Here is a 72089-nt window from a genome sequence, read left to right as displayed (position 1 = left end):
AAGTAGGCATGAAAAAAAGCTATTTTAATAATTAAAGGCCGTTTGTCTCGAAGTGAAGTATTTCAAGTCTAACCTCAATCAGTGGGCCTTTCTGACGAAGAATTAGTCGTATAACGTCAAGTATTATGGAGATAATATTGCTGGACTGCATTAAATCCGACTTTACCCAACCGATTAACCTTGTTCGAACTAATATCGATTTTAAGCGATAGTTCCCACGATGCTACAGTATTTGAGTTGTTTGAATTCCAAGTGCCCATGTGGTTGTGTTGTAAATCTTTGTTCCTCGTGCTTGTTTATTAGAAATGTATCTTCGCAAGTCCTTCTGAAATCCTGCATTTCCTGTCTGAGTACGGTACACCTCATGGGCTGGAAGCTGAATAGTTCTATTAATGTATTTATCTATATTTCCTGTCTCAGTGCACTTAATTCTTTCTTTCTTTCTTAATCTGTTTACCCTCCAGGGTTGGTTGTTCCCCCGGACTCAGCGAGGGGTCCCATCTCTACCGCTTCAGGTTCAGTGTCCTGGAGCTTCAGACTTTGGGTCGGGGAAACAACTGGGGAGGAGGACCAGTACCTCGCCCAGGCGGCCTCACCTGCTATGTTGAAGAGGGGCCTTGTGAGGGATTGGGAATATTGGAAGGGATATACAAGGAAGAGGGAAGGAAGCGGCCGTGGCCTTAAGTTAGATACCGTCCCGGCATTTGCCTGGAGGAGAAGTGGAAAACCACGGAAAACCACTTCCAGGATGGCTGAGGTGGGAATCGAACCCACCTCTACTCAGTCTACCTCCCGAGGTTGAGTGGACCCCGTTCTAACCCTCGTACCACTTTTCAAATTTCGTGACAGAGCCGGGAATCGAACCCGGGCTTCCGGGAGTGGCAGCTAATCGCGCTAAATAACCACTACACCACAGGCACTTAATTCTGCTATTTTTATTTTCATGTGGTACTTGGATACTGATGTGCTACCCATATCTTGCGTATGCTGTACTCTGGTGTCTTGCTTTAGAATGGATTTATTAGTTGTCATAATATGAGCTTTGTGGTAATGTGTAAATCATTCATTTCAAGGTAAAGCTGCTTTGTGGTGTGAGGTTATGCTCTCAATAACATAGTATGCCGTACGAACTAGGGGTATCAGATCATTATCATTACTTAGGACATAGCAAGTACTTGAAAATAAAAATATATGAATTATGATGTATTGGGACTGGGAATAGTAGAACTGCATTATAATAGTGATAGGCTTTGATAGGAGGGGTGTTGATAGGGGGGAAAATAGGATTGAGGGTGGTGGGCACACACTGCGCATTGCGGCGCAATCTCTGATTATGGACTGAAACTACAAGGGGCCATCTGTCTTGGAACCGGAATTTATTATTGACTTTCATCTCTGTTCTATTATATCCTCTTTGGTCGTGATGGAGCTGCAGCGAATTATTCGTAGTGCGGCTAATCAGGGTCCAAGGTGCAAACATAAAGGGAATGTTGAACTCAAATAGACAGTCCAGAAAAAGAAAATTGGTTTTCTCGTAATACAGTATAGCGAATTATTTAAGGCGGTGTTAACCACCATGGCCGGCCCCGCGGTTTAAGGGTAGCGTCCCTGCCTCTTACCCGAAGGCCCCGCGTTCGATTCCTGGCCAGATCAGGGATTCTTACCTGGATCTGAGGGCTGGTTCGAGGTCCACTTAGCCTACGTGATTGTGATTACAATTGAAGGGTTGGTTATCTGACCGTGAGATGGCGGACCCTATCTAGAAAGCCAAGAATAACGGGCGAGAGAATTCGTCCTGCTGACCACACGACCCTTCGGAGCTCTTGCGCATGGTGGTGGTGGTGGTGGTGGTGGTGGTGGGGGAGGCTGTAACCCCCATAACATTTTTTCCACGTTAAGTTTATTTGTGAAGCAATGAGTAGGATAATATTAATTTAGAATTCATTTAATATCGAGGTTTTTTTCCTTCGGGGTTGCAAAAATTACGATACATGCTGGATTTAGAATGGTAAACTAGTAGTATTTCTTGTACAATTTTCTCTCCATGGATGCTTGTTGTGCTCTTGTTTTTTGTTGTTGTTGTTGGGTAATTATGTTTTAACTTTTCTTTAACGTTATGATCTCCGAAAGCACCCATGATACCGAGCTCAATGCTTTCTTGCTGTATTCTCAGAGAGTGAGAGTAATCTAATGAAAAAAAATGACTTTTCTCAGTAATGTTTGTAAATGCATAAATGCATTTTAGTTGAATTCTCTTCACAATATTTTTTTGAGTGGAAACATTTGATCTTACTACCAAGTTCATCAGTTAAGAGCAGAGCACAACTACGAAATAACTCATGCTGAAAATTTCATGTTAATGGAAGTGATACTTCTAGAGAAAACGCACAATTTGCACGAACAAATTACATTGTTGGAGAATATAGTATGACGTAAAACATGTACAAAAACAGGTCGGGTATTTAAACGCCACGCTTGACTTAACAGAGTGGAATTCAAAAGCCCACAACATAAAACTAGCGATTGAGAGTTTATAAATACAGCATTACACCTCCCCCTGCTTTGCGTTGAAAAACAGTCTCTCCGAAATTTAACCCTTCCTTCCTCAAAATGTTGCGGGCAGGAGCCAGTTAGGCTTAGGTCAGATTTACAGCTTTATGGTCTCAAGGTTATTTATACATCGTTATTCTCCCATATCAATGTCAAGGGTCGCCTAACCACAAGCAAAACCAAGAGTATCCCTGAGTGAAAATCAATAAACGTCATTATTTAGAAATTATCAGCAAAATTATCCGCACTGCCATACAGTTTGTCCGCCAAGATACTAACATCGCGGATATCCGCGGATAAATCCGCAGATATCCGCATCCGTGCAGGGCTCTAATTATTTAGCAGAGAACCGGGCAAGTTGGTCGTGCGGTTAGGGGCGTGCGACTGTGAGCTTGCACCCGGGAGATAGTGGGTTCGAATCTCACTGTCGGCAGCCCTGAAAATGTTTTTCCCTGGTTTCCCATTATCACACCAGGAAAACGATGGGGCTATACCATTAAGGCCACGGTCGCTTCCTTCCAACTTCTAGGCCTTACCTATCCCATCGTCGCCATAAGACCTATCCGTGTAGGTGCGACGTAAAACCACTAGCAAAAAAAAAAAAAAAAAAACAACAGAGAGTTTGATTTTAAATCTACAATCCACTGAAAACAAGAGGTTGAAGATAAGCTTTACATCGTTGGCAGCAATCCCCAAACGCGTAACAAACAAAACGTTATAGTGGACAAATTTCTCCGAAAATATGATTAAAATACGTCTTCTTATCCGATATGTCGTAATAAGCGATGTTGTACTAAGCCATTTTTTAAATACAGTGTTCATATAAAGGATTTAGACAGGACCATTAGATTTCGCCGTTATTTCAAATACGTCGTTAAAAGCGATGTCGCAAAAATGGTTTCGACTGTATTTAGTTCTTCGCTCCGTCATTGTTACTGGTGGCTTCCTCCACCAACTCCGCGTCTCTACTTGTCTTTAGCTTTAGGTCTCACAGCCGTATAAAAAGGCGGAGAACACTAGAGTTTCAACCAGACGTCTCTTTGTAGTTCTCGCTATTGTCCAGTTCTTTCAGACTGAATTTAACCATGACCACTCGACCTAGTACCTTCATGTCTTAATGGATCTCTTATTAAGAAATGAATAACAAACAAAATTCCTTTACTGTGGTCAATACAGAATCCTTATACGCCAGCGAATGCCGTTCGATGGACTACAGGCTGGGCAAACGGGAGGTCTTAGAAAGAAGAATCCTTTGGAAAATCACGGGTGCAGTTCAGACTGAAGACGGCCTGAAACTTTGGAGCAACAAAGAAGTCTACCAGAACATAGACAGAATGTCGGAGAGCATGAGGCAAAGAAGGCTGGCATATCTTGGACACCTGTACAGAATGGACTAAGAAAACAGATATTCGACTACCTGTGAAAACATAAGACCACTAGGCATGGATCTCAAACGCTCGGAAATAAATTGAAAGGTCCAATTTTCCGGAGGTCCAAGTGTTGAAAAAAGTACGTTTCGGAGCAAAGTACAAAATTTGGAAAGGTTTCATGTCGAAAGAACTACAAGGACTGGAAGAGTGTGGACGGAAGAACTGGAAGAGTACTGGAGACAGAGGAAACACCGGAAAAAGAAGAAAAACTGAAGTTGAACCGTGATGCTAAGTGGAAAGTTCACAAATTTTAAAAAAAACGTCCGCCAGTAATAAAAAATAAAATCATCCCGGGCCAGATAATAGGAACCGTACCTAATTGTAGATTAATACATAGACCTTGTAAAAATGAACGATTAAAGCAAACACGAAACTGTCTTATACTGCGTTGTGATTTTACCTGTTTGGTTTCAGTTGTGTGGATTCCATAATTCTTTGAATATTTTGTTTTATGCTGATTTAAACGCAACCCATCGTTCACTGCGTATTGTGAGCTGCCTTATCATCCAGTAGAGATGGAAGTGAACACACAGAGCTGCTACTTCGGAACAGCTACTAGCTTGAAACGGCTTTAAAGAGGCAGATTAATAAAACGCCTTGTTCTAACTGTTTCAAACGTAACAGCTTCGTTCCCTGAAGCACAGGGAAGCTATGAAACTGAACGGAGCATAAAAACAGCTTCTGTTCTGACTGCTTCTGCTTCGCTCTGTTTTGCCGTTGCTTTAGTTCTGTTCCAAATTATATTGAAATTTTGTCACTCTGCGTTGTACGCGGAGATTGGTAGCTGTGCTCGCGATCCACGGGTTTTTGCTTTGTTCTTGAGGAATCCTGCATATTTACAGTGGGCCCTACATTTATTCTTAACTTCAATTTATTTAACTGTCCTAAAAATTGATTTTTTTCCACACACATTCGTAATTCAGTATCAATTCAAAGACACCACACACACTCACTCAGTCAATCCAATAATTGTAATTTTCACATAAAAAGTACATGTGATAGGTTTATGTTTAGCAGGAATCATATCATAAATCTTTCCTGATATAGTGGCATTCAGCATTTAATAAGCACAGAGGGAGTTACAAGAAGAGAATTGTAAAGCAGTCTATAGGTGACACCATCGTAAGTTTCAACTCCTTTACCATTTTTTTTAAAAATAAGACTACGTCTTGAAGCTGTTATTTTGAAACTGCTTCGCGGAAGAAACAGAAGCAGTTGAAGTTGTTTCAAGAAGATAGCAGTTTATTCCATCCCTATCATCCAGCCACAGAAGAACAGTTTGGTCATGACTTTGCCTAGCGCCACAATGCCTGGAAAAATAGGCACACGACAAAACCCTCGTTGCAGAGCACACTTTTTGGAACCACTGCTCTAGGGGAAACTTACTGTACTCAGCTTGTGATGGGAGTGTTATTTTGAAATGGAAACCTTTTTTCTGATTTAGTTATTTTCTTTAACTACCCCGAGCAATTTGTCGGCACGGCCTTCCAGATTCAATTTACAGTTTTCTGTACCGAACATCTATCGTTCTATTTTATCTTTTCATTGTCCTCTCGCATGGGAAGCTACGTGATTCGAAAGGAGAATCGAAATTAAAGGCTGTGAGATGTCCTACTGATGTGCATGGCCCTATAGTGCTGTCTATCAACCTCTGGGCTTACGTGCTCGGGAGTGGGAGATGGAATAAACGGAGTTTCTGTGGTTCTGATCTACCATTGGAGTAAGGTAGTATATGAGCAGTCAGCTTCATTTACATCCAGTTAGTTCATTATAAATGTGTATTACTGGGTTTTAAAAATACAGTACAGTCCCTCTTATCCGAACCCAGATAATCTAAAAACTCGGTTAATCCGAATTAACATTTTTTATGAAGTACTAAAGTTACAATGAATGAAAAAACATGCGATTAGACCTCAGCCATAGATCGCCCATTATATTTATAGTTTCACTGCCATCTGGTAGAGTACTGGGTATCCAAAAAGTAACTGTACGGTGGAAATTTGACATCTGAGGAGTGTCTGTTCAAGAGATGCTATTTCCACTTATTTCTTTTTAAAACTAGTATTTTGTCCACATGCATTGCAGTAGTTGAACGCTATCGAATGCCATTGGAAAATAATGCAGACCAGAAAGATGTAATTCTTTAAAAGTAGTACCATACGCGATCATGGGTACGTTCCATGTGCCTTTCCTTCGTTTTTCCACAACTTTGTTAGGGTGGAAATAGCGCCTTTTGAACAGATACCTCTCATTTGAAATTTGTATTGTACTTACGGCAGAGCAGTTTTCTCTACAGGAGATGTTGGAAAATAATATCCTACTGAGGCCTGCTTACAACGCTGCATATTATTGAACACTTTGTGGAGGATGTAGTCTTGTTGCAATCGCCCCTCTTGAATCTCGCGTTCATTGAGTTGGGCCACGAAAGGTTGTATAATTTCAGTGGGTAACGTTCTGCATTGATGGTACCGTAGGAAAAATTGGCCCAATAACACGGTACCACCTTGAGGCACACTATACCCTGATATTCTGATCGCGTAGAGGCATTTCCTTCAGCTCGTGAGGTTTGTCAGTACTACAGACACAAGTGTTCTGACTTTACGTATCTGGACAGATGAAACCACCTGGTCCGCCGTACGGTCACTTTCTTCAACACCCTGTAGAATGGAATGTATTGACACGCAGGCGGGGTAAGTCGTGCCAGTTAAAAGATTTTTTGTTTGCTCGGTAGATCAGTGGTTGTGGCCGACTCAAGATGTCAAGTTCGCGGGTTTGGTCCCGATAGCTTAATTACTCGATATTTGAAGGGTGCTCAGAAACCTTGGCAGTCCATGACGTAGCTGTTGACATGTTAAAGATCTGGTGGTGTGTCACCAAACACAATTTAATTATCTCAGCCATGTAGACTGTCTGAAAGTAATAGGGTTGCAAAACATCAAGTTCTGGACCTGACAATCCAGGTTTCAAGTCAAAGTTAGCATCTTCGGTTAAACATGTTGACCTGGCGTGAAATGTCTGTTTTCCTCGCTTACTTAAATTCACGAATTACATAAACCTTCCCAATGTTCGTAGTGGAACGGGAAAACAAATAACTTATGTGAATTTAAAGTATTGCGAGAACTGAAAAATGTTCCTGAACATGAACAAAACATATCTGCTAAAGTTCATCAGAAATATTCTGGAATGTTGAGATATCTTAAACAGTGTTTTGATCTCAGAGAAGATACATTTTACGAACTCAACTTCCACTTGAACCTTGAATAATCTCCTAAATTTAAATCAGGTGCAAGTTCCATGTAAATTGTGACGAACTCTTTGCTGAAATATGTGCTTTAAATGATGTCTTGACTGCCATTAAGGCTTTATTGGACTCCAGTATTTCATACATGTGGGTGACTTTCTACGAGCAGTGTAACAACGAACCTCTTGTCAACATTTCAACGTGTTCTAGGAGTGCTACTATCGAAGTGCCATGCTGAATGACCCACTGTGCGTGGGGGCGGTAGAATACACGCACGTGTCCCCTGCCTGTCGTAAAAGGCAACTAATAGGGGATCTAGGGACTTTCATCTTGGGAAGCTGAGTCTGGTATTACTTCCACGGGCCGATATTTTCGTTCTTCGAAGTGACGGATCTCTTCCATTTTCTCTCTGATTATTGTTAATTGAGGGCCCTGTTGTACTTCCTCATAAAACAATAATCACCTCCATGCAGAATGGTTGTAATAATAAAACAGACTAGAAGGGGTAATATTGAATGCTGAACTACAGGCGGTAGTGGTTGTTTTAAGAGAAATTACAACTAGGCAACCATTCTCTACATAACACTAATTAGACAAAAAAAAAAAGGAAGGGATTCGACACTTCGGAAAATGAAGGTATCGGTGAAAGAAAGACAATGGTCACGAAGGACGTGAAAATGAACGACTCCGTAGGCTTCGAATGCTCTAATACCTTTTGGGTCGGAAAAGGACAAGAGTTGACCAAGAGAGGTTGGATAGGATAGATAAAAGTGATGAGTCTGGTAGGCCTACTAGTAAGCGGAAGCAATGTTAGGACTCGTCTAAGGGCCCCGTGATCGCCAACCCACGCTCCCAAGTTAAGAGCCCCTGGGGCTTCTTTTAGTCGCCTCTTACGACAGGCAAGGGTTACCGTGGGTGTTAGTTATTCTACCTTCCCCACCCACAGGAGAACGCCGAACTACAAAATGAAATGCGAAGAATTAGCTAATGTTTTTTTTTTTTTCAAATCCAGCGGTGGAAATGAATTTCATACAGCTGTAGAAACACAACTTCAAAGTGAAGAGTCCCAGTTGAACTGGCATCAGATCTGCTCTAACCCCAATTATAATAGAAAGGCAAGTTGCAAGCAAAAACCTATGTTTATATATTGTGTAAAGCACGTATTACCTGGGAATAGATATTACATTGTCGTAATAATAATAATATTTTTTATTATTTGCGGCCTTTTACAAAATTTCTTTGGATCAGCATTTTGTATGGAATTGCCCTTCCTTGTATAAGGATGTATTCACTATTACATGTTTCCCAGTGGTTGATAGTGCAGTGTGCTGTATGTAGATAAAGACCAGTATTAAGACAAGCATTTCTTGCGAGTGAAATTAACTACACACAGTTACAATCCTCGGTCGGCCTGACCTACAATTGTACCCGGTGGCCTTTGAACCGAAGGACAGTATATTGACCATTCAGCCAATTAGCTGGACTATATTATTATTATTATTATTATTATTATTATTATTATTATTATTATTATTATTATTACTTTCCTACAGACGGGTATTACGGTGACGCTGGGGTGGGAAAGGGCTAGGAATGCTAAGGTCCGCTCTTAATTAAGGTACAGCCCCCAGCATTTACTTGGTGTGAAGATAGGGAACTCACGGAAAACCATCTTCAGGGCTGCCGGCAGTGAGGTGCGAACCCACAATCTCCCGAATGCAAGCTAACAGCTACATGACCCAAACCGCACAGCCACCTGCTCGGTGGTTCTTGTTCTATAGTGCTAAAAGAAGTCTTGCATATTATGGTTTCACATGGAACCTATATTATGGCATGGCAAATATGTTCACGGTATGCACTAGCTGATGTACCCGTGCCTCGTTACGGGAGTAAAACTTTCTCCAGCAGCCAAAAACCTTAGTGTTGCCATAACAAGATCTTCTACACTTATGGGTTTCTTTAAGTGAGTACTTGGTTTTACAATATAAAGCGGCGCTTTGGAAACAACAAAATATTTCATCATCCATTTTCAGGGAGGTATTTAGTATAGCATTTCATACCTTCGCATTTAAGTTCTCTCAACAGAGTTTGATGGATTCCCTTTGCATCTCCTCTCTCTACCCAATCTCTAACCCAAATACGTTTTTACTTTGATTTTTCTTTAGTATTAAAGGGATAACCATTACTGCACTTACAGGTATGGTATGGTATGGAAATGGTATGGATCCATCTTCTAAGAACTGTGACGTAATACTAGTTAGGTATGATATAAGCTTTGCTATACTGTAGCTTAATATAGGCCCTACTGAGAGTCATACATTTAATCAAAGATTCTATCACATTCTGTGATGCAAAAATAATTATGGTACTGTAATATGGCCTAATATTCTTCGTCTTCTTCTTGCCTTATCCCACTCAAGTGGGGTCGGCTTATCTTTATACGTGGCATTAAGTTATGTTTATATCCTTACCGTCTAACTAATAGACGGTGTATAACTTTTATACAAGGTTTATACACCGTTTATGTGAAATTCGTTACTAATAAACCGTGTATAAGCCTCCTGTGTATACATCTGTTATAGTTATTCATTGAATTGCTTATACAGACCAGGATCTTTGTATAAGCGTTGTATAGCAGCGAGTAGCGGAAAAAGAAACGAGTGAGCAGTTTATTTTCGTGGTATATACTGTCTGCGGTAATATAATCGTGGTGAAATATTCGACTTATCCATTTAACATTGAACACACATCGAAAGAATGGACGATAACGTTGATGACCTTCACGATATTTTAAACATACAAGACATATACCATTCAGAGGTTATGGAGGCTGGACATCTTCGTAAAGTAAAACACTTTAAAGAGACGGAATGACAATGAATAACTATAAAAGAAATGATGGTTGGGCGTATTATTGTGTAATGATGTGTTACTGCTTAATAGACTTTTGAAATTGCGAGTTTATTATACATTATCTGCCTCTACAAAGATCTTTCTCAAAGTTGAGTATAAAAAGGAACATATTCCTTGAGATAAAAAATTGTTTAACTTGTAAACCGTACGTAATATGATTTCCATACTTTGTAGTTGAATACGCAGATATATGATGTATAAATGCCTAATAGAAACTTGTTTGATCAAAGCTTTCTTTTAGCTACAAAACAGTTTTTCCTTTCTCCTGAAAAGTAAGGATTTTGGAATGTGTACCCTTTTCAACTCGCCGATTCAATTACAATTGCTTAAGTTTTCCGTACTATCCCAGTTAGGAGTTCTTCATCTTTTCTTAAGCTTTTCCATTTCTTTCGTGGCGTTCATTACACAAGCAAGTTGAAGAAATGTTGATATCAGCAGAAACCAATTTCCAGCTGTCTTACTATGTGTTGCCACTGCCTTTTCGATATGCCGTGCTACTGCGCGACTTTCCGGAAAGTTTTGCTCGAAGATAACCAGCAGAAGCGATCATAAAGGCGGTGAACGTGCGAAATACGTCAGTGAATGCAGGAAGAGATTCCTACGAATTGGAACGAGTGTATACGTTTATTAGTAAGAAAAATATTCAACGCTTATGCAGCGTTTATTCACTGTATAACTATACAAGTATTAAATAACTGTATAAGGATTTTTATTAGTAAGTCGGTTAATGAATATCAGTAGTGATAGAACAGAGTCATTCATTAATGTTTTTATCATCATGAAAGTAGAGCACTGTGAGCAAGTTGAGACTCGGTTGTGGCGATCGGAAGTTGTCATTGGTCAGTAGGGAAAGAATAAACTGGCTGAGCACTGCGGGGCATCTGAGGGTGAGGCCGGAAGTGCATTAAGAGACGTCTCTGGTAACATTCCTACACGCATTCTACGTTCCAAATGGCCCGTGTTGAAACTTTATGGATATACTTATTGGACTGCAAATAGCTTCCACGAAAATTAGACCTAAACGGTTTGATTTCACTTCACATTATATGTCACATTTTCTGAGCGATAGCTCTGCATCGAATGCTGATTTGGTGGTAATTTTAAAAATACATTTTGTATAGCTTCAAACTTGAAATGAAAAAAGAGAAGAAAATTACATAAAATAATTGAAAGTGTTGTTGTTAAAACGACGTAATCGCCACTATAAGCCATTTTCGTTTCTGCATTGGGTTTGAATCTTTGAAGGTAAAGTAGGTCTGTCGATCTGTGTCTAGGAGGCATATTTATCAATGCCCCGTATGCGGTTGGAGACTATTTACCTTTTAGGTTTCATGTTAAAGGAGCATCAGTCTGAAGTTTGTAGACACGGTTGGGAAAGGGCACGACTTCAGAAAACTGCCTTTGTGTAGAATCCATGCATGTTGTAGATTAGTCGTTCTTGTATTTTTATCTTATCACAAGTCCACCTGTATTCAACTGAAAACACCCAAGGCTGGTGTTAGATTTCAAAAACTAGTCGCCCCCGTCTACAAGATTTGCCCTGTATCCAAAGAAACTGAAACAAACCTAGGGGTGAGAGATTGCTTTCTGGAATGTGTAGTCTTCCACCCACATCAACGTGATAGTAAAACACACGTCTATCCTGAGTCAAACATCAGGACAGTTTGTACACTTTCCTAACCCTGTCTACAAAAACCCCCTACGAATGGCTTAGTCCAAGCTTGAAGTTATAGCCAAAGCTATCCAGTATGTTCCAGACGAACGTAATTCTTTCTATCAAGAGTTTAAAGGAATGGTCTATGTCTGCAAAGAGCATTAATCAATGAAGTAGCGCCCATGAGAGGATGTGATACAAGGATGGGCAGTAAAGCAACAATCTGGGTTGATTTCAGTTCTTTGATTATTTTGATTTAAAGGCCATAATGTCGTAGAATTTGAAATAAGATCACTCTTACCGGCTTCTTTGTTTTTGGTGAAGTTATTATCCTTTGAACAGTTATATGTAGTCCACATGAGATAAATTATTTCTTTCGGTTGTGAATAAGTTTTTCTGTTTTACCACAAATTTGATTCCTCTAAAATATGCCCTCCTGTCTCAGCAGTCACCGTGGGCATGGTGCCCTACCTAACATGAATTCTAATGCAAAAGGCAGCACAAACGCCTAGCCCTTGAGTCATGCGAATTAAGGCTAAGATCCCTGACCCGAGACTTATTGGATCAAAGGCCAACGTGCTAATCATTTAGTCATGGAGCTGAACCCAATGTAAGTGATATAGCGTCCGAGGCAACGATCGGCATTGTTTTTTAATGTTCGAAATTATTTCAGTGCTTCCTGATAAGTTACTTTCTGAACGTTGAAGACATGGTGGGCTGAGGTGGTTGCATGTTAGGTTCTTCGAATTGAGATTAGCAGTAGATATGGCTTACACTTAGCCCTACCGAGCTCGATAGCTGCAGTCGTTTAAGTGCGGCCAGTATCCAGTATTTGGGAGATAGTAGGTTCGAATCCCACTGTCGGCAGCCCTGAAAATGGTTTTCCGTGGTTTCCCATTTTCACACCAGGCAAATGCTGCGGCTGTACCTTAATTAAGGCCGCGGCCGCTTCCTTCCCACTCCTAGCCCTTTCCTGCTCCATCGTCGCCATAAGACCTATCTGTGTCGGTGCGACGTAAAGCAATAAAAAAACAACTTAGCCCTTGTCTTCTTCATGTACAGTTAATAATATCCGACGGCGTCACATTTGAAAACGTGTTTATTTTAATACTCCTTTTTGGTAGTACCACATGTTTGACTGAGGAAATAATAGCATCGCTGAATTACGTTGCCCACCAACTACAGTATGTATATATGTGACAAATGGGTTTAGTTCCATTTAAAAAAAGAGCGACTTGTCATCACTTCCTCGGTACTTATTAAAACACGGAACACGTTCTCACACGGATTATAAAAAGCAATGTATACAAACCCTGTTATCTTTAATTGCCGGCCCCGTGGTGTAGAGTTAGCGTGCCTGCCTCTTGGCCCCGGGTTCGATTCCCGGCCAGGTCAGGGATTTTTCTCTCGATCTGAGGGCTGGTTCGAGGTCCATTCAGCCTACGTGATTAGAATTGAGGAGCTATCTGACGGTGTGATAGCGGCCCCTGTCTCGAAAGCCCAGAATAACGGCCGAGATGATGCGTCGTGCTGACCACATGACCCCTCGTAATCTTCAGCCCTTCGGGCTGAGCAGCGGTCGCTGGGCAGGCCAAGGCCCTTTCAAGGGCGTTAAGTGCCGTGGGGTTTGGTTTTGGTTGTCTTTAATTTCTTTAACTATTAACAAAATATACCTACAAGGGAATGGCGCAAACCGGGGAATCACGGATCTTGCGTACATTTTGCACACACGTTAAACGAGCCAAGAATAACACAACGTCCAGAGCATTTCTTTCGGAACTGAACTCGTGCGAGCTACAGAAAGCGTTAAGGTTCACATGTTTGAATTAGCGCTCTTGGCTACGCAGGAATACGGCGCGTGTTGGGTTCACTCATCAAGGGACCGCGTCACTCATCTTCTTTTCTATTCCGTTGTTAATTGCGTAGCACGTCCTGAAAATGATGTAGCGGCGTTGAGAGAAGTAATGTAATTCCTGCATTGACTGTGGGTCAATAAAGGCAGTAGAACAAGATTGTTATAGCGAAAATAAAGGTATAAATAAGTATAATACAGTAGCTGTGCGTGACCCTAATCGAAGTGTTAGCACACAAGTTTCGAGAAACATGGATAAAAGCTTAAATAGAAGCGTGCATTTTAAACTTACACAAATCAATCCTCTCTCTACATATGCTTATATTACTTCTTGAAACACAGCTCTATCCAACGATTTTTGGCAGCAAGAACGTCTGTAACAGAATCATGGAAACCCGATTGTTCGTACAGTTTGTCAGGAGGTTCTTCTCAGCTGTAATTAATGACAATTTTGGTCATTTTTCTTGTGTTTACGTACTTCTTAAATAACTTTTATTCGTTTCATTGTGGAGAAAGAGGCGCTGGGAGTAAGAATAGTCAAAATTAAAGAACAGAGTTTAGTTACCGGCATCCTGAACTCTGTTGATGCGTAGATGGCCGACAACTCGGTTTTGAATACCAGCACATTGAAGAAGCTACCATATGATTTAACTTGAGATTCATAGGGATGAGCAGGGAAAGAGTCAATATATGTTTCAGACAAGTCAAAATCCAGAAGAGAAAGAAATTCCAGCTTATTCATTTCGGGAAAAACGGTAGGTTATATATCGAATCATTGTATCAAGTACGTCACAATACAGTCTACAGTATGATTTCTGTTTGACACTTTCTACATCACCATTTTTTTGCTAGTGGCTTTACGTCGCACCGCCACAGAGAGGTCTTATGGCGATGATGGGATAGGAAAGGGCCAGGAGTTGGAAGGAAGCGGCCGTGGCCTTAATTAGGGTACAGCCCCAGCATTTGCCTAGCGTGAAAATGGGAAACCATGGAAAACCATCTTCAGGGCTACCGACAGTGGGATTCGAACCCATCAACTCCCGGATGCAAGCTCACAGCTGCGCGCCCCTAACCGCATCCCCCTGTGGGTGGGGGCGGTAGAATAACACCCACGATATCCCCTGCCTGTCGTAAGAGGCGACTGAAAGGGGCCCCAGGGACTCTGAACTTGGAGCGTGGGTTGGCGACCATGGGGCCCTTAGCGGAGTCCTGGCATTGCTTCCACTTACTTGTGCCAGGCTCCTCACTTTCATCTGTCCTATTCGACCTCCTTTGATCAACTCTTGTTCCTTTCCGACCCAGACACTATTAGGTTTGGGAGGGCTAGGGAGTCTTTCATTTTCACGCCCTTCGTGGCCCTTGTCTTTCTTTGACCGATATCTTCATTGTTCGAAGTGTCGGATCCCTTCCACTTTTCCCTCTGATTAGTGTTAGGCCTATATAGAGGATGGTTGCCTAGTTGTACTTCCTCTTAAAACAATAATCACCACCACCACCACCACCACCACCACCCTAACCGCACGGCCAACTCGCCCGGTTCACATCACCAATTCGCAGCATTTTAACTTCAACTTAATTTTAATTTGATGAAAGTCTGTGCATTGCTTCCAAAACAAATAAAATTTATCATGTTTTTCATTCAGAAATCTCTTTAATTCATCGACTTCGAGAGCATAATAGCTTATGTCATTAATGTTAGTTTGCAAAATGCTGAATTCGATTTTTGTTTGGCCCCTAGAATGCAGCTCTTGCTCCACCAGAAAACAAACAGCATCTATTAGAAAAGTAACTCTGTACCGGTTTGCTTTATTTTTAATATGTTTGTCCCAATTATTTTTGAAGGCGTAAGGGTTCCTCTATTTTAGTGCTACTGAACTTCAGTAAAGCTGTTTTGTAATTAATATGGTCTAGAGACTGTTCATGTCGTTTCTTTAGTACATAACTATGAACATCATTAACTCCTTTGTTGTCCAAACATTCGTAACCTATCTGTTGAAAATAAAAGGCAAGGCCAGCAACACAAGGAACACGATTTCCTTCAGCCACACAGCCATGTAACATTTGTGTACCAGGAATCATTAAAACGACACACTTTGCCTATTCTGTCTGTTACCATAGCTGATATACTGGGAGTGGATCTCGTATCGTCTATGATTTGTATCTTAGCAGCAATAGTTCGGATAGAGAATGGTGTTCTAATATATCCTCAAAAATACATTAGCATTCGTCCTCCTTCATAAATGAATCTCCCTTTAGCAACAATAAAACCGTTGCAGGCAGAAGACACGCTCACAACAATCATACTGCAAGCGATTACTGTTAAGTTAGCCTCTCAAATGGGGCAAACACGCGAGCCTAGTTCCCAGCACGATCACCTCTGTGCTGATCGAATGCAAACCGCACATTTTTCATCACAATAAATGGTATAAATTCTACTCCTAGAAACATTCATGCCGGCGTGGCCCAAGGCAGTATTTTGGAACCAATCCTGTTTCTCCAGTATATAAATGATACCCCCCACACTAACAACATTATATATACCAGTGTGCTTGTAGCCTTCGTGGCGTGCAGTTGCTTGTGTGTTCGCTCTGTGTGACTCACGCTCACTTATCGTACGTACGTACGGACTTAGTTGTGTGGACATTTATCCGTGCCTTTCAGTGACTTCGTCTACTGGTGTGTAGCCTCATGAAATAACTAGCAGTTTAATTAGCAGTTAGTGCTATGGAAGGAGGCCCATATGGGGAGGGCGGTCCTCCCCCCATATCACAGTCAAATGTGCTCATACCGAGCAGTATACAGCAGGTGTCTCGTAGTGTCGGGAGTGCTTTGGCGGTTCTAAATCTACCACCTACCTACGACTGTAATGTGGAGGCAAGTTTTCCATCTGTGGCAGCGGCAAATAAGCGTGCATTAGAAGAACCTTCAGGTAACATCGATAAGAAGCAAGCAGTAACACCAGAAAATGCTACAGGTAATGTTTCACAACAGATATCTTCTCTCAGTGATTCAGGGTCTAGCTCAGCTTCTAGTCAAGGTGATAGTGTTTCTGATATGAATGTGGAACCAGCTGTGCTTCCTCCTCAAAATAGCGGGGCACAGCCTCGGCTCAGTTCATATGAATATAACAAGGCTAACCGGTATCACATTGACTCTTCAGGGCCTTACTACATCTATGTGGAAGGGAAAGAAGGAAACATAGGTAAACTACATCCGATGGCGTTTGGTAAAATCATTTATCGGGAGTGTCCATCTCAACGTCGAAATATCAAAGATATTTATTCCATCGGGAAAAATCGTCTTAAAATGGAATTTCATTCAGCAGAGGCAGCAAACTGGTTCGTTAGTTCTACTTTCTTTTCCAAACATCAATTAGAAGGTTACATTCCGTCTCATGTCATAACTCGACAGGGTGTCATTCGTGACGTACATACAGAAATAGAGGAAGACGAACTATTACAAGTGATAGATTCTTCTGTTAAAATCAGACGAGTTCGTCGTATGTTCAGGCGCACAATGAAGGACAATGTTTCAACTGCTGTTCCAATACGGACTTGTGTGGTTACTTTTGACTCTCAGACGCTGCCAGACAGTGTATCAATATATGGGGCACGTTGTGAGGTTTCTCCATATGTGGCTCCAGTACGTATTTGCTATAATTGCTTGCGCTTCGGCCACATAAGTAAACACTGTCGTTCACAGGGCAGATGCAGTAACTGTGGTGTGTCGCATACTCCAAACCCCTGCTCATTGCCTCAGCCTCAATGCGTACACTGTCAAGGTCAACACAGTGCCCTCAGTAAAGAGTGCCCGGAGTATAACAAACGATTAGAGATAAACGAGGTTTCGGCCAAATATAACATGCCATTCAAGGAAGCTAAGGAAGCTGTTATGAAAAAGTCATATGCTGAAGTCGTTCAGCCATTACCTCTCACACATGAGCAAGCTTTTCCGCCATTACCAAGACACCAAAATCACAAAATTACCGTGTTCCAACCTAGGCGAACTCCTCCGACGTTACCCAGACCATCTATCCCCCACCCACCAGTATTTTACCATCCGCATGAAGTCAGTGGGGGTCCAGTGGGCCCCAACCCTTATCCACCTCAGCCGCACTTAATAGCACCCCGCAGTGCAAGTCCCTTGCCTGGCAGCTCTTCTCAACCACCACTTACTTCATCAGAATCCCTTATTACTGGTATCCTTAACCTAGTTACACAGCTTCTACACGGAATTCTCCTATCCAATCGTGGTATCCCTTCGGCATCGGAACTTCGCGAAATGATAACACAGAACATTCATGGAAGCTTTTAAAATATTACAGTGGAATAGCCAATCAGCGCCGGCTCATAAACACAGTCTTCAAAAAGAATTACATGATCGGCACATCAACTTGGCAGCTTTATCCGAGACTTGGTTTCGCGCTGGTATACCAGTTCGGTTTCCTGGATATAGTGTTCTGCGTTCAGACAGAGATGATGGATATGGAGGAAGTGGTCTGTTAATAGGCAACAATATTCGTCACAGAGCAATACCCCTTACATTTCCCGGAGCTCTTTCATTCCAAGTGGTAGCGGCTCGTATCTTCCTCCCTACGGTGGCATTTACATTAATATCTATCTATTGCCCATCACGTATTGTAATTCAACCAGGCGAATGGGACGGTTTAATGAACCAACTGGAGCCTCCATACATTATATGTGGAGATCTGAACGCCCATAGTGTAGCTTGGGGATGTGCTTATACGGACCGTGCTGGAATAGCCCTGCAAAATATGATGGATGACTACAACCTGGTCATACTCAACGACGGTAGTCCTACCCTAATATCTCGGCCTGGACATCGACCTTCGGCAGTAGATGTAACTATTTGTTCTCCAGCCATCGCTGCCAACCTAACCTGGGAAGCACGACGATACTCCCTGGGATCTGATCATCTTCCTATCGAAATTCATTTACAAAATAGCTACGCCTTACCTACAACCTTCTACCCAACCACAAAATGGAACACCAAACGAGCGAATTGGATTGCCTTCAGCGAGAACATAGACTCCGAACTTCGTACTGCAACTCTCCCTAAAGATCCACTTCCAAGGTACGCCAGTTTAATACACATCATAAATGCGGCAGCTTCGGTTAGTATCCCAGTGAAACAGCCTACTTGTTTTCCAAAACATCCCCCTACGCCGTGGTGGGACACAGAATGTTCCCGAATGATTGCAAGAAGGAAACTTGCTTTTAAACAATATCGACGCCTTTCTTCCTGGGAGAATTATTCTAATTATCAACGTATCAACGCACAGGTCAAAAGATTTTTAAAACAGAAAAAGCGATCCAGTTGGCGAAGATACTGTGAAGAAATTAGCAGAGAAACCCCACTTACTACAATCTGGAATAAAGTAAGATCCTTGAAAGGGGTGGGGAGTAGCTCCCCACGTTCTTCGTTTCCGTCTGATTGCGTCGAGACTTTTCATAGTCACATTGCTCCACCGACTGTACCGCAGTTGCCCGGTTGGCGCTTTTCACCGAACTGGGATCGCACTCATTTTCTGTTACGGCCATTTACTTATACGGAACTCCAACAGGCGTTAAAATGTAACAATAACACTGCCCCTGGTAAGGACTACATCCAGTATTCGATGTTATCCCATCTCCCTCGCACAGCCCATGTTCTATTACTAGACATTTTTAACAACATTTGGACACGGGAAGAATTACCTTTGGACTGGATTACTCAAATTGTCATCCCTATTCTGAAGCCTGGAAAGGACCCTAGTGACCCTTCTTCTTACAGAGCAATAGCTCTTTCCTCGTGTGTGGCAAAGACTCTGGAAAGGATGGTGAAAACACGACTTGAGTGGTGGTTAGAACACCAGCAGCTGCTTCCTCAGTCGCAGTATGGATTCCGCCGTGGGAGAGGAACATTGGACCCTCTCAGTATCTTCACTTCTGCAATAGAACATGCTTTTGCGATTAATGGATATCTTACGGCTCTTTCACTGGATATCAGCTCAGCTTATGATAACGTCAGTATTCCGGTTCTCTTCAGTAAGCTTGAAGCATTCCATATCCCTCCAGCTTTTATATATGGTCTTCAGACATTGCTACACGAACGATATATCTACGTACGAGATGGACACAGTCGTTTACATGGCCCTCGTCGCGTGTGTAAAGGTCTCCCACAGGGTGCTGTGCTCAGCCCGCTTTTGTATACAATTTATACTGCTGATCTTGAGCATGTGTTCAGCCCCTCGATTCACGTTTTACAATATGCGGATGATGTCTGTATTTACACTACTTCCTCTAGCTTCGAGGTTACATCTCTCCGTTTACATTACGTGGCCTGCGAACTGGCAAAATGGTTGCATAATAATGGACTTGAATTGTCTCCATCGAAATCTACTGTGGTGACTTTTACCCGGAAGAGGACTTTACCTCAGCTTGGTGATATCCATTTAGGACCATTCACATTTCCAGTGAAATCATCATTCCGCCTCTTGGGTATGCACTTTGATAGTCGACTAAATTGGAGTTGCCATATTGCTCACCTTCTTCCAAAAATTGAACGAGCGATTAATATTCTCCGCTTTGTGACCCGTACCTGGTGGGGAGCAGATCCTGTAATACTTTTGAATTTGTATCGTACTATGATACGCTCCATGATTGATTATGGGTGTTTTTTGTATGGGAATGCTCCTGCATACGTCACGAAGAAACTCGACACCATACAATTTCGGGCGATCCGCATCTGTTTGGGTGTTATGAGATCCACACCAACAAATGCTCTCTTAATAGAAGCTGGAGAATTATCTTTGCAAATGCGCCGAGAAATGCTAGGCAAGAAATTTCTTTTACAACGTTCTGCTATTTCACAGCATCCCATTCTTATTGCACTTCAACGATTGACCGTTATCGCGGAGAGACATGGTCGACGCTCACGATACAAGCCACAGCTTCTGTTATGCTGCTACAACGAACTGAACATGATTTTCGCACTAACTCTCAAAACACGAACCATGCCCGGATTTGAAGCCAGCTTTCAGTGTTCTTCATATCGACTGCCGATATACTATCTACCTAGATATCTCACCACAGAACCTCGTACACAGAACTGCATTCCGGCTCTGCTTCGCTCCATGTGGCCCAATAGTACTTATATCTTTACGGATGGTTCCAAATTCGCCGACTCGGTAGGATATGCATATTACTGCCAACAAACGGGAGAATGTGGTAGCTTCAAACTGCCGCCCGAAACCTCTATATATACAGCGGAAATTTTAGCTATATGTGCTGCACTTCGTTTTTGTCAAAACAAGCGATTTGATTCTGCTCTCATCATTACGGACTCCCAAAGTGTTCTGCAGAAATTACAAAATCTCAAGTGGAATCTCCAAACGCATGGTTACTTGTATGACATCGTGGAGCGAGCTGTTAACATCTACTCGTCTGGTTGCTCCATAGCATTTCTTTGGGTCAAAGGACATACTGGAATTTTCGGCAAAGAAAAAGCTGATGTACTAGCCAAACGTGGTGCATCGGAAGGGCTATTTACAGCGCTGCAACTTCCATGGATGGATTTTATTCCCACTATTCGACAACAAATTCGTCACAAATGGTCTACGGAATGGGAAACATCTCAACTGCATAAAGGTAGAGCCTATGCTCTCGTACAACCCAACATTCCTCCTAAGCCATGGTATTATAAGTTTCATCGGTCACGAGGTCTAACGGTATCCGTCATCCGAATGCGGCTCAATCATGGATCCTTCCCTTCACATCTCTATCGCATAGGAGTTTTGGCTTCACCACGCTGTCGATGTCAGTATGCGGAGGATGGCGATCTCAACCACATTTTGTTTAAGTGTGGCCTTTATGAAGCTTCCCGCAGCCGCTTTTTATCTGAACTATCTGCTCTACAAGTGCCGTTCCCGACCAGCGCTGCATTGGTGTTGCACGGTGAAAACAATTCAGTTCTCAATGCTGTGATGAACTTTTTGAGAACCGCAGAAATAAGAATTTGACTTTGTGCTTTCCGCATTGTTGCCAGAGTTGGGTAGTATTTTGTGTTGTGTTTTGTTTTGTTTTGTGTTTTGTTTGTTCTCCCCCTCTTCTTCCGGAAGAGAGCTTAAGTGTCGTGTTCTCTACTTGAAGACTGTGACAATCTGATTTTCATTCTTGTATGTCCTTTACACTGACAATTTATTTTTTATATGTGTGCAGTGAGTGTTCCTTGTACATAGAGGATGGCCAAATGTTGTACCAACAAAGGTCATTTAAATAAATTAAAAAAAAATATAACAACATTATGCCAGCAATATGGGCAGACGACACAGCCATTATGGCGAGAAGCAGGAACCCAGACACAGCTACACAAGGCATACAAGAACACTTACGCAGACTCGAACCCCGGCTCACCAAGTGGAAAATACAAGTTAATCTACAAAAAACAAAAGCAGTACAGTAAATTTCACACGACGACGCAAACAACAACAACAACAACAACAACTTACACTACACAACCAACCAATACAGAGTCAATTGTCACAAAAAAGGAATTACACTGGACTCAATAGTAAACCTACAAGAACATATAAACAGCACCATACAACGCGCAAGACAACCTGGTACTAATGCTTAACCCATTAATACACAAAAAGAGTACACTATCACAGAGAAACGTAAAACTCATATACATTACACTGATACGATCTGTTCTTACATGTGTATACCCAGCCATAGGCTTCATATCAATAACAAACATACAAAAGTTACAGAGAATACAAAACTGGTTACTGCACTTAGCTGTTAAAGATTACACAATTCCCATAGTACAACTACACGACCTTAGATATTAGACTACGCATATACACCACGAACAAATATTTATACTACTACCCAACTACACGAAAACAAACTAATTAATACCCTAGGCCAATACAACCCAGACAGAAAAGACAAACATCACCGACGGCCTAAATACATATTTAAATAAAAGACATTCTAACAAACCCTCAATAAATGCTCACCCCATACAAACACCATAAAATAATAAAAACACTAACTTTAATGCACACCATAAACTACTATAAATCCTTATATAAACCACAACAACACAACGATAAGGCCCGATTTTACATCTCCTGCGCCTCTCCCTCCCCCCCCCCCCCACTCCTTCTTATGAGAAGCACTTCATGATAGTTCAAAATTGCTGCTAAAACTTCAATCCATCCGCACTTACTTATTCATAAATAAGTTAGCGTTAAATTTATACGGTGCAGCGTTGCAAATCCTAAAGCAACATTCAGCTAGGCTAAACCCTAAATGGGTAACCGTACAGAGTAAACCACACCACATAATTAAATCACTGTGTCAGCCAAAACTAAGAACAACCGTCGAACCTGGTAACACACACACATATTACACAACACCGCTAACACATTAACACACATAAAATCTTAAATAACACAAATATAACTTAAATGATGAAAAATCCATAACTTTAATACACTCTTCACAGACCGATAGAGGAGCGCCTATGGATGCACCGGTATCGGTACCCACACACCACCTATTTCTCCGGAGATAGGTGACTCATGCTGTGAATATTTATTACTAAAAGGGTGTGGGGTAATAAGCTTACTTTTGACAACATACCATATAAGTTCTGGGAAAAGGAGATTGGCGTTCGGTTTCCCCATTAAATTTGAGGTTAAGTAATTTTCCTGTAGAAATGAAACGCTAAATTAATTTGATAGAACAAAATATATTCTTGAAATAATATATAAAAATAGTGAGAACTGCTGCGATTAAAACAGATGAAAATATGAAATTATGACATTGCAACTGAAAGAAACTAGGCATGAATTTGAATTCTTCTTGACCGGACATTTAACAATTTATACGAAATATATCCCTCACTGTTTCACTTGACTGTACCTTCAACACTTTGAGTGTAATTACGACGTATTCCTTATCTGGGGTTTACTGTAGATGTGCCACGCCTAATTTGGTGATGTATCCATGTGACTGCTTCTTCTCCATATATAGGACTTCTTTGTAAGTCTGTCCTGTATCCCTTCATGGTAAGTCTTCCTGCCCATATCTTCAACTAAGAGACCGACCAACTGTAGCCTCATTCTCTCAATGACCAATGAGTAATGAATCACTGAGTCCTCTCCTTCCCGTAGACTCCCGTTGACTTAATGACCGACTAAGGCTTCTGCATCTCGTTCACACTCCGACCAACTGTCGCCTCTCGTTCCAATTAAATAATGACTGACGCTACAAGATACAGCCACCTTTTATAGACGTTGGTTGACGCACCTACGTAACCTCCAGAAATAACTATAATTTACTCCCACCTCGCGACAGATATTACATACAATGGTGAAATAGCCTGGGGCGGCCTGAGTATCTGAGCTCATCACTAAATGCTCACGATGACGTCGCCATGACGTAGCGATGACTTGGCAGAAATGCCAGCAGTATTGCACAATATAGCAATGTCATATCCAACATCTGATATATAACAACTCTCACTGTACATGTCTTGAGTGTTATTCTACACATACGTATATATGCATACATTTAACTACAATCATGCAAGGGACAGCATTGCAGAATTGAATTGAACAAGAATGATAATACAATAATAGTAATAATATCACAGCTAAAATAATAATAATAATAATAATAATAATAATAATAATAATAATAATAATAATAATAATACAGATAAAATAATATAATAATAAAAATACAGATATCACTTTGTAACGGGATTTGAACCGTTACAATACGGATTACCAGGGCGCAAGCGCGCCCCGACTGAATTCAAGCTCCTCATGTTTGCCTCTGCGAAACGGCAAACAGAGCGCACTGTTGGCATATCTTAATCATTTGATAAACACGAGACTTTCGTCATTTGAAGTGATATTTATGCGTTAGAGAATTAGGCTTTATTGCTGTTATAATATATTATACGCTATTAAATACATAATTTATATGCCGTAATATTATGTAGTCATATTCGCTGATCTTCCGTTTTAGGAAGGAAGTTACTCCTTATAACTTCTGCAAGAATGAGCTCGTGGTAGAAATGTTGAAAGCACAAAGCGGTTATACATCAACCACACCTAGCAAAGCGAGGATAAGGGCTTAATATCACATGTTCCATATTTTTCTTCCAACGCGAAAATAACTTTGCCTATGTTGATTACCATTATATAAACAACCACTAGTCCCATATAATGACTATAAGCGTATGTCAGCGTGGCCTCAAATCAGCTGTTGGGCAGTGCGAGTTGCGGGTAGGGTATGGACTAGCGGCCTGCGTAGCCGAACACTGATTTAAAAACATACAAACTTAAACTTTTTCTGTAGGTAGCAAAAGTTAATTTCCGAAAGAAGTGTTTTGACCCTTGCGTTATTCTTGGTTCATTTAACGTGTGTACAAAATTTACGTAAGATCGGCGATTCCCCGATACGCGCCCCTACGTTGTTGGCAGAAATACGCACAAAATGTCGCGGCTGACCGATTCGGACAGCGCCACAGCAAATAGTGGAGACTCGCGCTGTGAGGAAAGGTAGCCGGTGTATATTTTTTTGCCAAGGTCTCGGACAATGCGCCTTGCCGTGCGCATTGTTCAGTCTGGCAATCTCACTCAGTCAATGTGTCTGTTCAGTCCTGTCTAGTGTCTGTTACTTCGTCAGTGTGCAGTAAAATACTAAATGACATTTTTAATTGTATAATCAGGCCGTGCTTCAATTTAATTGCAATACGTGTGTAATTATTGTTCCTTTAGTGAAAGTTTTACTGTATAGTATTGAATCAAAACTTTGTCCGACTCCTTGGCTGAATGGTCAGTGTTGAGGCCGTTGGTTCAGAGGGCCCCGGGTTCGATTCCCGGCCGAGGACTGGGTGTTTGTGTTTGTCCCAACTTCCTCTTCATATTCACCCAACACATTGCACTACCAACCACCACAGAAACACGCAATAGTGATTACATCCCTCCACATAGGGTTGGCGTCAGGAAGGGCATCCGGCCGTAAACAGGGCCAAATCCACATGTGCGACACAATTCGCACTCGCGAGCCCACAGGTGTGGGAAACGGGTATAAAAAGAAGAAAAGGAATATTGAATCATAATCTTAAGTTGATTAACTGTCAACCTTTACTTCTCTGTCGGAATTCGCTCAGAGAGCTTCAAAATATTACCATTTTGTAGTTATTTCTTTCAATGTTGACATCCAACACCCTCCCTCACTCTCGGACTGTGTACCCCTAGACCTAGGCACTTTTTTGTCTGTATATTTTTGTGCTACCCCACTTCTAATTCCCAATCGCCGCCAGTTATGCGAAACGTAGGTGGGCCATATGCATTGAGAAAACCCTCTTTATTACAGATATTAGATACAGTTATAAAATGATTCCCAAATTTCCGTTATTATGTTTCTGAATTGAATATGATAGTTTTGATGCTCATGTAGTAGTTCAATATCATTTAGAATGTTTGATACGATGTATAACCACAGAATACACATTCTATCACATTTTAAAAAAAGCACTCTGCTCAGTTGTCTTCCAGTCAAGTATTTGTTTGTTTGTTTGTTTGTTTGTCCAACCCTTGTCCCGTTTTCTACGGGGTTGGGAATGAGGTGAAATGAATCTGTCGTAGTGGGTTTTTATAACCGGATGCCCTTCCTGACGTCAACCTCACCAGAGGAGTTAATTGGATGAAATGAATGACGTGATATGTGTTAGTAGGAATAGCACCAAGGGGTCTGCTCAAGGCTTAATGTCCCCATCCGACGGACGAATCACCATCAACAGTGTCATATGCCCTCACTCCATATGAGCACTGCGGAGAGGTTTGGAATTTAATCCGTGCTTTTGGCACACAATCTAGTGATTAGAAATTGTTCATCACCACCTCTCCTTACCCTGCTGGCCAACATTCTAATGGTGACATTCTTTTCGACCAACGGGACGCGAACCGGCCAACCTCGGTGTCACACCGTTTAGACTTCAACGCCTTAACGATCATACTCACCAGGCGGGCGCACTCTTCCAGTAAAGTATGTACACATTACATTTATTACACTATAATGTGTTTGTTTATGTACTAGAAAATTTATGTGATGTTTTAGTAAGGGAAGTAGTAATAATGGCATGTGGCCTCCGTAGAGGCCTGATGCAGGTCATTGGAGTTGACGCATTGTAGGCGACCTACACGTCTGAGAGGATGGAGCCTTTCCTAACATGAATTCTAATGCTGAACTGCTGAAAACAGTACAAACATCCAGCAGGGTTAAAATCACTGATTCGGCCGGGAATCGAATCCGGGATCCCTGGGTTCAAAGGCCAGCATGCTAACCAGCTAGTCATGGAGCCGGACGTAATGGAAGTGGTACAGCGTGTTTGTTTGTTTCAATGTGTCATTTATTCGTATTTCATTGCCATTTCCTTTTAGTAAAGCCAAAATATATGTAACAAACCAGTACATTGTTAGGAAGTGGAATATTACAGACTGATGACTCCGGATTTTTAGGAAATAAAAGGTTAGAATGCAAACTAATTAGGTTATTAGGAAGTGTAACCTAGCCCGTTATTCCGTTATGTAGCAAGAGTAACATAAATTCTAGGGGTTCTGATGAGCCGTACCCCTGAGTTTATTCAAGGCTCATAACATAAGCGTTGTGCAGGGTAGACTATTCTTATTACCCTCTTCAGTAAGTTTGCATTCTAATGCTAGGGCTGTCGCGATAGTTCGGCAGTCGCGATAATCCGGCAGTTGATAGTTCGGCAGTCGCGATAATCCGGCAGTTAATAGTCCGGCAGTTGTTAGTCCGGCAGTCGCGATAGTCGAGCAGTTGATAGTCCGGCAGTCGCGATAATCCGGCAGTTGATAGTCCGGCAGTCGCGATAATTCGGCACGCATCAGAGATCGATTTTTCCCGTGCAACTCACATCTCATGGGCTGATGCTTCACAAGCCTTAAACAAGCCTTTGTGAAATTCGCAAAGAGGAGCCAACATGACGACGTTGCTGAAGTTATGCATCTCCACATTATACAAAATGTCAAAAAAGGAGTTCATTTCAAGAGGCAGTTAAATAAACGCACAATGTTTCAGAGAGCTCGGAAGAAAATTCAGGCTATCCCATCAGTGGTAGATACCAATCCGACATGTTCTACGCCCTCGACATCATCAGACACCTATGCTATGCCGTTGCCTATGTTATACACTCACAAGGCCTTGAAATGCAGGTCTTTTGAAGCAAAAAAAAAAAAAAAAAGCGGGCACAGCTGTTCCGTCTTTTTTTTTTTCGCTAGGTGGCAGGTTTTAGACCTGTCCTAGCCGAGAATTAACATTGCGAAGGTAGCTTTTTAAAGCATTAGTTTGTCCTTTTTGTCTTCTAAAATGTAAAGATCTAGTATTAGATAATTCCTTAAATTACCTTAGGATCTGTGTACAAACCACAATACACATGAAGGAGAGAGCAGCAGCATCTATCAGAGCAATATATAAAAAAATGTAACAAAGGCTTTTCAGTCTGTCAAACACACATCAAACACAATGTAAATTATAACACTATAAATATACCTGTAAAATACATACTAACGTACAAAGAATGACATGTTTCGTTCTACAAGAACATCCTCAGATTCTATCAAATCACTTATAAACATGCTTATATATGTACAGTATTGTTTATAATATAATATAATATAATATAATATAATATAATATAATATAATATAATATAATATAATATAATATAATATAATATAATATTAACACTTGTATATATTTTTATTTTTGTCATAACTGTTTCATGTTATCACTAAACTCTCTATCATTGACAAATTTACGCTACGTAAACAATACTGTACATATATAAGGATGCTTTTAAATGATTTGATAGAATCTGAAGATGTTCTTGTAGAACGAAACATGTCATTCTTTGTATGTTAGTGCGTATTTTACAGGTATATTTATAGTGTTATAATTTACATTGTATTTGCTGTGTGTTTGACAGACTGAAAAGCCTTTGTTACATTTAACTAAGTCAACACGGGAAAACATGGCTTCATTCTTAACAAAAAAAAAAAAAGAAAGCAATATATAGAATTAAAGACCTCCACTAACTCTCTATAAGAGCAACACTAAAACTATCTCACGCTGCAATCAGCCCTATTACTACCTATGTCATCGAAATTATTTGGGAAAAACTAAGTCGATCTAAGAACTTAAGATAAAATAAAGGCAAGATTTTGAAAGTGAATATTATGCGTACCTATGAACAAGTAATCGAAATTAGTGAAGGAGCTCTGTACAGAACCTTCTTTGTAGACGATGACGAATTCTACGCCACAGACGCTATGATAAAGCACAAAAGTACGGCATTCAGTCATTTACGAAGGAAAGGTGGATTTAATGATATGATGGATGTGAGATCATGCTTGTATACGGTGGAAATAACATTGAAAACTGGCATGATAAATACGTCGGATACAAGTAATGCATAAAGGAAGACGTTCAAGACATTAGACACCATCAAGTAGCAACGTGCCGAGGGATGCGGAAAATTAACTCCAATTTTCTACCAAGGCAATTTTAGAATTATTTGACTTACCACTAGCGATGAATTTTCAAACAACGCCGAGCCGCTTCTCAGAACGGCTCTTTCACGGCCTTGTGAGTGTATAATGTAGGCAACGGCTAGGCCTATAGACAAGTCAGATTGAACTGCACGAAATTCTTGGTATTTAAACAATGTTTATTTGATTAAAATGAATTTTTCTTAGTTTTCAAGGCCATAGTGATATATTATTTCTTAATAGACCTACAAAAATGATTTTTATTGAACTTTCCTTAGAACTTTGAGCCTTAAACTCATTTAACTGTGCTGGACAGTATTTTTTAAAAATTCAGTTTTGTTTTTACAGTAAAGTATTATATAGCCCTATTTTTAATTATTGTAATATCTTCTGGTGTGCTTAATAAATAACAATTAATCGTTTTTATATGTTAAAACTGTGGTTTTTCTTTATAACCGCTTGTATAAACCAGGTTTATAGACATGGCCGTGATAATCCGTCATATTTGATAATCCGAAAATGGCAAATCCCCGAGCATGCCGGATTATCGCGGTCCTACTGTACTGCCTAAAAATCCTAAGTCTAAAAGTGCATAAATAAATTCATGTTCCTTTCCTATTTCAACATTTCCTATTTAATTGACAGAAAACTGATCATATTTCTCAATCCATCATTCGATCGGTCAGAAAATTTATGGGTGAATTAGAACAATGCTTCGTCAGTCTTAATACTTGGTTCGAGGGTTGAGAAGTTTCGATATTGAGCGGCGGAATGACTGGAGCGTGACGTCATGCGCATTGAGCACAGAGAGGATAAACAGCTGATCAGTTGGTGTGTTTCCTGCAGCAGCTGTGCCTACAAGCAGTAACGATGGTTTTTGTATTGTCGTTGTGAAGGTACGTATCACAACTCTGTATGTTTGTTCCTTAATGAAGATCAAGGCATGTCATTGTTTAAAATGGTTACAAAATCACGGTATATCTTTCTGTTGTAGTAGAAGAAAATGGATTGAAAAATCGATTGACTAAAGGAAATGCTGAATATGAATGACCCTATACTGATAAAAAAAGAAGTGAGTATTTGCTTATGACTCTTACATAAATCTCGACTATAAAAGCACTTGTGTGAGGAAGACTCTTTAGAAAATTATATTTTCTCAGTGCGATCTTTAATGCATGTTATTTTGAAGTTTTTACAGTAGTAAATAGAATTTTCGATAGAACGAAGTAAACAAATTAAATACCATTTGCCTATATGTAGTGCACACACTTCAACCAAAAATTTTCCTCCATAACAGAATTTTTCCAACGAATTCTCCGAAAATGAAGGACATTTCTGTTCCTTTCCTGTAAACAGTTGATATGTAGTAATGCATCATTACATGTGATGAAAATCATCGTTTGGTCCTTATTAACTAGTTATAGTAAAACATAGGATTTAATCCACCTTGTTCAATACACAATGTTAACAAACTTGAAAATTAATACATATTATCTAAAATGTAGACATGTTTTGGCCTCTTGGGCCATCAACAGTACATACAAATATTTTGGAACATTAAACTATAAAAGCACTTGTGTGAGAAAGACTCTTTAGAAAATTATATTTTCTCAGTGCGATCTTCTATTTTGAATCTATCTTCTATCCTGAATTTTAACATTGTTTCTGACGCCTATTCATGAAGCGATTGTTCTTGACTGTTTTAATAATATTTCTTCCGTTATAAGTATGATAGTACAGAACACTGACACAAAAATATCAACATTAATAATTAAATTAAAATTTATTACATGTGATGAAAGTCATCTTTGGTCCATATTAACTGGTTAATTTCATTAAAAATATATGCTAGTAGGCCTGTATTGAATTTTAACATCGTTTCTGACGCCATACTAATGGAAATAAAAATGAATTAATTTTCATTTTTTAATTAGAATCTTAAAAGAAGATCGCACTGAGAAAATATAATTTTCTAAAGAGACTTTATCACACAAGTGTTTTTATATTTTTATATTTTAATTTTCCAGAAGATTTGTATGTACTGATGATGTCCCAAAGGGCCGAAACATATCTACATTTTAGATAATTATGTATTAATTTTAAAGTTTGTTAACATTGTGTATTGTTCAAGGTGGATTGAATCCTATTTTTAATTAATATTAATGAATGTCAGAAAACCATTAATTAACTGCTTAATGACATAGTATCTTATCATTTAGCTTCGTTGACATGGAAAATAATATTGTAATGTTTAATGAAAAAGTATCCTTTTCTATCGAACGAATTTTCTACAATACGGGTGCTGATGGAAAATGCTTTGCTGTTTCCACGGTAATATCTATTCATAAGTGTACGCAAAGTCATAGCCAGGATAGGAAATGAAAGCTATGCAACATGTACTGCAATATTATATAGACCTATCACGAAATTTAAGATACGACGAAATAAATTAAACTCAACATACTCTTTCATCTTGATATCTTCAGTAAACTGTTGGTCTTGTATCTTCAACAGTATCTGTCTTAGCAGTAGTAATTTGAAACATTGAATCAATATATTCATGAAGTGACTGTTCTTGACTACTGTAAGAATATTTCTTGCGTTATAAGTATGATAGTACCGAACACTAACACAATTTCTTAAAATGAATATTAAATTATTTAATTTAAAAAATATGCTAGTAGGTCTATGTTAAATTTTAACATAGTTTCTGACGCCATACTACAGTAATTCTATAAACATTTACATTCCATCACATTGAAATAAAAATGGATAAATTTTCATTTTGTAATTATTACAGTGAACTTCTTTTTACGAATGGCTCGGGAGTAAATTTCTTCTGAATTTTTGTCTGACTGCAAGTATATTGAAATTATACTTATTTTATGTCTTCCTATAGCAAAACCTACTGAGTATGATGAATGTGACTGTTTATAATTAAACGTAATTAAACGTGAAAAACACGTTGAATGTGGAATTTTGTAAGAACTTCACAAACAGAAATTTGAAGTAGGCCTAATGACAATCGACAATATTGTTCTTTTGTTTCTTAAATAAGTATCACTGGATTTTTTCTCATTTGTATTTAAACATGTTGTTTCATACACTGTGTTGACAATTGTCTTTACAGAGGGAAAGAACTGGGGAAATAATATAATAGAGCTAACATCTCTGTGTTCATTAACGCTCCCGGAACACGAGTTCTTCTCGTAATCATGGATTACATATGTTTACAAGATAATCGAAATTTTGATTCTTTATATCTACTGTTGATAAAGTAAACAATTAATTTCAAACGAATTCAGGTTGATTAACTGCATGTTTGCAGCAAGTGTCTTATTTTTTCACTATGAGGTTCTATTCTGTAAAAATTCCACGCGTTAAGAAACAGATCTCATGCTTTTTATTATGGCTTGCAGATGAAAATTTAAAAAAAGGAGAATGTTCTGGACTTTTGTAGGTACAACACTTGTAAGTGCAACAATATATGTTGTTGTTGTTTTTGTTGTTATTGTTGTTTGAGTCATCAGTTCATAGACTGGTTTGATGCAACTTTCCATGCCACCCTATCCCGTGCTAACCGTTTCATTTCTACGTAACTGCTGCATCCTACATGTGCTTTAATCTGTTTGTCATATTCATACCATGGTATACCCCCACTGTTCTTACCCACTACACTTCTCTCGAAAACCAATTGAGTCCTGGGTGTCATAAAATGCGTCCTGTCATTCTATCTCTTCTTTTCGTCAAATTCAGAAACATCGATCTTCTCTCGTCATTTCGTTTCCGTATCTCTTCATTCGTGATTCGATCTATCCACCTCACCTTCAGCATTCTTCGATAACACCACATTTCAAAAGCTTCTATTATCTTTCTTTCTGAACTAGTTATCGTCCATGTTTCACTTCCATACAATGCCACTTTCCAGACGAAAGTTTTAAAATACATTTTTCTAATTCCTATATCAATGTTCTAAGTGAGCACATTTATTTTCTTAAGAAAGACCTTCCTTGCTTGTGCTAGTCTGCATTTTATGTCCTCCTTACTTCTTCCATCGTTGTTATTTTACTACCTAAGGATCCTTTAAGACTTAATTTCCTAATCTAATATTTCCTGCATCACCTGACTTCGTTCGACTGCACTCCATTACTTTCGTTTTGGACTTAATTAGTTTCATCTTATACTCCTTACCCAAGACTTTGTCCATACCATTTAGCAATTTCTCCAGATCCTCTGCAGACTCAGATAGAATAACTATCATCGGCAAATATCAGAGTTTTGACTTCCTGTCCTTAGATTGTGATTCCCTTTCCAAATACCTCTTTGCTTCCCTTTACTGACTCTTATATATACATATTGAAAAGAAGGGGGGACAAACTGCAGCCTTGCCTCACTCCCTTCTGGATTTCTGCTTCTTTTTCAAAGCCCTCGATTCTTATCACTGCAGATTGATTTGTATATAGATTGTACATAATTCTTCGTTCTCTGTATCTGATCCAAATCACCTTCAGAATCTTAAATAGCTTGGTCCAATCAACATTATCGAATGCCTTTTCTAGATATACGAACGCCATGCACGTGTGTTTGTCGTCCTTAATTCGATCCTCTAAGATCAGACGTAAAGTCAGGATTGCTTCACGTGTTCCTACCTTTCTTCTGAAGCCAAACTGATCTTCTCCCAGCTCAGTTTCAGCTTGTCTTTCCATTCTTTTGTGAATAATACATGTTGAAATTTTGCAGACGTGAGATACTAAACTAATTGTGTGGTAGTTTTCACACTTGTCAGCACCGGCTTTCTTGGGAATAAGTACAGTATAACAACATTCTGCCGCAAATAGGATGGTACTAAGTGTTTAAATGACCAAGGAGAAGTCTTTTCCTTTCCCATATATCTTACACACTAAATGAAATAACCTCGCCATGCTGGTTTTCCCTAAGGCAGTCAGTAATTCGGAGGGAATGTCATCGATTCCAGATGCCTTGTTCTTATTTAGGTCTCTCAAAGCTCTGTAGAATTCTAACGTCGTCTCCCATTTCATCAGCGTCAACAGCCTCTTTTTGTTCCAGAGCCAGATCATCTACGTCTTTAACTTGATACAACGGTTGGATATGTTCCTGCCATTTTTCTGTCTGGACTTCTTTCCATAGAAGTGGTTTTCCATCTGACCTCTGACAATATATGTATACTTACAATACTAGAGCTACGCCTACAGAACCTCTATTACTTTAATAGCATATGTGATGTAGGAGTATTTTAAAACGTATATGTATGGATTGGCTCATAAAAAATTATACAAATTTAACTTTGTGAATGGACTTCAGTGAGAACAACACTGTTTTCTGTAACTTGAAAATACCGAATGGAATGGGGTATAGAGAAAACCTCATAAAAATCCACAGGCAAGCAACTCAGTGTTGAAAACATCCTAGGGATACGAGCAACGAATTTTTTCTAAATAAAATATAATAAAGTAAATATATTCTTTATTTATTCCTAAACATTACAATCCTTTTCTTAATCAACGTTACCTGGTCGATTATATCAGCAGTCTGCCCTTTTTTTCTACCACTACGTGCACGAATCTGAGTCAATGCATTGTTTCATTTAAGCCCTTATAACTACATTCGGTGTAGACATTTTTCAAAATATCAAAAACTCCTGAGGGTATTGAATCAAGGAACACATTATAGAAAGAATTATGTAAATAAGTTAATTTGGCTAGGATTTGAATAAAAAAAGAAAACGAGTAAAGAAACAAGCGATTTTAGGCTGTTTTCCGGAACTGCATTTAATCCCGAAATGATTTTCGAAATTTGCTTCTTTTTATTTTAATAATAATGTTATTTGTTTTACGTCCCACTAACTACTTTTTAAGGTCTTCGGAGACGCCGAAGTGCCGGAATTTAGTCCCGCAGGAGTTCTTTTACGTGCCAGTAAATCTACCGACACGAGGCTGTCGTATTTGAGCACCTTCAAATACCACCGGACTGAGCCAGGATCGAACCTGCCAAGTTGGGGTTAGAAGGCCAGCGCCTTAACCATTTGAGCCACTCAGCCCGGCTCTTTTTATTTTGATAAAGCTATTGAGGAGGCACAATTTGAAACCTTTCCGGGCCCTTTTCCCCTTCAACTTCTGACCCAGTTGACATACATACATACATTATCATTATAGACTGTTATGCCTTTCAGCGTTCAGTCTGCAAGCCTCTGAGAATTTATTAAACAACGCCACAATCCTCGATTTGCAACTAATGCTGTGGTCTCATTTAGTTCTATACCTCTTATCTTTAAATCGTTAGAAACTGAGTCTAACCATCGTCGTCTTGGTCTACATCTACTTCTCTTACCCTCCATAACAGAGTCCATTATTCTCCTAGGTAACCTATCCTCCTCCATTCGCCTCACATGACCCCACCACCGAAGCCGGTTCATGCGTACAGCTTCATCCATTGAGTTCATTCCTAAATTAGCCTTTATCTCCTCATTCCGAATACCCTCCTGCCATTGTTACCACCTGTTTGTACCAGCAATCATTCATCATTCTTGCTACTTTCATGTCTGTTACTTCTAACTTATGAATAAGGTATCCTGAGTCCACCTAGCTTTCGCTCCCGTAAAGCAAAGTTGGTCTGAAAACAGACCGATGTAAAGATAGTTTCGTCTGGGAGCGGACTTCCTTCTTACATAATACTGTTGATCGCAGCTGCGAGCTCACTGCATTAGCTTTACGACACCTTTATTCAATCTCACGATATTACCATCCTGGGAGAACACACAACCTAGATACTTGAAATTATCGACCTGTTCTAGCTTTGTATCACCAATCTGACATTCATTTCTGTTGAATTTCTTACCTACTGACATCAATTTAGTCTTCGAGAGGTTAATTTCCATACCATACTCATTGCACCTATTTTCAAGTTCCAAGATATTAGACTGCAGGCTTTCGGCACAGTCTGCCATTAAGACCAAGTCGTCAGCATAGGCCAGACTGCTTACTACATTTCCACCTAACTGAATCCCTCCCTGCCATTTTATACCTTTCAGCAGATGATCCATGTAAACTACGAACAGCAAAGGTGAAAGATTACAGCCTTGTCTAACTCCTGTAAGTACCCTGAACCAAGAACTCATTCTACCATCAATTCTCACTGAAGCCCAATTGTCAACATAAATGCCTTTGATTGATTTTAATAATCTACCTTTATGCCTTTGCTGGCAGGACGTAGTGTTTACAGTGCACTATGTCTTCTGGTATGGGCTAGAGTAATTTTGTTACTTTCATTGATCTGTCTCAGCTTTATCCTTGGCTTTGACAAAATGAAAGTGACTGAGGTATGAGTGATGCCATAATGCCATTCCTTATCCAGCCAGTCCCTGCTATGAATGGTGTAAAAATGTTGCTCATAGGGTCGGTTGGTGCATACATTTCAGTGGGCTTGGCAGACTGATATGTAATAGCAACTTCTGGCTCAGTGAGGAAAGCAACGGGAAACTACCTCACTCCTCATTTCCCTAGTACGCCTCTTCAGTGATGACTAGGCCATCTATGACAGCTGATGGCGGAACTGTTGAGGATCCAACCAGCCTCCGGGCTGAGGACTAAACATACATACAATTCCATAGTCCCCCAGTATAGCGAACATCTTTTCTCTCGGTACCCTGTCATATGCTTTCTCTAGATCTACGAAACAAACATAGCTGCCTGTTCCTCAAGTAGCATTTTTCAATTACCTGGCGCATACTGAAAATCTGATTCTGACAGCCTCGCCGTGGTCTGAAACCACACTGGTTTTCATCCAACTTACTCTCAACGATTGATCGCACCCTCTCTTCCAAGATGCCAGTGAATAATTTGCCTGGTATACTAATCAATGAGATACCTCGATAGTTGTTGCAATCCTTCCTGTTCCCTTGCTTATATATAGGTGCAATTACTGCTTTTGTCCAATCTGAAGGTACCTTACCAACACTCCATGCTAATCTTACTAATCTATGAAGCCATTTCATCCCTACCTTCCCACTATATTTCACCATTTCAGGTCTAATTTCATCTATTCCTGCTGCTTTATGACAATGGAGTTTATTTACCATCCTTTCCACTTCCTCAAGCGTAATTTCACCAACATCATTTTCCTCCTCCCCATGAGCTTGGCCGTTCGCAACACCACCAGGATGATTTCCTTTTACATTGAGAAGATGTTCAAAATATTCCCTCCACCTCTCCAGTGATTCCCTGGGATCTATTAGGAGTTCACCTGAATTACTCAAAACACTGTTCATTTCCTTTTTTCCTCCCTTCCTAAGATTCTTTATTACTGTCCAGAAAGGTTTCCCTGCTGCTTGACCTAGCCTTTCCAGGTTATTACCAAAATCTTCCCACGACTTCTTTTTGGATTTGACAACTATTTGTTTCGCTCTGTTTGCCTCGGCCCTTGTTTGGAGCCATTTCTGATAAGCCTTCTTTTTACGTTTACAAGCTGCTCTCACTTCATCATTCCACCAAGATGTTCGCCTTTTCCCATCTTTACACACAGTTGTTCCTAGGCATTCCCTTGCTATTTCTACTACAACATCCCTGTATGCCGCCCATTCACTTTCTATATCCTGAACCTGTCTACTGTTCTACTGTTCGAAACTTCTCACTAATCATATCCATGTACTTCTGTCTAATTTCCTCGTCCTGGAGATTTTCTACCCGTATTCGTTTGCAGACAGATTTCACTTTCTCTACCTTAGGCCTAGAGATATTTAGTTCACTGCAGATCAGATAATGGTCTGTATCATCGAAAAATCACCGGAAAACTCGTACATTCCTAACATATTTCCTGAATTCGAAGTCAGTTAAGATATAGTCTATTATGGATCTGGTACCCCTAGCCTCCCATGTGTAGCGGTGAATAGCCTTATGCTTGAAGAATGTATTCCTTACTGCTAAACCCATATAGCACAGAAGTCCAGCAAACGCTTCCCATTCCCATTAGCTTCCATATCTTCCCCACATTTACCAATCACCATTTCGTATCCTTCAGTTCTGTTCCCAACTCTCGCATTGAAATCGCCCATTAGCACTGTTCTATCCTTGCTGTTGACCCTGACCACGATGTCACTCAATGCTTCATAAAAATTGTCAACTTCATCCTCATCTGCACCCTCACATGGTGAATACACGGACACAATTCTAGTCCTAATTCCTCCAACTGACAAATCTACCCACATCATTCGCTCATTTACGTGCCTAACAGAAACTATGTTGCGTGCAATGGTATTCCTGATAAAGAGCCCTACCCCAGACTCTGCCCTTCCCTGTCTAACACCCGTCAAGTACACTTTATAAGCTCCTATCTCTTCCTCGTTATCTCCCCTTACCCGAATATCACTTAATCCTAGCACATCTAGGTGCATCCTCTTTGCTGACTCAGCTAGTTCTACTTTCTTTCTTCCATAAGCCCCATTAATATTGATAGCTTCCCATCGAATTCCATTTCGTTCGCCAAGTTGTTTCCAAGAAGTCCCTCGTCTGTCAAATGGGAGTGGGACTCCGTTACTCCCATAGGTCCGAGGCTTGCTTAAAATGTTCTGAGCTCGGTAAATTCATGAAGCAGGATGCTACCCTACTTGCACATAGTCCAAGTGAGGATCTCTCCTCTAACGGGTCATGGACCACCGGTGAGTTGTATAGTCCTAGCCGCCTGAGCACAAGGAGGGCCATGACTTAGAATATGTCCGAGATGCCCACTCCCATTCCATAGCAACTGGTATCCCGACTCTCAGGACCACTTACTAGGCCACTCAGCCGTTGCCCATGGTTCACGAACTAAGACGTGACTACAGTAACCCACACCATGAACCATGACGCAGTTGAGGAAATCGCTTAATTTTATTACGTTTTTCGTAGTATGCGAACCCCTACCTTGTCTGTTAAGAAATGTTTTGATCATTAAAAAGGCAACTAAGCTAACGTCTTCCCCATACATTCCATAATGGAGTGGAATGTGGAGGTTTCTACCATCTGTGACCTCGACATGTAGGATACACTGGTTAGCTTGATGCCCGGGTCCGCGTTGTTCCCTGGAATTAACTAGTACTGATTTGTGGTGTAAAACGAACAAACCCAGAAGTGGAAGACTTGTTTTCTAAAGTTACCGACTTCTGTACGTCCTCCGTCGAATCGGCCAGATAAATTTCCAGGTTAAGAGAAAAATTGGGAATAAGAAATGTTTTGGGAGTCCTGGAAGGTAAATTACGTTCCTTAATTATTTACTACTCCCTGTTGGTAATTTTTGATGTAACTTATTTGCTCTGAAGCAAAGCAAATTACACGGCTTTTAACATATTTATTACCGAATATATTTTAAAAATTACGTCACTTGCCACATGTATAATCAAAATAAAACTTGCCTAAACAGGAACGTCACCCACTCATACTCCACTCATTGCTTGCTAACACAAAACTGAGAGTGAATATAGCTGTTATTTTGTCACGGTTAAATAATTGTAACGGTTACAGTTTGTAACAGATGAAAAAAATAACGTGTTACTGTTACTTTTTGTAACGAAAAAAAGAAATTCCTAAAAATGTAACTGTCTTCCCATGTCGTGACTTCTAATAGTGAAATGTCCGACTCGTTGGCTGAACGGTCAGCGTACTGGCCTTCGGTTCAGAGGGTCCCGGGTTCGATTCCTGGCTGGGTCGGGGATGTTAACCTTAATTGGTTAATTCCAATGACAGGGGGACTGGGTGTATGTGTTGTCTTCATCATCATTTCATCCTCATCACGACACGCAGGTCGCCTACGGGAGTCAAATAGAAAGACCTGCACCTGGCGAGCCGAACCCGTCCTGGGATATCCCGGCACTAAAAGCCATACGACATTTCATTTTTACAGTGAAATTATGAACAGTTCCTTTTTTCCACCTTATCATCCATTGTCAGTCACCTTCCAACGCGAAAATCTTAACCACCTTCTCTACCATAACCGACCACATTTAAAAACACTTTCGCAGGTATAGGATTTGAACTGGAGCTTGTTGAACAGATATTTCAGTTACCTGTAGAATTTAGTGAAAACTACGTAATGGGCTTCTAATAATACATTTCCTAATAAAATTCCTGGTGAATTACATTAAATATACTGAGCTCGATAATTTCAGTCGCTCAAGTGCGGCCAGTATCCCGTTTTCGGGAGATAGTGCTCCGAGCCCCACTGTCGGCAGTCCTGAAGATGGATTTACGTTGTTTTCTCATTTTCACACCGGGCAAATCCTGAGGCTGTAACTTAATTAAGACCACGGCGGCTCCCTTCACACTCCTATCCCTTTCCTATCCCATCGTCGACATAATTTATTTATTTATTTATTATTTATTGATGTCTTTATTTGTGGCGAAGTTAGGGCTCTTGGCCCTCTCTTACACTTAACCACATTATGCGGCTTAATACTGAATCCAAACTTTACATTCTAACTTAACACAGTGTATATAATATAATATTAATATAACTTAATATAGTCTAATACTAAAAGATTACATCCTAAGTCTAAAATTAGAAAAATAATAAATAAATTCAATATTAACTACTCTAGGTGGAATTCATAAAAAATAACAGTAATTTATGTAAACTTTTGGGAACTATTTACTCCAGACATTCACTCACATATTCACACATAACTACATGATATAGCCTACGTATTCAAGAGGAAATCTTTAGGCTGTCTTTTGAAGGTAATTAATGAGGAACAATTTCTAATTTCAGGGGGTAAAGCATTCCATATTCTAGCGCCCGACACAAGGAAAGAATTACTGAAGGCAGATGTATGATGTGGAGGTATTGCAATTGTTGACCCAGATCGCGTGTCACGGTCATGAAAGGAGGATAGAAAACGGAAATTACTGGAGAGATATTCAGGTATATTTTCAGTCAAGAGTCGATAGATAAGGGTTGATACATGGTGATTCCTCTGCTGCTCTACTTTTAACCAAGAAAGTCGTGCATAAAAAGGGGATACATGCGAGGCAAAATTCAATGAAAAGATAAATCTAATGCAGGAGTTTAAAGCTCCCTGCAATTTCCTATTTTGTTCACTGGTAGCATCCAGCAACACAACATCACAATAGTTAAAAATTGGAAGTATCAATGTTTGAACCAGTTTTATTTTTAAGTTGAGAGGTAATACAGTCTGGTGAATCTTAAGGGGATGAAGTGATGAGTGAACTTTCCTGCATACGTTAGTGACATGCTCATCCCAGTTTAAAGTTTCATTTATAGTGACTCCAAGGCTTTTTACTGATTTACAGAGTGGGATAGCAACGCCATTTAGTTGAATGACTGGAATTTGTAGACTGTGTAGATGGGCAAGCAGTTTTCTCTGCCCTAATATGATAGCTTGTGTTTTCGTTGGGTTGATGGAGAGAGAATTCTCAGCGTCGGTGCGACGTAAAGCAAACAGCAAAAAAAAAAAAAAAAAAAAAAAGATATGTTTGATAGTGGTTCTTTCCCCAGCCAAGAAAATGTGAAAATGGTCAACACAAATTAAAAAGGGTTGAGAACAATGAAGGAAAAGGTGGAGATTAAAGCAAGGGGTCTGTTAGAAGTGAGTTGGAAGCAATGCTTGTACTCAGCTATGCGCTTCGCGGTCACCAACCTAAGATTGATCGATCGATCAATCAATCAATCAATCAATCAATCAATCAATCAATCAATCAATCAATCAATCAATCAATCAATCAATCAATCAAATCAACACTGATATGCATTTAGGGCAGTCACCAAGGTAGGCCTACCTATCAATTGTTTATCTAGCCTTTTCTTAAATAATTTAAGACCCCCTGGCGCCCCTTTTAGTCATGTCTTACGACAGGAAGGGTATATCCTACTGTGGGTATTACTCTGCCACTCCAATTCACAGGGGAAAATAATGGTTGTTGAATGAAAGAAATAGATGTGTATTATTATTATTATTATTATTATTATTATTACTATTATTATTATTATCGCAATATTTTGCTGTGGTCTTAAAGCTAATAAATTTATAATAATGGCTCCGGAGAGGCCTGGTGCGTGAGTCACCGCGCACCTCATCCCTCCTGCGGTCATCGCAGGTATATGCTCTCGGGAGTCGTGAATTTTGAGACTCATAAGAATGTTAATTTAGCTACTAGTTTGTAGTCGTGAGTTTTGATATTATTTGTTACTAATTTTAGCCCGTGAGTTTTGAGACGTAACCTCCCTTACTGAGTCCGAGTGAAAACCAACTGTGGAGGGTAAATAAATAAATAAATAAATAAATAAAAATAAATAAAGAGCTGTTTTTGTTTCAGACTGGTCAGCGGAAGTAATGAGAATAGTAGGTTATGAAGAAACTCATCCCACTTCGAGGTGGATTAAGCACAATGTTGCTGATACCACTAGAAATACCGCACAAAATCTAGATCGCATGCGCAATATTAGTTGCTAATGATAAACCTTGTTAAGTAAACTCGTGTCCTCATTCCGAAGTGGTGCAGCTCTTTCCAGACACACCCCCAATGGAGGTGAGTTGCATGTACCATTTCAACTACATACCAGTCCTCCTGCCATTCTTAAATTTCTGGCAGTATCGGGAATCGAATCCGGGCCCCCGAGGACGGCAGCTAATAACACTGGAAGATGTATCTTTTAGTGGTGCGAAAATGATCTACCACCGAATAGGAACATGAATTATAGATGATGAGCAAGGTTAGCATCTATACGTGATTAAAATGACAAAATACGTACATACGTATGGGCTAACTTTAATTAACAATGATACGTAATGTACACTTTTAAAGAGTACAGCTAAAGTTTTATTGCTTAAACATCAAAGACACAAGATAAGAATTTGAATAAAGACCACAGAATAACAGTTTTGATATAGATAACATCGGATGAGTGAAGAGGCCAAAACCAGCGACAAAGAAAATGATGTGCATAGAAAAGAATTTACTTTCTACATTTCATAGAAATACCAGAATCTTGATTTGAAGTACTAATATTAGTAAAAGATTTTAAATGATTTTCTGACAAGAATAACTTTGAAACCATAAAATATGGAACATATTTTAATAAAATGTTAAATTATATAAATACAGGTGAGTTTTCCTCAAATAGGTAGAAACATGTACTAAATCTGAAAATATGGACAAACATGAAAAATACAAACAGAGCAAGTGGTCGCACGGTTTGAGCTACGTAGCGTGGACTTGCCTTCGGGAGATAGTGGATTCGAACCCCACTGTTAGCAAACCTGAAGATGGATTTCCGTGGTTTCCTATGTTCACACCGGGAAAACTAGGGCTGTATAGTACCTTAATTAAGGCCACGGTCGCTTGCTTCCTACTCTTAGTCCTTTCCTGTCGCATCGTCGCCGTAAGACCTATCTGTGTCGGTGCGACGTAAAACAAATGATAAATGAAAACATAATATGTTTTTAAACACTCGAAATATTTTAATTTGTATACATATGACAACATTTTAATTTTAGCTCGTAGTGGTGCTTAAGTGAAACAATGCATTGACTCACATTAGCGCTCATAGTGGTAGAAAAAGGCAAACTGCTAATCTAATCGACCGGATAACGGTGATGAAGAAAAGGATTGTATTATTATTAATTATATGCAGTCGTATCTGCACACACGTTTTTAAAACATAACATAACAGCCTAGCTGTTGACCTGAGCACGAGGAAAAGCGAGCCCTTCCTATGTTGATGTCAACAGGGCTACATTTTAAACTCATTTTAACGAACTTTGACGACACACTCATGTGGCATTAAATTTAAATTCTAACACTGATGATGGACCTTAGTGTCCGAAAACCGGTTATGTTTTAAAGAAGTGTGTGCTGATACGACTGTATATAATAAATAATAATAAAATAACTGCATCAGCACTGTTAATAAGAAATGGCTTTGATATTTTATAATTGTTATAAGAAAAGGTTTGCAATTTTAGGAATAAATAAAGAATATACACTGACTGACAGAGCAAATGCAACACCAAGAAGGAGTGGTTCGAAAGGGATGAAAGTTGGGGAAAAAACAGAGACGGCACGGACGAATAATTGATGTTTATTTCAAACCGATATGCAGGTTACACAATGCGCACGGCATCGACTCAGTAGGATGTAGGACCACCGCGAGCGGCGATGCACGCAGAAACACGTCGAGGTACAGAGTCAATAAGAGTGCGGATGGTGTCCTGAGGGATGGTTCTCCATTCTCTGTCAACCATTTGCCACAGTTGGTCGTCCGTACGAGACTGGGGCAGAGTTTGCAAACGGCGTCCAATGAGATCCCACACGTGTTCGATTGGTGAGAGATCCGGAGAGTACGCTGGCCACGGAAGCATCTGTACAGCTCGTAGAGCCTGTTGGGAGATGCGAGCAGTGTGTGGGCGGGCATTATCCTGCTGAAACAGAGCATTGGGCAGCCCCTGAAGGTACGGGAGTGCCACCGGCCGCAGCACATGCTGCACGTAGCGGTGGGCATTTAACGTGCCTTGAATACGCACTAGAGGTGACGTGGAATCATACGCAATAGCGCCCCAAACCATGATGCCGCGTTGTCTAGCGGTAGGGCGCTCCACAGTTACTGCCGGATTTGACCTTTCTCCACGCCGACGCCACACTCGTCTGCGGTGACTATCACTGACAGAACAGAAGCGTGACTCATCGGAGAACACGACGTTCCGCCATTCCCTCATCCAAGTCGCTCTAGCCCGGTACTGAGCGGACGCCGGGAGTGCAGGCCTCCTTCAACCAATCGACGGGAAATTGTTCTGGTCGATATTGGAACAGCCAGGGTGTCTTGCACATGCTGAAGAATGGCGGTTGACGTGGCGTGCGGGGCTGTCACCGCTTGGCGGCGGATGCGCCGATCCTCGCGTGCTGACGTCACTCGGGCTGCGCCTGAACCCCTCGCACGTGCCACATGTCCCTGCGCCAACCATCTTCACCACAGGCGCTGCACCGTGGACACATCCCTATGGGTATCGGCTGCGATTTGACGAAGCGACCAACCTGCCCTTCTCAGCCCGATCACCATACCCCTCGTAAAGTCGTCTGTCTGCTGGAAATGCCTCCGTTGACGGCGGCCTGGCATTCTTAGCTATACACGTGTCCTGTGGCACACGACAACACGTTCTACAATGACTGTCGGCTGAGAAATCACGGTACGAAGTGGGCCATTCGCCAACGCCGTGTCCCATTTATCGTTCGCTACGTGCGCAGCACAGCGGCACATTTCACATCATGAGCATACCTCAGTGACGTCAGTCTACCCTGCAATTGGTATAAAGTTCTGACCACTCCTTCTTGGTGTTGCATTTGCTCTGTCAGTCAGTGTATATTCATACTTCATTCACCTAAAATGCGTAGCTCATATGCCTAGGATGTTTTCAACATTGCATTGCTTGACTGAAGGGCTAGAACTGTGGATTTTTTTGAACTCGGTGCTCATGATGCAAGTAAGAAAGGCGTGTGGCTTCCCGGGAGGCCTGGTACAGGTCCTTCGAGTTGACGCCGTATAGGTGACCTGCGCATCTGTGAGGATGGGGCCCTACTTATGATGAAATCTAATGCTGAAGACGTCACAAACACCCAGCCCCCGAGCCATAGGAATTAACTTCTTCTTCTTCTTCTTCTTCTTATTCGTCGTCGTCGTTTTTCCTCATGGCTGAGGCCTCGTGACTATCTCGTAATATTCAGTCATCTAGCCGATGAACCATACTCCGCCATTCTTCCCTATCTAAAGCTTTCATTGTGGTTGCTCTGAGAGAACTCTGTAGGGGGCCGTTCACCATGTCAATCCATCGTGTTGGTACTCGACCATGTCTGGTTCCCTGAACGTTGTCTTCAACAATCAACCTTTGAAGACTACCATCTCGGCGCATTATATGTCCAAAGTAGCGTACGATCCGCTGGGAGACCTTACACAATAGATGAACTTTTATCTGAAGTTGGTTCAGGATTGATGTGTTCGTGCGATGAACTGTCCAAGAAATCCTCAACATTTTCCTGCAGCACCACATTTCAAAGCTTATGAAAGTTAAAATCCTTGACCCAACCAGGAATCGAACCCGGAGCCCCTTGAACAAAAGGCCAGCCATTTTGCCATTGTGCCAGGCATGATGCAAGTTAAAAGTCTGCTTTGTTCCCTTTGCTAACTCATACGTTTTACGTTAGATTGACTCGGATGGGAAGGAAACTACCGTGGCCTTATTTAAGGTACATTTTCCTTGTGTAAAACTGGGAAAGCACGGAAAACCACATTCAGAGTTACCGGCAGTGAGGTTTGTACCCACCATCTCCTGAATGCAAGCTGGTAGCTTTGTGACCGGAACCATACAGCCAACTCTCCCAGTCTTGTGAACTGTGACCATATTTATTTATTTATTTATTTATTTATTTATTTATTTATTTATTTATTTATTTATTTATTGCATGGCTTTTTTAACTGCCGGAAAAGTCCGAGGACATGTTCGGCTCGCCTAGTGCAGGTCTTGATGATAATGAGGCACGGAGAGGGTGATACTCCATGTCGGCACATAGTCTACTCCTGTCCAATAACACCGATAGGTCTGCTCAAGGCTTAATGTCGCCGTTCGACGGACAATTACCACTTTGGGAGAGGTAACACCTGTCTCTCACAGATCATCCTCCCTTCAGAGACAGATGCCTTTCACATTTGCCAAAATTGTAATTTTCTATTTTTCTCCTGTGGACACGGCCTTCTGTTAGTTAACACCTAACGTTACGCATTTCGGAAACAAATATACTAAGGTGGACATCTGCCCTAACACTTCATGATCATTTATAACTGTAAATATTCAATCTGTCGAAACTAACGCAGGGTTAATAAAAATGATATACAGATATTGTATATATATTATTATTATTATTATTATTATTATTATTATTATTATTATTATTATTATTATTATTATTATTATTATTATTATTATTTTTAGGGCCGATGACCTAGCTGTTAGGCCTTTGTAAACAACAAACATCATAATCGTAATTAGTGATGGGACATTCGATTAATTTTACTGAATCGATTCATTTGATTCCGTTCACGTTACTGAATCGATACAGTGATCCGATTCACGGCTCATTGGTCACCGCTCCTACTGCATCTGTGTAGTATGTGCTGGTAAGACAGCAGCAACAGCATTCAGTGCTCGCAGCTGCCATCTGGTCTTCATACTATGAACTCCTTTCTTAGAAAAAATGCTAGTTACTCTAATACATCGAAGGCTTCCGGCGACGCAGGGTGGGAAAGGTTAGGATTAGGAAGGTAGCAGCCATGGCCTGAATTAAGGTACAGTCCCAGCATTTTCTGGTGTGAAAATGGGGAAACTGCGGAAAATCATCTTAACGGCTGCCGACGGTGGGATTCGAACCCACCATCCCCCGAATGCAAGCGCATAGCCACGCGATATTAACCGCACGACAACTCGCTCAGTCATTTTTGAAAATATGCATTTTTCTATCAGCTGAGGATTGTTTTAAATCGTCATATTTTGTATAGGCTATCCGAGATGTACAGTAGCCCGCTGGTTTTCTGATTCAACATACTGTTATTGCGTCTGTCCACATATGATTGAAGTCTTGCGCAACGATGTGACATATAAACTGAGAAAATACTGAGCCGTTCTTCCCAATATAAAACAGGTACTTTTGAGTGGTCCTGAGCATGACTCATAGTCATAGGGCAGGCTAGAGTCGAGTTTAATTGTCAAATGTCAACTAATAAATAGTATAACCTAATAGCCTACCTACTTACTAGCTACTTCAGAATTATGTTGTGACTTTCTTTTTAACACTGCAAATAAATCCATCTATTATTTAAACCTCCCTGTAAGAAGAGGACAGTGAATGCAAATGGGTATTATTTTCAAATGAGCTGAGCTCGAGAGTCCATTATAGCATACGATTCTTTCAGTGTAGCATGGCTCACTGTATGTCTCGCTGCAGTGAGCCGATAAGGAGCCGTGCGTATCTTGTGTCTCACTGAGCCGGCTCGTTCACGATTCTTTCTGTGTGCCATGGCTCACTGTATGTCTCGCTGCAGCGGAAGCTCGGCTCTCCGCGTGTCCAGTGAGCCGATAAGGAGCCGTGTGTATCATGTGTCTCACTGAGCCGCGCTCGTTCACGATTCTTTCGATGTGCCATGATTCACTGTCTCGCTGCAGCGGAAGCTCGGCTCCCCATCAACGTCCAGTGAGTGCGCCACTCAGCACTGTCCGCTGGGAGTAAGCTGAATCGTGTGCCGTGAGCTCGCCGTTCCTGTGAATCGATTCACTCGGACACTGGAATGAATCGATACACTGCTTCGAATCATGCATTCAGTAGCCAACACTAATTATTATTATTATTATTATTATTATTATTATTATTATTATTATTATTATTATTATTATTATTATTATTATTATTATTATTATTATTCATTATGGACTGTTATGCCTTTCAGCGTTCAGTCTGCAAGCCGATGTGAATATAATAAACGTCTTCACAATCCTATGTGTGTAGCTAGTTCTGTGACCTCGTTTAGTCCTATACCTCTTATCTTTAAATCATTAGAAGCTGAATCTAACCGTCATCGTCTTGATCTACCTCTACTTCTCTAACCCTCCATGACCGAGTCCATTATTATCCTAGATAACATATTCAGCTCCATTCGTCTCACGTGACACCATCGCCGAAGCGGGCTTATGCCTGCAACTTCATTAATCGAGTTCATTCCTAACTTAGCCTATCTCCTAATTCCGAGCACCTACCTGCAATTGTTCCCACCTGTTTGTACCTGCGATCATTCTCTCCATTTTTATCTCTGTTACTTATAACTTATGAATAAGATATCCTGAGTCCACACAGTTTTCACTCCCATACAACAACGTTGGTCGGAAAACAGACCAGGCCGGTGTAAAGAGAGTCTCGTCCGAGCGCTGACTTCTTTCTTTGAAAATACTGTTGATCACAACTGCGAGCTCACTGCATTAGCACTTGATTCACTCTCACATACTATACTACCATCCTGGGAGAATCATTATCATCATCATCATCGTCGTCATCATCATCAATGGTTCACAGTCCTAAGACTGAAACAGAAGACTGTAACACAATTCTCTGCCTGGATATCAATTAGAATTTGTTTAAGGGAGATATTTCTAGGTCTTCCTCGTGGATGTTTTCCTTCAGTGAAGCTTTCTGCCACAGTTCTCATTAAATTGGAATGGCGCACTGTGTGACCCCACCACGCAAGACGACTGTTACGAATGAGCTCTGTTTGTTCAGTGTCTAGAACTCGGGTGTTTGACATCTTATCTCTCTACGTCACATTTATCATCTTTAGATAGCACCACATCTCAAAAACTTCAAGACGATTATTTTTATTTAGTGTCTACAGTACGTTTCACAGACAGCTGTCACAAATGCATGTAGCATTGCCATCCTGGGGGAAGACTAAGTTGACTGGTGTAAAGTTATCTTCTCTTCTGCATAAAATCTCTTTTCGCCTCGGCAACACGACATTTTACTTCTGTTGTGCACCTTCTATCCTCTAGGTGAGTAAAACACTTGGCTTGTTCTATATCTGAATCATCAAACTTTAAGTGAAGAGGTTTTGGGAATTTCGAGACGGTCATGCTCTCCACTTTTATCTCTGTTACTTATAACTTATGAATATGAGGTGTTTATTTTCATACCGTATTTCTGCACCGTTGATGCAACTCTTGACAGTATTTCCTGCGAGGTAGATGGGCTTCCAGCTAGAGTGACCTGCTCATCTCCAAACTTTATTACTTTTATGGGTATTCCATTGATTTTCACTCCTATACTTGTGCCTTCTAGAGCTTCTGCCATCATCCCTGGGAGAATAGATATCCGAAATACTCGAAAAACTGTTCCAGTTTTGTATTCTCAACCTGACATTCAATTTTCTTAGGTTTCTTCCCTACGGACATAATTTTATTTTTGGAAAGGATAATTTTCATATCATAGTCATTGCACCTATTTTCAAGTTTCAGAATGTTAGATTATTATTATTATTATTATTATTATTATTATTATTATTATTATTATTATTATATAATTCGCTGGGGCCATCAAGGACCACGTTAAGTCTTGTTACATTTGACACTGAACTTGGCCTTCTTTAGAGCCCAAATTTCCCTCATTCTTTGCGAGTGGGCCTGCTTACGCTCCTCTGTCCAAGGGGCACCGTGTCTTCTCTTCGGCTGCTCGTCTCGGTTTAGCCCGTTTGTCAATATTTTCTTGCGGAAGAGATCTCTGTTAAGGGCGTCTTCAGCTGACATATGTAGCATTTGCAGGTCTTCTTTGGTATTTCTAAACCAGGGAATTGTGGTTTGGGGGTTTGAATCAAAAAAGTGAAAGATTTCTTTAGTTAACTTTCTTCCGTCCATTCTTTTCAGATGACCGTAAAATCGTGCCCGTCTTTTTCTGATTGTGTCGGTAATTTTCTCTATTTTGCTGTAGACTTCCTTGTTGGATCTCTTTTGATGGATTCCACTTCTGTACTTTGATCCCAAGATTCCTCTCACAATTTTGCGTTCTCTTTTCTCCAGTTCTTCAAGGAGTCCTTTGTTGGCATTTAGAGACAGGGTTTCGGCTGCATATAGAACTACTGGCTTCAGAACTGTTTCATAGTGACGTATCTTGGTGTTTTCGGAAAGGCATTTTTTGTTGTAGATTGTGCGGGATGTTTGGTAGGCTATTTCCAGTTTGTGTACTCGCTCCTGAAGTGCTTCTTTGTCCAGCCCATTTTTCATGATGATCTCACCCAGGTATATGAATTTGTCTACTCGGGTGATGTCCCCGTATTTTGTATGGACTTTTGGTGGAGCCTCTTTGATGTTAGTCATTCCTTCTGTTTTCTCAAACGATATCTGCAAACCAGTTTGTTCGGCAATTTCCTTTAAAATTTCAACTTGAGCTCTAGCGGTTTCTATGTCGTTTGAGAGAACAGCAATATCATCGGCAAATGCTAAGCAGTCTGTTGCGATCTCCTTGGATTTGATTCCTATTCTCAATGGACTGTAGTTGGTTTCCTGTAATCTCACCCGCCAGGTTCTGATGATCTTTTCAAGAACACAGTTGAAGAGTATCGGGGATAGCCCATCACCTTGTCGGACTCCTGTTTTGATGTCAAAGGAATGCGAGAGACATACGTGGAACTTCACCTTGGATTTTGTATCGGTCAGGGTGGCTCTAATTAATGCCAGCAGTTTCAAATCAACTCCAAATTCATTTAAGATGTTTAGCAGGACTTCCCGGTCAATGGAGTCGTACGCTTTCTTAAAGTCCACAAAGACAGACACATACTGCTTGGACCTTAGTGTACAATATCTGATTATCGTTTTGAGATTTTGGATCTGTTCAGCTGTTGAGCGACCTTTTCTGAACCCTCCTTGGTATTCACCTATTTGATGTTCGACTTGTGCTTCCGAACGCTCCAGGATGGCAAGTGATAGAATTTTGTAAGTCACGGGTAGCAAAGATATTCCTCTGTAGTTGTTGATGTTCTTCATGCTGCCTTTTTTGTGTAATGGATGGATCAAAGCTATTTTCCAATCTTCTGGTAGGGTCTCCTTGTTCCAAATTTCTTCTATTTGCTTTTGCAAGATATCAAGTGATTCCTCTGGGGCATATTTCCATAGTTCTGCTACTACTGAGTCTTCCCCCGGCGCTTTGTTATGTTTGAGACGGGCAATGTGGCGCTTGATTTCATCTCTGTCGGGTGGTCTGGAATCTGGGTACCTGAGTAAGGGTTCCTTGGTCTCAATGCCGCTTTGAGGTTTAGAGCAATTAAGTAAATTCTTGAAGTAATCTGCCAGAATGCTGCATTTTTCTTCATTTGATGTCGCCAGTGCGCCGTCCTTTCGCTCAAAGCATAGAGATGGTGGTTTATAGCCAGTGAGTTTGCGTTCGAAGGCTCTGTAGTACTCTCTGCTTTCATTCTTCCTAAAGTTTTGTTCTATCTTTTCAATGAGAGGTTTTTCGTATTTACGTTTCTCAGTTCTGAACACCCTAGCTGCTTGGGCACGATTATTATTATTATTATTATTATTATTATTATTATTATTATTATTATTATTATTGTTACCGTGGTTGGTGGATCAGCAGAGGTGAAAGAAGGTGCCGGTGGAAATGGGTCTAACTACTTTGTCAAGAAAGAATTTAAACTGAAATGGAAGGTTATATTTTCGAAAAGCAACAAGGTAACAAAATCTCACTTGGTGAGATAACAATGATATAGCAATTTAAAAAACAAGACTTAGAAAAATCCAAGATTTCAAGTCCTTGACACACTTGGGCTACAAGCCCCTAGTTTTACAATTTTTGATTTTCCAGATCAAACTTTACAGAGGGGCATACATTTACAAAAGGGCAGATATCCCCTAATACCTGGAGAACTTGCTTCCTAATTTACAATATTAAGCCTCCTAGAGGCACTTTTTCAACACTTGAAAAGAGCAGACGTGCTCTCAGTTTTCTAAGCCTACTCAAGGCAACATCAGTACCTTACAATTACTTGCCCACAAGGCACAACTTACAAAAATGAAGCAGGGGTATCTCGTATCCAACCTACAGGGCCTTCGTGTAAAAGAAATAACAGTTAAATAAATGACCCGAACAAAAAATGAAAGGAGTCGAATACTTGCACTCCTATGTGACTTCTTAAAACGTAACGGGCACGAGGCCGATGACACAGGGGCTATTCCCAAACTATGGAGGTGACTCGTATAAGAATAATTTAAAACATTACAGAAAGGAAGAAAACCAGTTACAGAACGTAGTCACCTCAAACCAGCATGAAGGGGAGCTCGAGAGGTTAAATCATTCTCTATCCCCGAATTACAGTTGCAGATATTATGAAGTTTTTACAAAAGCCGGCAGAATATAACCTTTTTAGTAAGGTAGGTTACACGGTAAAAGTTTCGGACCTTTCCCGCGGGTTAAACTGCTGAGCTAGCAAGAAATAAAGATGTTAAACGTCATTACCTTGCTGAAGAACAGCTGCCTGATGAAAGAGGCACCACCCGTCTCCTGCTTTACATACACACACTCAGTTAGATGTTGATCAAATGGCCAAGAGACGTGAAAATCCGCAGTTTATAAACCCTCGGGGAAAGTTCAAGACCTTTCATGAATAATTAAGCCACACCCTCTCAATTTTATTGGTAGATGAAAAAGTTCCACACAAAATCGAAGAAGAAGCCTGTGATAGGCTGAAAATTAATTACAGAAATTAGGGATTGGCTGAATTCAAAACTGGCGGAAAGGAAAGATCAATACTGCCAACCCAAGAATGAATGAACGAAATTTAGTAAGTACACTGACTGACAGTGACAATGCAACACCAAGGAGGAGTGGTTCGAAAGGGATGAAAGTTGGGGAAAAAACAGAGACGGCACGGACGAATAATTGATGTTTATTTCAAACCGATATGCAGGTTACACAATGCGCACGGCATCGACTCAGTAGGATGTAGGACCACCGCGAGCGGCGATGCACGCAGAAACACGTCGAGGTACAGAGTCAATAAGAGTGCGGATGGTGTCCTGAGGGATGGTTCTCCATTCTCTGTCAACCATTTGCCACAGTTGGTCGTCCGTACGAGGCTGGGGCAGAGTTTGCAAACGGCGTCCAATGAGATCCCACACGTGTTCGATTGGTGAGAGATCCGGAGAGTACTCTGGCCACGGAAACATCTGTACACCTCGTAGAGCCTGTTAGGAGATGCGAGCAGTGTGTGGGCGGGCATTATCCTGCTGAAACAGAGCATTGGGCAGCCCCTGAAGGTACGGGAGTGCCACCGGCTGCAGCACATGCTGCACGTAGCGGTGGGCATTTAACGTGCCTTGAATACGCACTGGAGGTGACGTGGAATCATACGCAATAGCGCCCCAAACCATGATGCCGCGTTGTCTAGCGGTAGGGCGCTCCACAGTTACTGCCGGATTTGACCTTTCTCCACGCCGACGCCACACTCGTCTGCGGTGACTATCACTGACAGAACAGAAGCGTGACTCATCGGAGAACACGACGTTCCGCCATTCCCTCATCCAAGTCGCTCTAGCCCGGCACCATGCCAGGCGTGCACGTCTATGCTGTGGAGTCAATGGTAGTCTTCTGAGCGGACGCCGGGAGTGCAGGCCTCCTTCAACCAATCGACGGGAAATTGTTCTGGTCGATATTGGAACAGCCAGGGTGTCTTGCACATGCTGAAGAATGGCGGTTGACGTGGCGTGCGGGGCTGCCACCGCTTGGCGGCGGATGCGCCGATCCTCGCGTGCTGACGTCACTCGGGTGCGCCTGGACCCCTCGCACGTGCCACATGTCCCTGCGCCAACCATCTTCGCCACAGGCGCTGCACCGTGGACACATCCCTATGGGTATCGGCTGCGATTTGACGAAGCGACCAACCTGCCCTTCTCAGCCCGATCACCATACCCCTCGTAAAGTCGTCTGTCTGCTGGAAATGCCTCCGTTGACGGCGGCCTGGCATTCTTAGCTATACACGTGTCCTGTGGCACACGACAACACGTTCTACAATGACTATCGGCTGAGAAATCACGGTACGAAGTGGGCCATTCGCCAACGCCGTGTCCCATTTATCGTTCGCTACGTGCGCAGCACAGCGGCGCATTTCACATCATGAGCATACCTCAGTGACGTCAGTCTACCCTGCAATTGGCATAAAGTTCTGACCACTCCTTCTTGGTGTTGCATTTGCTCTGTCAGTCAGTGTAAAAACTTATGAATACAAAATTTCTCCAAAGAAGTTCCTTCACTTCGCACCAGGGTGCATGATCAATGTTTTTTTATAGTGACATCTATGAGAGAGTGTCCAAATTTCTTGACGAACGGAAAACAAAACCAAGTTGAAATACCCACAGTACTGGAAACTTCACCATCACAAAATTAAGGTAGTGACATCTTCTGAGTAAAAGTTTAAGTTTGTCTAGTTCCAAGTTCAGTGTTTATCCAGTAGAGGAGTTCTATTAGGCGCAACATTTAAATGTGCGGCGTAGAGGTGTGCCTCCTGGTACAATTATTATTATTATTATTATTATTATTATTATTATTATTATTATTATTATTATTATTATTATTATTATTATTATTTAATAATTCGCAGGGGCTATTGGGGACTACGTTAAGTTTTGTTACATTTGGTAGTGAACCTTGCTTTCTTTAGAGTCCAGAATTCCCTCATTCTTTCTGCTTGAGTTCCTCTGTCCAAGGCACACCGTGTCTTCTTTCCGGTTGTTCGTCTCGGTTTAGCCCGTTCGTCACTATCTTCTTTCGGAAAAAGCCTCTGTCAAAGGCGTTTTCCGGTTTGATCTGTAGCACTTGAAGGTCTCTAAACCAAGGTATCGTGGTTTTAGGCTTTGAATCAAACAGATGAACGATCTGTTTGGTCTACCTGTTCCCGTCCATTCGTTTGAGACGACCGTAAAATCGTGCCCATCTTTTGCGGGTCGTGTCTCTAATTTTTTCTATTTTGTTATGTAATTTCCTCAAGAGGACTCTTTTTTGGTGGATACCATTCTTGTAGCTGGATCCCATAATTCTCCATATTATTCTGTGCTCCTTTTTCTCCAGTTCTTCGAGGAGTCCTTTATTGGCATTTAGGGATAGGGTTACGGATGCATACATCACTACTGGCTTCAGAACCGTTTCGTAGTGACGTATTTTGGGAAAGCATTTTTTGCTGCAGATCATGCGTGACGTTTGGTAGGCTATTTCAAGTGTGCGTATTCGTTCCCTGAGTGCTTCCTTGTCCAGTCCATTTTTCATGATGATCTCACCCAGGTAATTAAATTTTGCAACTCGCCTGATGTCTCCGTATTATTGTTATTTTGAATTTTTTAGCTAAAATAGGACTACTTTAGTCAGGTTTATGGAGGTTTTTCTTCTTTTTGTCAGCCCAATACTGTTTCATCCTTTCTGAACGTAATTTTCGTTCTGCTTCTGGAATCACTCTTCCTATCTCTGCTTGTTAATTTTCGTCTGTAGTCTAGTGTATTTATCTTTCATTATCTTCAGTGTATTTGTTTTGTATTTTAAATCTTCTATTGTAATACGTGCTCTCTCATGCCTTCTTTCAGTTCTGTGATCCAGCTAATATTATTCTTACCCTTACTATTCCGTAATTTTGCTATTTTTCTGCTGATTCTATTTTCTAGTGACCGTATGATATTCGTTTCTTTTTCATTGTGCTTAGTCACAGGCTCTATTTCTTTATACACTGTTTTATTGGAAGCTAGTCTCCAGACTCCGTTGACTTGATAATTTTTATTTAATGAGGTTCTCACTATTCTCCTTTCTAACTTGAGTACTCTATCTATTGCAACTGTGTTTGTTGTTTTGTATAATGTTTCACATGCGTATGTAATTTGTGGCTCGGTGACTGTTTTGTAGTGTTTCAACTAGGTTGCTATTGAGAGAGACTTTTTATTATATGTATTCTTGGTAACATGTTGTGCTGCAACCGGTTTATGTATTATATTTTGCCATGCTGGTTTCTCGTTCAGGTTATATGCGATTATTTCACCTAAATATTTACATTTTTCTACAATTTTTATTTCTTGGTCTCCCAGCTTTTTTTTTTTTTTTTTTTTTTTGCAAGCGGAATTTGAGTTAGCTTAGTTTGTTCTTTTCAAATGAAATTTTCAAACCAATACTTTGAGCTATTTCCTGTGAATATTTTATTTAATGTTTTGTTTTCCTCCATATCATTGGCCAGAAGAGCTAGATCATCCGAAAATCATAGACAGTTGAAATGAATGTTATCCTTCTGGGTTCTTATTTTTATATTTTTTGAGTTATTCTTGTACCATTCCTTCATAACGTACTCTAGTGCACAGTTAAAAAGAAGAGATGACAATCCGTCACCCTGTCCTAAACCAGTTGTTACCAAGAATGGTTCAGAAAGTTCTCCTCTGAACTTAATTTTAGAAATTGTATTAGTTAGAGTGAGTTCTATCAATTTGATTAGCTTTGGGTGAAGTCCGAAATGTCTTAAAATGTTTAATAATGATGGTCTGTGGATGGAGTCGTAATATTTCTATTGTTATTATTATTATTATTATTATTATTATTATTATTATTATTATTATTATTTTGCTAGTTGCTTTACGTCGCACCGACACAGATAGGTCTTATGGCGACGATGCGATAGGAAAGAGCTAGGAGTGGGAAGGAAGCGGCCGTGGCCTTAATTAAGGTACAACCCCAGCATTTGCCTGGTGTGAAAATGGGAAACCACGGAAAACCATTTTCAGGGCTGCCGATAATGGGGTTCGAACCTACTATCTACCGAATACTGGATACTGGCCGCACTTAAGCGACTGCAGCTATCGAGCTCGGTATATTATTATTATTCTTATTATTATTCTTATTATTATTATTATTATTATTATTATTATTATTATTATTATTATTATTAAAAGTGTGATTTGAGAGAATATGATTTTCTTTCAAGAACGAAACATTTCATTATATATTTTAAAAATGTTATTAAATATTTTCATATTCAGGTATTTCCTAATGTTATTAATCCCGAATTATTTTCGACCGATTGAAAAATCATACTTATAAATTAACTGAATAAAAACTGAAAAGAAATGGCTTACGATATTATGAAATAAAAGAAAGTAACCCTTCATGATCATGTCACAAATGACGAACTTCACAGGCGATATGGATCCGGCACCTATCGCTGTAAAGATGAGAGAAAGCTTTCTACGCTGCTAAGGGCATTTACTTCGAGTAAACTAGGAATCATTTAAGGTTGGTCCCGAAAACAACCAAATATGGCTGCCCTGCTATCAATGTGGCTAGTTACTGTACATATTGAAATCACCAAACCTTACTAAAACAAACTGATTCATCCTGTATTAATAATTTTACATAAGAATTGATTATGCTTAACATATGACTTTCAAATTAATTTTGTAATGTGAGCAATTCTTTTCTTTTTCAGGCTGAAGCCCGGCGGTGATCATAATGCATCGGAGTCATCAGAGTTTATTAATAAATGGATTATTACTGTATTAAAGTTATACCACGGAGATTTATTACCTTCTGATTTCCTCTTTCGATGCGAGACCGATAATTAAAGTAATATTGAACAAACAAACAAACAAACTTACTTCCTGATGAGAAAAATATCTGATTATAGAGTTTATAATAACTTTTTCTTCAGGTAATTTGAAATTCACAGTTTCAAGTAAGACGGAGATGAGATATTTCATGGTCATCTTAATTGTTACTGAACATATGATTCATCATATAGAACATTTGTGACTGGCTTATAACAAAATATAGCTCCGAGTTCAGGTAGATATTCGTGGAGAGTCGAAACTTTCATGAATAATATGTTTAAGAATTAGTTCAAGGAAGGACGAATTTGAGAACTATGATGCCAAATAATGTCCCAGAATTTCTTTACGAACAATTTTCTTGCCGTTGTTTAGTACGGATTGGGGAAGCCCGGAGAATGAACCTCCTTGAAATGGTTTGACATTTACCACATTGCAGTTCAGGAAGTTATTTGTACGCGCTACAGCATATTTTGAATGTCTTAAACCATGTATAGCCTATTACCGATTTTAGGTGAACCAAATTTCTGCACAGATATCGACACGAGACATAGTTTTTGTGATGAATAAATTCATTCGTACTTTCCTTGCAATCTGGCAGCTGTTCTTTTACATTTATATGAACTAGTGAGGTAACTGATAATGAACTATAAATATGGTGAAGACTGAACATAATGTGAGGGTGATGGGATGTTATGAAAAAAAACCCAGTCATTTCCTTTTTGCGCAGCCTTACGCTTTCACGTCAGTAGTTCCATTTCTCAGATCTTTGCAGCTATGCTTCATTTTAGTAGTATTTCATTTGCTTACGTTTATAATTTAGTAACGAGTTACAAGCAAAATGTTGACGAATTAATCCATTCTGAATATTCGCATATGACTATCTTCAGATTTCATGCCTTTAGGAACTTAAAGATTTCACATTTGTATTCCTTCAAAATTTTCATATGATTTTTAAAGAAATGCCCGGGTGCGTCAACCTCGGTTACGACTTAACCGTGCTAAAGTGGATAGCTTACCATGGCTAAGTTGAATTGCTGTTGCATCAAGCCCGGTTTTGAAATCTGTGACGTTTTCCCGCGGTTAAAAGATAACCAACCGGTCGTGAGTGAGCGGTTAAGCAGTTAACCGAGGCTTTAAGTCCTACGTACGCTACATAACCTCCCGAATAAGTTCTATATTACGTGCATCCAAAGTGCCGTGATCTTATAGTTAAAATGGATTTGGCACCACATATCGTATATCTACATCTTGAGGATGATGAACAGAGAGTGGGGTCCATTTCGAGTTCCCAAGTAACTAAATCAGTGAGCATTTCAGTTTCAAATGCACTAAAATTTGGCGTTGTCGTTCGCCCTTCCTTTTCCATATCGGCTGATACTAATAACCTAACTTATTTAAATTAATTTATTGCTTGCTACAGGATTTTCATCCCAATTACAGCCGCATTCTTTGTGATGCACAGAGAACTTACAAATAATTATTACTTAATATTACCTAGACTAACTTAAATATGTTCTAAACTAATCTTCATCTAATCCATTTTTTACTGAAAAACTGAACTACTTTCTAGACATTCTACATTGCCATAAGAAGAAAGTTTAACTACATAAATAAAAGTATCACAACTAATAACAATAACACAGTATACAGTCTACAACATTAACATTTCAAAACACACAAAAAACTAAATTAACCTAACGAAACAAAAATAATATTCATCTTAGGAATAAAGGGCTGTAATGTAAAATATTATAAACATGACTACAGTGATGTTGACAAGAAGAAAAATGAATAACTTTTTATACAAGTGTAAAATAATTTAAATAATATTCGTCCTAGAAATAAAAAAGACAGCTGACGATTCCAGACAAAACTTAAACAACTGGGAAATGGATAAATACCACTGCCCTCTGGATAAATTAAAGACAAATGACTATCAAACTCATCACTGCCTACTGAATACTACTTTGAATTACTTCCGAGGGGAATAGCGAGAAAAACGAACGTCAAGAAACGGCGGTTTTGAAACCAAGGATTAGCAATGTTACAACAGGTTAATGACAATACGACGGTAAGAGTTTTACCATGGTTTCGTAACGCCTGATATTTATCGAGAATGGTTCACCCGGACATATGTCTTCAGGTTAAATCTTTGCTTAAAAATGCTTAAGGCTCTGTTTTATACAGTCAAGAGTGCCGGACTGAGTAGTTCAGACGGTAGAGGCGCTGGCCTTCTGACCTAAACTTGGCAGGTTTGATCCTGGCTCAGTCCGGTGGTATTTGAAGGTGCTCAAATATGTCAGACTCGTGTCGGTAGATTTACTTGCAGGTAAAAGAACTCCTGTGGGACTAAATTCCGGTACATCGGCGTCATCGAAAACCATAAAACCATAAAAGTAATTAGTGGGACGTGAAGCAAATAGCATTTATTATTATTATTATTATTATTATTATTATTATTATTATTATTTATTTATTTATTTATTTATTTATTTATTTATTACACAGTAAAACTTACTCGATTTAGAGGTTGCCTAAAACACAAAGTATACTTAATACCAACTAATGTTGTGTTATGGAGAAATAAATAAGTCTACTAAAGAAAGTCGCCGAAGCTGGTTTCTTAAAATACTTATTGAGGATTTCAATCAATCAGTGATATTAATTGGTGGGATTGCCCATTTTCTTCCTGTTCGAAAGCTTTTGCCTGACTGCAGTGCGATAATGTGGGCCTTCTGCTTTATGGGAGTTCATTGAGATTCAAAGCTTTATTTTCGAACAATGTTTTTCAATGATTTTAAAATTAAAAATAGGCCTATAGTTTTGGAGATTAAATACTATAAAAAAATGATATGGCATTTGAATTACCAACGTTTATTATGATGGGTGGAATAACATTTACCTTTTATGTTACAGTATCATTACAGCACACATACAGTACACGTCCTGAAGATACTCACAGGAGGAAGTCTCCAAAAGCGTAGTTAATCATCTGTTATCGCATGACATTTTCAATATCCTCTCGTGTCCCAGAGTGGTTCCTTCACTTTTGGTACCACGTCGAAGTGACGCCGGGAAATGTCGCGCGAATATGGAGGATGCTCCAGTCGCCACTGTACACACTCTACTATATACGGTTTTGCGTTGTCATAGCATAAAGCATTATTTCGTCAGATGCTAATATTAAAAACATTTCTTACCAGACATAGTAGGCATTCCCAATACTACGAAAAACGTAAAATTAAGTAATTTCTTCAATTGTGCCGAAAGTTGAAGGGCTAAAGGTCCCGGAAAGGTTTCAAATTGTGAGTCTTGGATGGGTCTAACGAACTAAAAAACAAATGTCAAAAATCTCTTCCGGCCTAAATGCATTTCCGGAAAAAGTGTCGGTAAAATCGTTTGTTTCTTTACTCGCTTCCATTTTGAATCAAATCCTAGGCAAATAACTTATTTACATAATTGTTTCTTTAATGTGTTCCTTGGTTCAGTACCCCCCAGGCGTTTCTTAATATGTTTTAATGTCCACACAGAGTGTAGTTATAAGGGCTTGAAAGTGAACCTCTGCATTGACTCACACTAGCGCTCGTAGTGGGAGAAAAAGGCAACCTGCTAATCTAATCGACCGGATAACGATGATTAAGAAACGGATTGTAATTTTTAGGAATAAATAATATATTCTCATACTTTATTATATTTTATTTACCTAAAACTCTTAGCTCATATCCCTAGGATGTTTTCAACAATGAGTTGCTTGCCTGTGAATTTTTGCCGGAGAATTACTGACCCGCAGTATATACATCATGAACCTTTTAATTACCACTCATATATCGGTATGTTCGCTACCGCATGTAACGTATGCCATATGAACGTACTGGTACATTTCGGAGAATTCTGTCTCAATTGCTATACATATCCATGTACGCTCCTTCCTACAATATATCTGGTGACATCTGACATTTGATTTATGTCCCGAGTTGATATTAAAATCGATACAGACTGAACAACATTTTTGTATATCTATGGCTGTATCTATGACTGATTTCTCAAGTATCGTACCTTGTAAACAACAATGGCGGAGACAAGTCGTTCGCTGAATGAAGATGAAATATTTTGTGTTATTATAAATGCCGAGTCAGACGTCGATGAAAAATGGCAACAGTATGTTAGAGAATGTCACCAACCAGTAGTGAAATTTCGGACAGTGACACTGGAAATCTAATTTGGTTCCTTATTTAAAATAAAGACATGACCAAATGTATTACAAGATGTTTAGGCATACAGAAATGAGTTTCCCAAAACGTGAAAAATCTCTCAGTAGATGGGACAACTCCAGATGTTTTAAACCTAGCCCTTACAGGGTTAAGAAGCAGATGACAGAAATTTACCAAATAAAGTTCTAAATTGAAATATTTCACAAAACGGGTTTTGCAAACACGACAACTTTTTATTTCGACACTCATAGTAATTTGGACAATTAGCTTTCAGCTTGAAAGTATCTAATTTAAATAAATTGAAAAATGTTATTGTAAAATAACAATAATAATGTGTATGTTGGGTATGCAACCTGAATTTAGCTTTCAGCTTGAAAGTATCTAATTTAAATAAATTGAAAAATGTTATTGTAAAATAACAATAATAATGTGTATGTTGGGTATGCAACCTGAAGGCTGGTTTGATCCTCCACAGTTCTGCCAACAGCTGTCACAGATAGCCTAGGCGTCACTGAAGAGGCACACTAGGGAAATGAGGAGTGAGGTAGTTTCCCGTTTCTTTCCTCTAATAATAATAATAATAATAATAATAATAATAATAATAATAATAATAATAATAATAATAATAATAATAATAATAATAATAATAATAAAATATTCAAGTCGTTTATAAGTTGCAGTCCAGTAGTAGATCTCTTAATTCATTCCATTTGTACATGTCATCTTAATACATTTTTAGGGGCCGATGACCTAGCTGTTAGGCCCTTTTAAACAACAAACATCATTATCAATACATTCTTGATACGCCAGTCTGCTCTTAGCAGGTTCGCTCCAATTCTGAGCACTCGAGGTAGTTCTGCTGTTTCATAATTATACACCTAAGTGTCACTGAAGATTTTAATGCACTGCAACTCTGTGCCAGACAGTTGTGCCTTGTGTTGAGTCGTAAGTAAGTAATTTACAAAAATGACAGTCGAAGTGCACATTTCTTCAGCCTGAACACGAGCATTTTCTACAACCGTTCTCAAGGCTGAGGAGCCACGAATTCTCTTTATAAATTGATGATCTCGACTGCCACGTCTTGGTAAATACACCGAAATAAAAATATCCTGAATGATTTCTTTGTATGATTATTAATTATGAAATAACAGGAACAAATTAAATACATTTTACATCTCATGTACCGTAGTTACACCTAGGGGAATTTTCAAAATACAATAGTTTAAAAAACTCTAACTCCATGATAGAAGACTACTCTGGTCTCTCTAATTTTATCTTAAATTTGTCATTCAATAAGTTTGACTTTGACTTATCTCATTAATACGGTATTTACATTTCCAGATTGTCCGAAAATTACAACTACTTGTTCAGTATACAAGAAAGAAGACAAAATGGCCAAGTACTTATCGGCCTCCATCACTTGTACCAATATTATCTGTAGTGATTGAATACTGAATACGTAGGCCTATATGAAAATACTACTTCCAAACTATTTTAAAAAATTAGTAACCTATTGAATTCCTCACAATTTGGAATAAAATCAGGGCACTCAACTATAAGCGATAGAATCTGTTGTCACGGAAATAAGTGAAAACTTTGAGTCTCATATGACACCTACTACCCCAGTTCTAGATCTCAACAAAGCATTCGTGACTGTTTCTCATGAAATATTCATTTCTAAGATAAAATACTATGAAATTAAGGGTATTAAAGTATCATTAGTTACACACACGAGACAGGTGGTAGTTCTCGAAAACTAAAGATCAGGATTACTTAACATCACCACCAGTGTAGTTCAAGGGTAAGTCGCCGGACCATTTCTTTTTCTTGCATATGTTATACATTAACGATCTTTCATTGAAATTGCTAGGAAAATCATATTTATAATGACGACATTACTTTAGTAACAATAATAGGAAGTGACAAAAAGTACATTATAAAAGCAAGGTAATGTTTAAGACATCTCTGTAGTGGTTGTAGGAGAATAAACGTTTCTTAAATAGAGATAAAACAGAAGAAATATACTTTATTCTAAAAAATTCAGCATTGGATGACAATAGCAACACTCAGTGAAATGTTAACGATTATATTAAAATTTAACTCTTGTACTCATATACGACATCTTTGTAATAAACTGCCCCGAGTGCTATTCTTACTACAGAAAAAACTGTGTCAGAAGACCACTGATGATATCAACATATAATAGATGTGAATAGAAGGAAGCATAATATGGGAGAGAGAGGTATTTGCGGGTAATTCTACTGGAACAGAGGAGGTTATAAAATGGTTAAAGAAAAAGTTCAGTATAGGGAATCGCATAATGGGAATCATGTATGTCTGTCTTCTTGCCTGCTGCCATTTCTTGATGGATACAGTACTTTTGTATCCATCTCTTGGCACCGGCCAAAGTAAAGTGTAGCTTTCACCGAAGTCCCAGTCTCATCCATGGCTGTGACAATACGGAAGTTGCTGGGGTGTGGGTGGTGCTGAGTAATGACATTCAGAGTACGACTAGTGCATCCACGTGTTATGAAAGGTGCTGCTCATAGGGTCAGTCGTGCTGTAATAGCACTTTCTGACCCAGTGAGGAAAGCAATGGCAAACTACCGCACTCCTCGTCTTGCCTAGTACGCCTCATTTTGGTGCTGCCATTGGTTTTTGCAGTTTCCTTACAACTGCATAACCTTTGGTGGTGCTATTCGAGGATCCAACCAGCCTCTGGGCTGATGACCTAACAGACAGACAGATGTCTGTCTTCAAAAAATACCCTTATCACTGTTTATATGACATTAAAGAAAATCTTCCAGACCACTAATTAAAGGGAGAAATACATTAATACATACAAAGAAAGAGATATGAAATACACTCTCATATCTGATTTAGCTGACTTTTACGAATGAAAATGAAATTATTTTTAAGAATGTTTGTGTGTGTAGGTGTTTGGTCATGCCATTATAAAGTTCAGAAACAAATAAAGAAAGTTGATGATTTTTTGTAGACGACTTTTTACTGTAATTGACCAAACTTCATCTAAGGAAATACATCTGGCTTTATTCTGATAAGAATGTGCAGGCAAGGTTTAATTAACAAGGGTGTGCGAGGTTTTTTCTCTCATTCACGTTGAGCTGAAGGGTATCAGCAATGCAATACACGAGAGCTAGGCAACCCACTTCCATTGAGAGATGTGCGGGTAGTCTGTTACTTTTTAAACGAGGACTACTGTAATTAAAGCAAAGATTTCTCAACCACGAGACATTGAAACTGAACTGACCACACTCAGCTCCTGCAACGTTTCTTCTTTGCCGTTTATGACGCTTGTATTGCTTTCCCAAAAGGTCAGTAAAACATAGGGACTTTAAATTCAACATTGTGTTCTTTTAGAGAAGTTGTCCAATCACAGCTATAAGAGCCATGATTTCCGTGAATTCCCAGTGACAGTGAGAATATACTACTCTGTGTAGATAGAGTAGTAGTAGTAGTAGTAGTAGTAGTAGTATTTATTCACTCATTACGTTGTTTACATATTTTCAGGACTCTGTTTCACCGAGCTCGATAGCTGCAGTCGCTTAAGTGCGGCCAATATCCAGTATTCGGGAGATAGTAGGTTCGAACCCCACTGTCGGCAGCCCTGAAGATGGTTTTCCGTTTTCACACCAGGCAAATGCTGGGGCTGTACCTTAAATAAGGCCACGGCCGCTTCCTTCCCACTCATAGCCCTTTCCTGTCCCATAGTCGCCATAAGACCTATCTGTGTCGGTGCGACGTAAAGCAAATAGCAAAAAAAAAAAAAAAAAAAAAAAGGACTCTGTTTCTTATATACATAACTCTCTTAATAACATGAATACTAAAAAAAAATAATCTTGTAACCATCTCTTTCACACATTAAATATATTATTATTATTATTATTATTATTATTATTATTATTATTATTATTATTATTATTATAATCCCGCCAATCTCAATAGAGTCGAGTCAGGATATCAGTAAAATACCACGGAATGGTATATGGTAATATGGTAATTCCGAATGTTAACCCATATCTGTCCACTGTCCTATTTTAAGGTCAGAAGCTTTTACTACTTCCTAGGCTGTCAGGCAAGAATTGGTGCTAATTGTTATGTTGAAAGCACCCTAAAGATATAAACTGTCATTTGTTTTGGTTTCAAGCAGTTTAAACAAGTTTCTGTACATTGTTGATAGCTTTATAACAACCAGACTTTGGTATCATGGAAAAGCTCGTGCCCTGGAAGAATGAAAGGTAAATTACATAGTACTTTTTGTTGGTATTTATAATCCAATTGGTGTGATATGCTGGTCAAGGTACAAGTAATAAGTATATGAACTCTCCGTTCTTGGTGGTAAATAATTGGCTGTGTGATTTTTATTTATATTTGAGTGTCCTCTTTATAGGACAGTGGGCATAAGGGGTACTATTACATAATTTGTTTCCCCTCTAATCCAACTTGTCCCTGAACGAGATTTTGTCAATTCCGGAGGAAGAAACAGGCTGAAGTGTGGCATCTGTTGCTGTGTTACCACCTAGTTTCATGGATGACATCGTTACTGATGAGGAATCCGGTGAAGAGAACTATTTGAACGTGAATCATCTTCCCGAATCACAGTTACGTACTGATGCTGAATGGTGTACCATGAACAAGACGATGTAGTAGGTGAAGTTGTAAATAACAATTCCAACTTCGACATTACTGAGGAAAACCTTCCGAAATTGACCGTGTCTTCTAAAACTGCATACATGTGGACAAAACATGACTTGGAAACTGAAAACCTTGAATGGCCTAGTTTGGATTTTGTTCCTAATAATCTCACTCCGTTAGAAACGATCTCATCTTTGTTTGATGACTGTAGAACAATCGGAAATTTTCAGTTCGTATAACTGTGGAACGGGGGCGTTGATAGATCTGACCAGAACGTAAGTCTCTATCGCCTTTCAGTTTGAGGAAAAAATTATATTTTCCTCTTATCACCCACTGTATTGATGTGTGTGAGCAGATTGCTTGGCAGATCCACAACTGAACAGAGATAAATTGGATCATCTGACTTTTCGAAGACGAGTGGCTGTTGCTCTCTTGCAATACAGTGATCGAAAAAAAAACCGGCAAAAAAGCGCAGTCGTCTATCGCCGCTAGAAAATACTGATTCCCGATATGACCACGTAGATCACATGATGAATCCCAAGGGAAGCAAACAAGGTGCATGGTATGCCACAAAAAGCGTCTATGAGGTGCAAAAAACTGCAACATAACGCTACATGTGAAGTGTTTTGAGAAATACGACTATGCCGTGTAGAAGCACCAAGGTCGTTTGAAGTCTTACATTTTACTGTATCCCTTTCAGTTCAAACTCCATCAATTCATTCTGTAATCAGACTGCTTGTATTAGTTTAGAATTAAGAATAATATAACATTGGAATGACATACACATTTTTTCTTATTATCATACCCCTTTTGTCCACTGTCCTTTTTATAGGACACCCCCTCCTGTCCATGAAACGTACCTGATCCTGAAATACTTAACACTGGGGATCATCATACAGCCTATAGGTCAGTTATATACTATAAATCTTCAAATTCAAGCAACATATTTTTGGGCAGATCTGGGTTAATTACAAAGAAAGAAAGAAAGAAAGAAGGAAAGAAAGAAAGAAATATATTTAATAGTGATGCTTAAGTAAGAGAATGGGTATGAGTGAATGATGGGTATGATCGAAAGCACGTGGTGGAACATCGAATAGAAATGGAATCTTATGACGGGGTATTTTCATTTAGTTCTTTGTTCAATAAGTTTTATTATCCTTAACAGGGGTTTTAAGACGCCTCAGATTCATTTTCTGGCTTAATGAAGCAATGTGTAAATGACTTGAAAGGACAGTAAAGAATTTTTGAATGAACTATAAGAATTTGCACTTTGTTTTGCTAAGTTTTGGTTTATATAACATACAACGGTGGTACATCTTACTGCGTGTTGAATATTCATCAATTATAGTTAATATATTTGTATATTTCAAGGACATAGAGCTGCTTCATACTAAATATATTCGTATTTGCTCCAGCATGTAATTGACTACTTGTGTATAGTCTTTCTGGTACATTATTCGTAATATAAGGTTTTCAACAACTTGTATTTTATTGGTTACATTTTTGTAACCTCCTCCCCATGTCAATATCCCGTAGCTAAGAACAGAATGAACCAAAGCGTAATAAACCTCTCTTAACAATTTCATGCCGGATATGTATTTTAAATTGTATAACATATAAACTGTTCTTCTGAGTTTCTTTCTTAAATCGATAATGCGATTTTCCATTTCATACTCGCGTCAATTAATAGTCCCAAATATTTAACATCATTTACTTTATACATTTTGTACAGTTACGATGTACGTTAGTGTTAGTTTTACCTCATTTTGACTATTGTGATGCAATTTACAATTATCTGGAAGTCACTCTTGCTGACAAATTACAACGTGATTAAAATACTTGTGTGCGCTGTTACATAAGCGACTTTTAGTACTTTCACCACTTCACCCCTGTCTACGATGAACTTGGCTGGTTAAGACTACAACATTGCCGTAATCTTCATGCCTCATGTCTTCAACGAATTCTCTCCATATACTTTCGACCTTACATTCAATCTCAGTTTAACTGGTTGTCATGCGAACAAAATTTTAGAACACGGTCAAAAATCCACAGTTCTAGCCCTTCAGGCAAGCAACTCGATGTTGAAAACATGCTAGGGATATGAGCTACTAATTTTAGGTAAATAAAATATAATAAAATATGAGAATATATTATTTATTTTTTCCTAAAAGCACAATCCTTTCCTTAATCATCGTTATCCGGCCGATTAGATTAGCAGTTTGCCTTTGTCTACCACTGCGAGCGCTAATGTGAGTCAATGCATTTTTTCACTTAAGCACCACTACGAGCGCTGATGTGAGTCAATGCATTTTTTCACTTAAGCACCACTACGAGCGCCGATGTGAGTCAATGCATTTTTTCACTTAAGCACCACTACGAGCGCTGATGTGAGTCAATGCATTTTTTCACTTAAGCACCACTACGAGCGCTAATGTGAGTCAATGCATTTTTTCACTTAAGCACCACTACGAGCGCTGATGTGAGTCAATGCATTTTTTCACTTAAGCACCACTACGAGCGCTGATGTGAGTCAATGCATTTTTTCACTTAAGCACCACTACGAGCGCTGATGTGAGTCAATGCAGAGTGTCACTTAAGCACCACTACGAGCGCTGATGTGAGTCAATGCATTTTTTCACTTAAGCACCACTACGAGCGCTAATGTGAGTCAATGCATTTTTTCACTTAAGCACCACTACGAGCGCTAATGTGAGTCAATGCATTTTTTCACTTAAGCATCACTACGAGCGCTGATGTGAGTCAATGCAGAGTGTCACTTAAGTTCTTATAACTACATTTGGTGTGGACATGTTTCAAAAAATCTAAAAGCGCCTGAGGGTATTGAACCAAGGAATACATTACAGAAATAATTATGTATATAAGTTAATTTGTCTAGGATTTGAATCAAAAGGAAAACTAGTAAAGAAACAAACGATTCCAGGCTATTTTTCGGAACTGCATTTAGGCCGGAAGTGATTTTCGATTTTCGATTTTCGTTTTTTTTTATAGAGGTATCCAAGATTCACAATTTGAAACCTTTCCGGGCTCTTTAGCCCTTCAACTTTCGGCACAATTGAGGAAATTGCTTAATATAACGTTTTTCGTAGTGTGGAGACCCCTACAAAATTAAGAAAAGTTTTGAACATTAAACCACGACAAGCAAATTCTTTTGACGTTTCTAGAGTACGACTGAGGAATAAGCTATCTAGCTCTGTCAATAACTGGAATTTCTGCCTGACATCAACTGAAATTAAAATATAATATTAGTCTCATATAAACATTTATTCGCATGTCCTGTGTGGAAAATCAGGGCTGTACAAATCAGAAAAGAATAAAGGCGCCGGGCATGGAAAATAAAATTCACTTGCTTACCTTTATAGTATTAAGTAGTGGGATCTCATCACCTTCAGCCGTCACTACTGCTTCCTTCTTAGTCCCTCCTCCCAACATGTCGATTATTACTGTTCATGAAAATACCAGTTTTCAATATCTTATAGGTTGTGCAATTCATCATCATACTATCTCTCTGCAGTGAAGTTATCAGCTTATTTTTTTTAGTAGACTCGTAGTACTAAATCCCCTTTTTATTGAAGCTGTTGATGTTCCTACAACAATGCTGATGAAAACACCGTTCATTCATTCATAATTTGAGGCGCCTACATTTGGCGACCAGCCATCTGGAATTTGTTCATCCCTGTGGTATATTGTTACATAACTATAGAAGTTTCAATACCCCCCCCCCTTAAGGGGGAGGCGGGTCTCTTATACGGTAACGCTGCCTCTTAGGTCAAGAGTTTTGTTACGGTGAAGGAGATGATCGGAGAAGGTGAGGGGGTTGGTGGCCAGGACCTATTCTAGGAACTGTCCCTGCATTCGCCTTAGTGCAGGAGAATGGAAAACTATTCTCAGAATAGTCGATGGTGGTGACCAGCCCCTCTCAGTCTCCCGAATACAAAGGCGTAGAGCCACGGAAGAGCCTTTGCCACCCCTCCTGTGCTCGGTTGGAATGCAGAGCTGTCCGACCACGGACCGAAATCCACTCTGCATCCGCCGACCGTGAATGGATTTTTATTTAATTAATATTAAGCAAGTTTTCATTCCTCCCCTGAAGGGGGAGGCGGGCCACCCAGAAGGTAACGCTTTCTCTCTTGTCAGGATATTCAGGCAGGTTAAAGCTGGAGTAAGGTATTTAGGAGTTGGGTAAGGGATCTGTAAAAATTAGGAGATAGGAGTTTGGCTAACGTATTTGTTCTTTTTTTGTCTTTTTCTTCCAATCTGGTTTATTGTTACATATTTTGAGTTTTTAGTTTAAACAAGTTTTCATTCCTCCGCTAGATCGTGACGCCGCCTCTTAGATCAGGAGATGATCGGTGAAGGTGTGAGGGTTGGCGCCCGTGGCCTATATAGGCTATACTAGGAAATGTCCCGGCGTTCGCCTTAGTGCAGGAGAATGGAAAACCATTCTCAGAACAGCCCTCGGTGGGGACCAGTCCCTCTCCGTCTCCCACTGCCACTCGTCCTCTGCTCGGTTAGTCGGTCAGAGTGCAAAGCCATCGGACCAGCCGAAGCCCACTCTGCGCACTCCCCTGCCTCCCCCCTGAAGCGAGCAGTCGCGATCCTAAGTGGTTACTTGATTATTTGTAGCTACTAAGTAATAAGGATTGTCTAGATCTTTTACTGCTTTCTATCATCCACATCATCGTCCATCACTTCCGTACTACCATTATTTGTATCGGTAATTCATTAAGAGAATGGTTTTAATGAATGGAAATTCACAGCCTGTTTCTAGTTTCAAGCGAATCAGTAATGGAATGAAAGAAGCCCCCATC

General features: G+C 39.8%; 1 long non-coding RNA gene across 1 annotated transcript; it reads left to right on the top strand.

Moving 5' to 3' along the window:
- Positions 1-30073: 30073 nt before the first annotated feature.
- LOC136875456 (uncharacterized) lies at positions 30074-58402 on the top strand. The gene is made up of 3 exons (XR_010860438.1): positions 30074-30137; positions 30236-30313; positions 58273-58402. It is a non-coding gene; the product is annotated as an uncharacterized lncRNA (long non-coding RNA).
- The last annotated feature ends 13687 nt before the right edge of the window (positions 58403-72089 follow it).

This window comes from Anabrus simplex, chromosome 6 (genome assembly GCF_040414725.1).
Source record: "Anabrus simplex isolate iqAnaSimp1 chromosome 6, ASM4041472v1, whole genome shotgun sequence".
Classification (NCBI taxonomy): Eukaryota; Metazoa; Arthropoda; class Insecta; order Orthoptera; family Tettigoniidae; genus Anabrus; species Anabrus simplex.
The sequence above is the reverse complement of the archived record's forward strand: the minus strand, read 5'-3'. Positions and strand labels throughout refer to the sequence as shown.